Source organism: Periplaneta americana, chromosome 6 (genome assembly GCF_040183065.1).
Source record: "Periplaneta americana isolate PAMFEO1 chromosome 6, P.americana_PAMFEO1_priV1, whole genome shotgun sequence".
Taxonomy (NCBI): Eukaryota; Metazoa; Arthropoda; class Insecta; order Blattodea; family Blattidae; genus Periplaneta; species Periplaneta americana.
The window spans coordinates 49752454-49814405 of record NC_091122.1 but is presented as its reverse complement, the minus strand read 5'-3'; the positions used below and the strand labels follow the sequence as shown (position 1 = coordinate 49814405).

General features: G+C 37.0%; 1 protein-coding gene and 2 long non-coding RNA genes across 3 annotated transcripts in view; 2 read left to right on the top strand and 1 right to left on the bottom strand.

Moving 5' to 3' along the window:
- Positions 1-2368: 2368 nt before the first annotated feature.
- Positions 2369-30327, top strand: LOC138701315 (ADP,ATP carrier protein-like). Its single transcript, XM_069828079.1, has 4 exons — positions 2369-2713; positions 20838-21099; positions 22518-22752; positions 29469-30327. The coding sequence occupies exons 1-4, from the start codon at positions 2554-2556 to the stop codon at positions 29712-29714; spliced, it is 903 nt and encodes a 300-aa protein (XP_069684180.1). The 5' UTR covers positions 2369-2553; the 3' UTR covers positions 29715-30327.
- LOC138701316 (uncharacterized) lies at positions 30058-31117 on the bottom strand. The gene is made up of 2 exons (XR_011332501.1): positions 30977-31117; positions 30058-30868 (listed from the first exon to the last, which is right to left on the bottom strand). It is a non-coding gene; the product is annotated as an uncharacterized lncRNA (long non-coding RNA).
- An 18408-nt stretch (positions 31118-49525) lies between these two features.
- LOC138701314 (uncharacterized) overlaps positions 49526-61952 on the top strand; it is a 97446-nt gene continuing 85019 nt past the window's right edge. The window contains exon 1 of the long non-coding RNA XR_011332500.1: positions 49526-49830. This is a non-coding gene — a long non-coding RNA (uncharacterized lncRNA). The remainder of the gene's footprint in view (positions 49831-61952) is intronic.

The window sequence follows — 61952 nt, the reverse complement described above, 5'->3', positions numbered from 1 at the left end:
CATCGGCCGCCATGAGGGCGTTGCTCGTAGTGTACGAGAGGAGACGAAGTACTTAATACCGTAATATGCTTAATGGAGCATAGTGGAATGGCGGTAGGGGAAACGGGAGTACCCCGTGAAAACCTACTACCAAACACTGTCTTTGTCCACCACAAATTCCACTTTGATACGTCGGGATTCGAACTTGGGCTACCAGCGTGAAAAGCCTATTAAGGCCTTGCATGTTGAATGGTATTTATTAATTGGATAGTGTTATCAACACAAAGCATACATTTCATTTGCATATCATAAAATGATCAAAGGTCAGTCACTGAATACTTGTGATTTAGCTTTTTTTTTTTAATTGTCGTTGGATTAGTAAAGATGCTCAAATTTTATGTTCCTGAATAAGTTCTCATAAAATCTTGCGGAAGTTTCTGTAACTGATGCATTCCAGAACAGTTTGGTGTCTGTTATGAATCAGTTACTGTCATATATGAACAGAAGAACGAATTGAATTGAAGCGAATTACGACAGTAAGGTGCATCTACACGGTTCAGCTTTTCTTTCAACTTTACGCATTCGAGCAATGCATGCTAGGGTGAACGAAACGCATTTAATTGTGCATGCCTTTTTCCACTAAAATTGAGAGCGCATGCAGCAATTAAAAGCTAACCATCGCCGGTGAGTATCTTGTGCGTTTTCTCGTTCAACAGTAGCACGTGCTAGTAGCTGATTGTTCTAGGTGTCTGTGAATAAACTGAAAATTCTTTTGTTTGATGGCGGTGGACCTTTTAAGCTGAGAAGTCGTAAAATACGATTACTTTATAGGAGATTATCGCACATACGAGCGTCTTTGGATTAGTCAACCAATATTTTGAGAATCAACTGGGCTTAAATATTGAATTGTTATATTTTTTAACTTGGTTATATTTTAACGACGCTGTATCAACTACGAGGTTATTTAGCGTCGATGTGATTGGTGATAATGAGATAATATTTGGCGACATGAGTCCGAGAATTCGCCACAGATAATCTGAAATTTGTCTTACGGTTGGAGAAAGCCTCGGAAAAAATCCAACCAAGTAATCAGTCCAACCGGGAATCGAACCTGCACCCGAGCGCAACTCCGAGTCGATAGGCAAGCGCCTTAGCCGAAGAGCTACGCCGGTAGCTAAACTGATATTTAATATTCATTAATTTATATATGCACCATGTAAACAACAAAATAATGATAGAAACAAGAACAAAGAACGAGGATAAAATAGCAACAATTAACAAAGGAGTGAGACAGGGTTGTCCTCTCTCACCACTGCTTTTTAATATATATATTGACAATGTCATAGAAGAATGGCAGATACATTTAGAGACACATTTTAAAATTAAGAATAGGTTTTTAGACACAATTTTATTTGCAGATGACCAAGTTCTAATCTGTAGCTCAGAGAATAATTTACAAAAAGCCATATACCAATTAAATAATGTAAGTAAAAAGTATACATTAAACATCTCCACAGCCAAAACAAAAGTACTAGCATTTCAAGGGTCCAATACAATCAGGGCTAAAATCATTTTAGAAGGAAAAATGATAGAACAAGTAAACAATTTTAATTATTTAGGCTGCAGTGTATCATACGTTAAAAATGGTGTAATAAAAAAAAATTAATAAATTTAACTATATATGTGGAACAATAAAAAGAAACCTCAAACAAACTAGGAAAGAAACTAAATTAAAATTTTATAAAGTAATGGCAGTGCCCATGTTCCTATATGGCTCGGAATGTTGGACATTAAGAAAAAGCGAAGAGAGAAAAATAGAGGCCGCCGAAATGCGATTCCTAAGAGTATAGCTGGCTACACTTTGTTAGACAAAAGGAGAAATGATGACATAAGAAAGGAATTAGGCATCTTTAAACTAACTAACACCAATATAGAACTAAGTGGAGGGAACATGTGAAAAGAATGGAAGAATACCGCATTCCAAAACTGCTATTAGATTACAGACCAACAGGCAAACGAAACATTGGCAGACCAAAGAAAAGATGGGGTCAAATGTTTAATGCATGAGACCGGAACAAGCCTTTAGAGGCTTAAACCTTGACGATGATGATGATGATGATGATGATGATGACCATGTAAACGTAAAATTCTGGCATGCATCTTAATTTAACGTGCGTTTTCAACTTCTTTCTTTCAATATTCTTCCCAGATTGTATGCATATGCGCATGGGAATTGAACCATGTAGATTCATGTTTACGAAGTCTCTCGCCATCTGTAGTGTACATAAGTAACTTCTTGTTTCAACTACAAAGATCACTCACGAGATGGCCACAACTGGTATTTCCTCACCCATTAACGTCATAGCAGCTACGTATGACGTCGCGGCGTGTGATTGGCCCGGTTATTCCTGGTGGCAAGGTACTGTATCAGGGTTCGACCGAGTGGTCTCGCCTGTCTTCTCCAACTCGGCCTCTCTGTGTCCGCAGCAGTCGACCGGCAGGGTTGTCGCCGCGAGTTCCTCCGATAAATTTTCAATTTTTTTCGACCCTTGAAGAAAGTGAACAGCAGCCAACATGTCTCTCGCAGATCCCGTGTCATTTATGAAAGATTTCGCTGCCGGAGGAATTTCGGCGGCTATCTCGAAGACCGCCGTAGCACCCATCGAGCGTGTGAAATTGCTCCTGCAAGTACAGCATATTTCAAAGCAAATTCCCGAAGATCAGCGTTACAAGGGTGAGTACGTGGCAAATAATTGGATTTGTGCTGTGCGCCATTATTCTGAAGTTTGAGCCCCATCAGAATATTGGACATTGGTTTGTAGGCTTCTGAAGAAAGAAATTCACTATCAAACTAAATTTTTTAAAATCTGGTTGCAGTATAAAAATAATTCACCAAATTGTAAAACTAAAGATTTTAAACCACAGAAAATGTGTGGAACACGAATGACCTACATTCCAAAAATGGTAGCTAGTGGGAATCTATTAAAAATTATTACGTACTAGATTACGAATTTAGGTGAAGGCTCCTGTGAGTTACGTAATATGCTTAAGATAATTATTCTTTACACTAATTCAATTTTAATTTTTGAGTCAGACATCGTTTTAAAGAACCATTTTCAAGCTTTCGAACAGTACTCGAAAGTAAAATCGATAAGCTTGGCAACGTCCATTTTGTAAGCACGAGGCAGATTTCCCGTGTACAGTACGTTCGCCGAACCATGCCCTTGGGTAGCCTATGCGACCGTAATTCGTCATGTGACGTTGAACGGTTTCGTAAGAGTGGCCTTTTATCAGCATAGAGGCCCAGTTCCTTTGAAAGATTCTTGTACCTGTTAGTACAGTATGACGTTACGTAACGAACTGAATAAGTTAAAAGAATGATTTCGAATATCCTAGCATCCATAAGCATCGATAATGTTTTAAACGAATCGCTGTAGAGGAAAATGCCAAGCGACGCGCTTTAATTTGAAGCACGTGTAAGATATACGAGTAACCTGAACAAACTTTAAGGAGTTTTATAGTACTTTGCCTGGAATTTAATTTCTCTCCATTTTTACTGTGAAAGGTATATTGAAAATAAAGGAGGTGAACTTTTTGGACCAAGTACGTGAGCAAGACTACGTTGTTAACAATCCTTACTACTCCATTAAACCGTAATAGTGAATTTGACTCATAGGTTTTGTTATTAAATACGAAATATAAGTTCATTTTGCAAGTTGATCGTGTGAAGCATAAACAATTGAGGTTCTGCACCGTACACGTAAATCGGATACTGCAAAATGCAAAAATCTCATGTCATATTAAACATGAATCCTACGCTAAGCGCAGAGATATAAAATCAGGAATTCATTACGATCTTTGGTAAAACTAGCGCTGAGGTAATTCTGATTTCGAAAGTGAAAATAGTTCAATTTATAAGGGATTTTTTTTTGTGGAGATGCAGTTGATCGTATACGCAAGGTATAACAAAAATCTAAACTAACCAAACCTAATCTGTCTGATTCGTACGTGCAAGGTGTATAAGCGGAGTACGAAGGAAACTACCTCAGCGCTAGTTTAGCCCGATCCTTAGCCAAACTATACATTTCCTATTCTTTGTGTACGCTTGTACATTGGATTTGAGACTAAATGCTTGCACATTGCCCCTTCAGGTATCGCAACCGGCTTTACACCGCTGCTCTGTTTGCCTACTTTGAAGTATAGCACTCTGCCCATTACGTTGTTACTGAATCCGATATTACGTAAACCATTCCGCAACAAGCCGGTTCGCAAGGACATGTTAATGACTACATGCTGCCCAAGAATTCATTGCCGCTGTAACATATTTCGCTCTGTAAATTTAACTTAATATGACATGAGTCATGACTTCAGAGCACAGTCTAGTATATGCGTACAGTCACGAAGCTCAATATGTACCGGTAATAAATATGCATCCATAGATAGTTGCTAACCACTAGGATCGCTAATATCGCCTCATTACAGACAATGCGAAATGGTACCGGCGCAGTCAATTATTCCTAGCACCCTCACAAATCAAGCTTCGTGACTTTATATACCAACTGTGTTAAGAGCGTAATCTCATAACAATGGCGTTCTATATAGAAAACTTAAATGAGCAACGTTTACGAAGTTTTGACATTTACATGAAATTTTAAATCTATAAAATGTTCATTTCTTCCGTAATTTGTAAAAATTGATTAATTGTCCTTGAGGTACCGTCCTTATTTCTGGTAGGGCTTACTACCGCTACTGATTGTTTAGGGACCCAAATAAAGCAGTTTGCAACAGCTGATCCTGTTATACGTATGTGTGGACTTGACGTTTCTGCTTTTAGAAGATTTAAACGCACTTGCATTGCAGTGTGCTTGCTTTATATCTGTTAAATTTTCTTTAACTTGTGTCCACAGAAGCTTCTCTTCCAGTTAAAATACCAGTTTTTGACGTTGTACATTCGACTCGTTGCGGCATTTTCTGCCGAGCTTAGGTCACTATCATAGAAAATGCAGTTCAAATTTAAATTACTGGAAATAATATTGCTGAATGGAGTAGAATCACAGTCTACTATATAGTCACGAAGTTCAATATGTAATAAATATGCATCCATAGATAGTTGCTGACCACTAGGATCGCTGATACTGCCTCATTACAGACAATGCGAAATAGTACCGGCACAGTCTTTTGTTCTAGCACCCTCACAACTCAAGTTTCGTGACTGATACTAGACTATGGTAGAATGTAACTACAAAATAATGTGGTTCCTACAGACGTCACTGCAAGCAATTGATACGTTAAAGATAATTTGGATCTTTGTACAGAAATGAGATTGGATTGGATAATTTTGAAGCGGTTGTGAAGCTATTGATGAGAACTGGAATTACAAACATGCTGTACACAGATGCCTTTTCCCATAAGCTTCATACCAACCTTGACGGTTAATGAGGTTAACATGCCTTTTTGCAGCCAGCACTGGTTAAAGACTTGAATGTTGACGGTGCTTTGACCTTCTGTGACCTCCGTCACAGGTGTGCATCGCTAGGTTTGACACTCTTCGTATTTGTTGATGTAATATGGTTTCGTGCAGCTAGTAACTGGAGTATTTTAAAAATACGTTATGTGAATGATCCCTTGCATCTTATTTTAGACTTGGATGTCAGATATTGGAACTGGTCCACGTTTCAGAATATTCTAATAGCGTTGCAGTGAATCTAGGTCGTGATTGTTGCATAATCTTGTCAGGAACTGTGAAACGTAACAAATGGCTAAGAAAAATGTGAGTATAAACTTTAGAAATAGAAGAACAAAATTATTGTAATGTGATTGCTTTCTTGGAATGCGCTCTTGTCATTCAGGCGATCGAAAGGAACATTTTATGTTCAAATATGCCAACTAACGGATATTACGTCAGGAAGAGCGAACTGTGTACGAGGTTCAAGAGCAAATACTCTTATTCAAATATTACGCAAGTATATTTCCGATAATTATTACCACATAGTATGTATGGAAACTTCATGATACTAAAGTGGATCTTGACTGACAGTTGCTAGTAAACGGAGTTCGATTCTTGGAATATAGTGTCTGAGGAATGTTAAAATGAGGTAAGAGGGAGAATTTATTAAGTACACGACGCAAGTATTGTTTTTATGTAATCGTATCGGAGAGTTTTGCATAAAGTGATTACATAATCTTTAATCAGAATTGATCATTTTTGTAAATGACAGATGTTATTCGTAATATAATTAACATGATTTAAAGGAGCGTATATAGTACTGCAACAGTTGTAACTTAATAGAACATTTCGAATGCAACATTTGGTGAAAACTAATCTATCAAATTCTTATACAAGTCGCAATAGCAAACTGAAATTGAGAGTATTACAAATATCGGAGAAAGTGTTCACGCTGATGTGGATAGCTACCAGACGTCAGATAAATGTGCAGGAAAACCAGTTCGTCGACTTCGGTATCATTTCCGGGGAATTACCGGTAGGCCGAATGGAAATTCCATATTAGTAATTCAGAAGTTAAAAGAAACTGACATTACAGTAACTGTTAAATGTAGTGAGAATCCAGATCTTATGTTCCACATGCTAACCTTAAAACCTGCTTTATATAATTTAAGAATTGTGTTTTAAGCAGTAAAACCTGAAAATTGTCATCCTGATTAATGTATTACCACAGTGTAGTATATAGTCACGAAGCTTGATTTGTGAGGGTGCTAGGAACAATAGACTGTGCCGGTACTATTTCGCATTGTCTGTAATGAGGCGATAGTAGCGATCCTAGTAGTTAGCAACTATCTATGTATGCATATATACTACGTATTGAACTTCGTGACTGTATATACTAGACTGTGGTATTACTACGATAACATTCAGAAATGCATGAAACTGCTGGGGATAAAACTTACATTTTGAGGAAACTTATACACTTTCGGTAAAGTTTCGGGATAATCAGTATGTTTTATAATAATGATTCTTTTATTTTATTGGGTTATTTTACGACGCTGTATCAACATCTAGGTTATTTAGCGTCTGAATGATATGAAGGTGATAATGCCGGTGAAATGAATCCGGAGTCCAGCACAGAAAGTTACCCAGCATTTGCTCGTATTGGGTTGAGGAAAACCCCGGAAAAAACCTCAACCAGGTAACTTGCCCCGACCGGGATTCGAACCGGGGCCACCTGGTTTCCCAGCCAGACGCGCTGACCGTTACTCCACAGTTGTGAACTATAATGATTTTCATCAGAGAAACCACTCTTTGCAATGCTCGCTTTTTCCACTATTCTGGGCATACGTTGAATACATTTTTCTAATACACATGGATTTAAGTCCGGTGACTGCGGTGGCCACTCCATTTTAACTCTCCATCTTCAGGTGGAGCTTACTTTTGATACGCTTGGGATCATTATCCTGTTGCGTAATCAGTACTGTTCAAATTAAACTGTTGAAGAAGGAACTGCGTGCTATGGAGTTTACAAACTCCACTGAAAGAAATGTCACAAAATTGTAACAGGTTCTCCTCGTATTTAAATTTAGTTACACAATACGATGAACTTTATAGATGATGACCGACACACTAAAATATGTTCTGTTTGAAGATTTAAAATTTCGACTCCTCAGACTACAGGGCACTGTTACTTGAATTTTTTATGATGATTTGCCCATTTTAGCCTCCTGTATATTTCATTTCCTGAGTGGTCTCAGGACTGCCATTCACCAGAAATTCACTCCTAGAAGATCTCTGCACTGTTCTGGCGTTCTTATTATGGGCAGTATTAGAATAAGTTTGAATCTGCAGTGTTGCCGTTCTATTTATTTTTCTAATCAGTAGACTACAGTAGACTTGTCCAGGTGTCGAGATCTGTCATTTCTTGTTATCCTTATTAATCTGGATTTATAGTACCACTGGATCACACAACAGTTTCATGTCTGAAAATTAAATTTCTTCCATGTTTCGTAAGTTACCTTCAAGTGTTGGACTGCTGCGTGTTTGTCTACACTGAAGGGTCCACGACGCATTCCCAATTTTAATTAAAGTCCTTATTTAAAAACAAGATTAAAATGGATTATATTGCCAAATACATACTGTTACTGTGTTGATTGCAATCGTTTCTTGGTACAGCCTGCGTGATCAATGAACACCCAGCCCTGTCAAAGACGAAGCTTTCCTTTGAAGAGATGAGTTCATTAGACCTTCTCAATGCCGCTTCGTTCATAAGGAGGGGTAATATGTCTTCCAATGTGTTATCATTTTTAATTGACGTGCAGGTATAAACTCCACGTGGAGTATAAAACAGTCATATCTAAAGTTAATTGAGAATAACAAAAAAGGTTAGCAATTTTAATTTAAATTTTAAGGCCTCCTGGTTTAAAAGTTATTGCTGTGCATGGTGATGGCAAAAGTCAAAATAACGAAAATATGACAAGTTCGCTTGACATATCGAGTATTGATAAATATATGCAGAAGAACCCCGATTATCCTTCACCCTATTAACCGATTGCTGGATTAACCGTCTGTCTTTCTCTCGCTTTTTTTGCTGCAGAAGTATATGAAGTATTACACGTTGTATTAGCACGTTATTTTTTTCTAGAGAGGGTTATTACAAGAATTTTCCCTTACACAATATGGTCTATTGTTCGAATTGTCGTACTGTATCACTTCTATATAAAATATTTTCTACGGGTATTAAACGAGCACTAATTGTGTTAAGAATCGAAAAAAAAAAGTGTAAATAATTGAGTGGTTTGGGGAAAGATAAAGCATGGCTCATCTCGCATCACAATACGAGATTGGAGTGTAGAAAGTATGTAAATCTACAACACGAGACCTACAATAGTGATATCTTTCCACAGACAGCCATTACAAGGAGTTTCATTGCCCCTTAAAAACCCGTCGTTGATAACCAGACTTAAATTAGTGAACTTCTGATCCACTGTCTAGCATATTAAACGCAACAGCGGCAAAACCACAAAGGGAATTACGAAAGTGTAAATATTATTCACTAAATTTACGAAAATCTTTTATCGTACGGATTATCAGATTTTTTCGATTAACCGTTCAGCCTACCCCCTTCATTACCACGGATAATAGAGGTTCTACTGTATAGCAATACAAAGCCTACCACTAGGGTATTAAATGAACAATTTTAGTATAGTAACATACTTTATGGGTGTGTTTGATGCTTCTGCACACAATTTAATTCAAGTAGACCGCTAATATTGACACTACAAAAGCAACGCACTGGAATTTTCTTTTGCATTTTGCAGTCAAGTAGACCAAAGCACGATTCGTGCATATAATTTTATAGCATATCCCTGTAAATATCTTGAGTTTGGATTTGTTTCCATTCTGGAGAGTTAGAACATTGTCAAGCAATAAATAAAACCTTTGTACATCGTCCAAAAACTGATCGGCAGTGAACGTTTCTCGAGTTTTTACTTCATTGTAACAAGTTTATTTTAGAGTAACTCAGAATTAACTACTCAAAATTGGCTTTTAACGGGTTTTCCGTAAACTCGATATAATAAATGAAATTGTACAGTACAGGAATAATCCATAGAATTCTCTCTAATGGAGAAGAATTTCGTCAGACGAAATAATCCAAAATTCGAGCCAATTTAAAAAAAAAATTGGCATGGCATAATCAGAATTACTACGAAGGAGCAGAAAGTGACAAACCGTATACGGTGACATAAGTTGCTTGGAGATTAGTTTAATCTAATTTGTTGGTAGCATCAGCTAGTTCACATAAATACAGACGCATGAGTCTTCATTCGCTTTGTCCTAATCTACATTTTTCTTTCCTCGTAGACACCTTTCCAGAATTGCATCCAAAACGATATTTTGGAAAATTGTTTGAAAACACACGTCGTATTTGAAATCGGGATCACTTTAATTGCGAAGAAGCTTTGTAAACTGAAATTGGTAGATTATTAATAGGCAGTGTTTTAAATTTATTGTTGTGGCAGTGCTGTATTGTAATTCCATAGGGATCGTGCGCAATAATATCCCGAGTTTTTCCATTATTTTTCTGGACTGTAGACTGAGAGAGCCATGTCTAAAACAGATTAAATTATTAAGAGATTTTAAATGTAAACAATTATTCATAAAAATGACAGGTTGATTCATACTTAAATATCGGTGATGGAATAAATTACTGCGTAACACATGAGATGCGGGATAGTTTCATTAGAACAAAATTTTATTTATCGTTATATAGAAATAAAATTGTGCATAAAAACTGTGCTTCATAATGCTTGAAATATTCCGGGTTTTTAGCTTGTGGATGATTCATAAGTTGGTTATTGTGCTGCTGAATTGTCATTGTTTTAATTTAACTCTTGGTGGTGGTGGATGATTTGCGATGTTATTAGTGTTCAAAACGCATGGATTCTGTGTTGACAATCTGTCGACAATTTATTACAAAAAAAAAACCTAACCTTTATTGCGTTAAAAATGTCTTGGACCAAATCTGTCGACAATTTATTACAAAAAATTCTAACCTTTATTGCGTTGAAACGTCCTGGACCAAACACTAAAACATTTTCGATTGAAGACCTAACTCAGAACAAAATAATCAATTAATAATATATATTGTATATCGGAATGTAAAAAATTGGAATATTTGAAGTATTATGAAGAGCCATATTCACGCATAATTACCATAGAAATGTGCAACAGGTGATATAAAAATATAGGAAATGTGCATCTTTTAAGAGAAGTTGTAAAATTCGATTGTCCCGTAACTAGCATTGTACGAGGTGCTGCAGATCCGTATGAAGGTACTGTAAATGCGGTTTGCAGTAAGTTGAATGTTTGACACTGCCTTAAAAACGTAACTATTAAATAAAAGGCATCTTATTACAAATGTCTAATAAATGCAACTCGAAAAAAAATGTATAAAGTGTGTTGGGATAAACTGATAAAGCATAGTTCGAAAGTGAAATTTTTTTACCGTGGTTAATGTGAGTACAAATAGGAGTATAATGTTGCAGATTAAATGTTACGCATTTCATTTCAGATAATCAGTTCCAGACATTTCTTCCTGCTTTATGCTGCGTATAAATACTTCTAATCTGGAACTGATAATTGAAGGTCAGAAGTTAGGTTAATGTAAATATTGATGCACATGTACTTTTATTTTCGTGAAGATAAACGCATGCAAACAAACTTCAGCGGGTTAAAGAATCATATCAATGTGGAATTGTTAAACGGCATTTAATATTTTTATGTTGTCAGGTCAAATTGTGGAATGTCAGAATGTGAATTATTTTCAGTGGATAGTATTGCCACTTCGCCGGTACACACTGGGACTGAGAATAATCTGGAAATAAATTGGTAGTGACCTATGAATTTTCGGACAGATTACTCACCTTCAAGAACTAGTTACGTTCTTTCTTGTCAAATATTACTATTAAATAGTAGGAAACTACCTCGAACCTGAACATAAAAGGTTATGTATTTATTACAGAGCTGAAAATAATGTTTTTAAGTCCATGTGAAAGTTGAGTGGGTGCTACAGTAACGAACGTAATGTGGCAAGTTATCGCAACTACCGAAGATGTAACAGTTGTAAAATACCGGTATCGACATTTATCAATAGTAATGTCACTAGAAGTTTTGATTTATCTAGAGAAAATCAAAACTCGAGTGGGATTTGGCTATTACACGATTAGAAGAAAGTATATAAAGATTAGAAGTAACGAAGTACTCCAATACAATAAAATATTAATTGACTTACGAAAATACAACTGTCTCCAAATGTATTATTGTACCATCTCAACATTACAAATATTACGCTAGATGCATGCTAGATGGCAGTAGTGTCTTTATACAGACGCTGTAATGATTACTATTCAATAAATCTTAATATTAAACAATCTCTGATACGTGACTATCCATAATATCGTATAGCAGAAGTTCTTTTTATCCTCTCAGAGCAGAAGCTATAACATAACCTAACTAATATACACAAGTGTTAGAAAAGTTTTAATTAACGACGATGACATAAAAAATAAACATGAATAATTTTAAAAGGAATAATTATTGAATGTACAATTTTCAAATTTGAATGTGGTTGGTGGTTCAATTGATGTTACATTGGACGTGTGCATAATAGAAGTGGAACTCGTTGATTTAGGCCTACATGGTGTATTCAACTTATTTAGGATTTCCGAATGGTGCTCTTCATTTATTTGTAAATCGGATTTCAGAAGATGCATAGGTATGATCAGTGACTTTTATTAATTCTTGTTCTTGAATGCCAATGCGAGTCATATTTGAAACTGCTGTGCATCGACTGGAGTGGTTTGTAATTTTATATATATTTTTGACGTCCAGACCAGCGCAGTTTCAAATGTTGGCAAACAAAGAAACAAATGCTAGGGACGCGATAAAATTGTGCGATAAGCAGCCATGATTGGTTGAAATACGTCCTTTCGCACCGTTTTATTGGTCAAAAGTAGTATGACGTAGTAAGAGTGTAATAGTCGGTTTAAACACTTCATTCGTAACGTAGCCATGTTCAAGAAGTAATTTCGAATATTAATGGAGGCGTTTGTAATGGCTGCCAAAAGTGGATCAGGATATTGATAGTCTGCAGAATTTTATAATTCAGACGTGTATTAGAACGTTAAGATATTTCATTGATACTTTGTTAAAAACTTGCATATCCCGTATTATACTATAACACAGCTGTGTAAGAACTAATATTCATCCCCTTCATGATGAGAAGGAACACTTTAAATTGACCAGATTAGGCTCTGCCATTTTGTAACGCGTAATGAAACGTCAGATTCCTGAACCTGACCTTGCAGTAATTGATAATGTGCGTACATTTGTTTGCCTGCTCATTACCTGGTTCGGGGTTTTTTTTCTGAGATTTCCTCAACCGTAAGGAAAATGTCAGGTAGTCTATGGCGAGACTCGGACTCGCCTCATGTCGTCTGAAAAAATACATAAATATTGACTTGTTACAAATCTTATTTAAAGCTTCAATGCTAGCGCAATGTCTTATGGAATACAATAAGTGAATTGAATTGGCACGTTCTAAGTCAGTGCGCGCTCTCCAAAAAAGTGTGGATGTAACCACAGTCTAGTATATACAGTCACGAAGCTTGTTTATGAGGGTACTGGGAACAAGAGACTGTGCAGGTACTATTTCGCATTGTCTGTAATGAGGCAATAGTAGCGTTCCTAGTGGTTAGCAACTATCTATGGATGCATATTTACTACGTATTGAACTTCGTGACTATATACTAGACTGTGGTGTAACTTTTACTTGTCCCATATACTGTGTAAGATTCATGGAGTATAATAAATTTAATTGAAATTTAAAAAAAAAACTCACGAGTGGTGAGTAGGCCTACGAAATGTCAGACCTACGAAATATGTCGCTGCAAAAGATACATTATAACCAGGGAAAGGATTTATATGTAAATACATATTTACTTATAAAGCTAATATAATTTATATTTTGCATTATCTTTATGTTTCACAATGTTTAGGGTTGAAAAATCCTACTTTTATTTTCCATATTTTTCCATATTTTAGAGTTTAGTACATATTTTCGTTAATTTCCATATATTTTCCATATTTCATATAAAACAGTCCATATTATATTAGGTTTAACAATAAAACAAAACAAAATTCCATTAACTTTTAAAAATACATTTCAACAATAGAGATTTAAACACATGTTCAGTAATCCCTTTAACATCAGAGTTATTTGAAAATTAGCAGTCCTATCAACAATGGGAAAGTAAGTTACAAAACTGTATTAATTTAATTTAAAATTTTTAACAGACTTCAGTTGTGCAGCTCAACAGTTAAATGCCAGTCAGAGTACACATAGGTTCAGTTTTGTAAATCATACTATAAAGACGGTAAATATGCCAAAAGTACGTCATTCAGTCAATTTAAAATCAAAACTAACAAGTTACATTTCAGAATTTAAAGAAGATGGTTTATCAACTGACAATAAAATATTATTTTGTAATTTGTGTCAGTGTGCAGTATCATCTACACAAAAGTTCCTGGTGCAACAACACATTACAACTAGTAAACATCAGGCCAACAAACAACTAAATTCCAAGCAGAGACAATTGTTTTTAACACAACCAACAACATCGAATGTAAGATCTGAGTTTAACATCGACCTGTGCCGTTCTCTCATCTCTGCTGATATTCCTCTCTACAAACTAAAGAATAAGGTCTTCAGGGAATTCCTTGAAAAATATACTCAACATACAATCCCGGATGAGTCAACACTTAGGAAGACGTATGCTCCATCCATCTACGATGAGACAATACAGAAGATAAGAGATGAAATTAAAGATAGTTCAATTTGGGTTTCCATTGATGAGACTCCCGACAAAGAAGGTAGACTTGTTGGTAATGTAGTTATCGGTTTGTTAAGTGAACAATATTCTGAACGAATTCTTTTACATTGTGATGTTCTAGAAAAGTGCAATAACAAAACTATAGTTAAACTGTTCAACGAAGCTATGGGTATCCTGTGGCCAAAGGGTATTATGTACGATAATGTGTTATTCTTTATTAGCGATGCTGCCCCTTATATGGTCAAAGCTGGACAAGCATTATCTGTTGTATATCCTAAATTGACTCATTTTACTTGTGTGGCGCATGCATTTCATCGTGTGGCAGAAGTGGTCAGAGACAATTTCCCTAAAGTAGATTTGTTGATTTCATCAGTGAAAAAAGTATTTCTCAAAGCTCCCAGTAGAGTTAACGTGTTGAAAGAAATGTACCCCGAAATTCCATTGCCACCAAAGCCAATTTTAACTAGATGGGGTACATGGCTAGAAGCAGTTGAATATTATGCCGAACATATAGACTCTATTAACAATGTTCTCCTTGCATTGGACTCTGAAGATGCAGTCTCAATTGATACTGCGAAAACAGTTATCTGTGACATAAGTGTGAAGAATGACTTAGCTCACATTCAGCATACATTTTCATGCATCATAAAAACGCTCAAAAGTCTCCAAAATAGGCACCTTTCACTATCTGAAAGTTTTGAAATTATAAATAGTACTGTGGAACAACTGAATCGTGGTAGAGGTAAAGTTGCAGATGCAGTAAGAGCTAAGGTGGACACTGTACTTTCAAAAAACCCTGGATATGAAGAACTACAAAAGGTTGTTGCTGTGATGAGTGGTGAATCAACAGTGAAGATTAACTTGGACTTATCCCCAGCAGACATTGTGAAATTGAATTATGTACCAGTTACTTCTTGTGACGTCGAACGCTCTTTTAGTCAGTATAAATCTATCCTCAGAGACAATAGAAGAAGATTCACTTTTCAGCACTTGAAAGAAATGTTTGTAACCTATTGTTATGGTAACAGACAATAAAAATTGTTTTGTTGAAACTACATTGGAAGATAAGGTACGTCCATTATATTTTTTGTTTAGTTTGATTAAAATGTACCAATATTTAACGTACATAGTCATTTTTTTATAATTTTAAGTCCATATTTAATTCCATATTTTGGTAAAAATCCATATTTAATTCCATATTTTGGTAAAAATAACTACATATATATTTACATATTTCATATATTTTTAGTCCATATAAATCCGTTCCCTGATTATAACATTATTACAACAACAAAAAATGTTGAATTTATTCAGATCAAATTTCTGCACATTTAAAGTACGAAAATAAAATTATTTCATTTATTACAATAATGCACTGCTCTTAAATTGACTGAGGAAATTTGGAATTAAGTCAACAACTTTCCCAAAACACGCTATTAAATGTTTCATATAAAACAAAAAAACGAGCAAAATTGTATTGAACTTTATTTGAAATATTTTAAAGAACAACCGCATGAAATTGACGTTGCTTGTTATCCTGTATACGCGACCTTGAGAGGAGAGTAAGCTGTCACTCCTGCCAGATGTGGAGTGAGTAAACCAAGCTTACTTGACCCTCACCCCTGTTCCTGACTCACCTAAAGCATTTGTGTTATGAGGTACGAGAAAAGTATGTTACGAAAAATGCAGAATTTCTGGGAGGTTTCAATGTTTTAGATACCGGGAAAGTGACTTGTATTTACCATCTGTTCAGTGTTTTCTATAAACTATTGGTCGGATTTTCCATTATTCTAGAATAGTCTATTTGGCCAGGAATTGTGCGTTATGAAACAGTTCAGACAAAAATGTAAAAGAAATAAACGACGGTTCATACTTGTGGAGTAAAGGTTAGCGCGTATGGCCGCGAAACCAGGTGGTCCGTGTACAGTTCCCGGTCGGGGCAAGCTACCTGGAGGTTTTTCCGGGGTTTTCCCTCAACCCAATATGAGCAAATGCGGGTATACCTTATTTTATTTCAAGGAGTGCAGTTCGGTGGCTCCTTTGAACACCCACTTACAGGTTTGACTTCCTACACAAACGCCTCTGACAATTCCATCCTGTCCCCTCGTCCCAACATTGCACAGTTGCCACAATCATCCTGGTGACCCTTGAAATTATGCAGTGAAATTGACGGTATTCTTGGAATTCGGAAAAGATGCGACAACTCTGCCTTCACGTGGATTTGACGGGAGCCTGTCAATTCTTCTGAACGAGGGTTGTGATTGGTTACTAACAGGAGAGGACAAGATTTCCGTCACAGTAAGGAAGACATTTATTTATGACAACCAATTGGTAGTGGGCAGTAGGTCTGTCGGCAAAGTCCTTTCTATGAAACTGCACTCCATGAAATAAAATAAGGTATAACTTTCGGTGGTGGACCCTGGACTCATTTCATCGGCATTATCACCAACTCATTCAGACGCTAAATAACCTAGATGTTGAGAAAGCGTCGTAAAATAACCTACTAAAATAAATAAACCACGACGGATTACACCCAATCAAATGCGAAGATTTTCTTGTATTGAGCAAATTGAAATGTGTTGGTGAAAACGGAACTTATAGATACATAATTATTTCTATTTTCCGCTGCGATTTCTCAGTGAAATTACACCAGGCCAGGTAGTGAAGTAGCAAAAGCGCCTATGTAAAGGATTGCCAACCTTTGTAAATATGTTATTCGTGAGGGAATCACTGAAGCGAGGTCTCGTATATTTTGATTCATATTACTTTCGAATTCAGATTTTCGTTAAGCAGATGAATATTTTTGTAGTGATTGCAGCTCTCTATTTCGTTGACTTGTGCAAAATTGCATGTTACTTACGTAAATTATAACGGTCTTACTAATAAAAACTCTATATACAGACGTTTAACTGTCTTATACTTATACAATGAGTAGCTCGTTTATAAGTCGTGTGTAAATTCCTTGCTAATAATCGTGTATAACAGTACAACTGTTACACAGCTACGTCATAGTTTCGTCATTACTTCATTACAAAAGATAATAGAATATCTGAGGTTCTCTATTGCATCCGGTAGAGCGCTCTAGTGTGGCGTGTTAAATATCGATAGTGCAACTGGCTCTAATCGATTACCACACTACATTTTGGTCAAAGAGTACAAGCCACAGCAATATTATTCTAATAATAAAATGATCTTTGGTTTGTTCTTCTGTGGTTACAAAGTAACCATCATAAAAATGACAGTCGATACGAACAGCTGTTAGAGGGGCGGCCATTTTTTCCCTATATGCAACGCTTAAACAAGGGGTTTCGTGTATATAACTACTGCAAAGCAAATCCCATTGTATAGTTACAGCCTGCTTATACGTCCATAGCTTATTCACGGTTTATTAGTAACGTTTTCTGTCTCATCTCTGCATAAGTCTCGTATAAAAACTATACACGGTTTATTAGTAAGACTGTAAATGTATAAATTAGGGGAGAATCGGGTAGTATCGGACATCGGGTAATATCTGACAGTGCGTTTCTTTCATCTACCACCATATGGTAGTACCTGAATGACATGGTTACGTTTCTGTATGCGACATCACAGAAACGTAACCATGTCAATCAGGTACTATAATCGTGTGGTAGATGAAAGAAACTCACTGTCCGATATTACCCGATGTCCGATACTACGCGACTCTCCCCTAAGTTAAAATATATAATTATAAAGTTTTGTTTTTCAAGTAAGCTAGAAAATGGTCATACCTGTGTGCACATATAATATAATTTGCCTTCTAAATTCTAATAAACTCGTAAAACGTATGAGAATTTGTAATTCACGTATTCCTAAATTCTTAGGTTTTGTGCTAAATAAAGTATTAGTGAACTGTATATTACTAGTTCAGCGTGTTTAATGTGTAACTGATTTAAAAGAATTGAAGTTCATCCGCTGAAAAGAAAAGGAAAAGATCTTTTAACTAGACAAGATTTTTATGCACCATCAAATCATTAACTATGCATGTATTCATGAACTATCAAATGGCAAAATACGCACAATGAAGGAAGGAAACTCTAAAAATATGAATTATCGAAATTGAAACCTACATTTTATTTTCTATGACACAATGTGCTGCAAACGATCTTTTGCAAATTTTCAGCAGTAAATTTAATGGATTTTCAGTTTTTTGCACATAGAGAATAACACTTCTATGTTACAAGAAGTAACAGATGCAAATTTAAATGGTCAAATTTGAGAGAAAGCTAGGCTAAATTCGGTCTTCAGTATTTTCACCACAAATTATTATTCTTACAGAATATAAAAATTCATAACTGGGACTCGAAAAGAGACTTTTATAAAATTTAGTATTATGCTATTAAAATTATTTATTAGTCCTAAAGTCCTAAAAAAAAACCTACATTATACATGAATTCATCCCCAAAAAGTCCAAAACTTGCAAATATGCAAGGAAAAAGTATACTTATTTAGACTCATTAAAGCATGAAACTGATATTTACAAAGTTTAACTGTAGCAAGATTAAATAAAAACATACATTTGCATGGAATTCCTGTCTTTAAAGTAGAATTTTGTGATATACTTGAGACGTGACTGATTAGGCTAGAGGTTCTCAACTTTTTTCTTAAGAGTACTACTAATTTATTGTTGTGAAGACTCGAGCACCATTTACCAGAAAAAATGTAGAGATTTGCCATAAAGTAAGCACTTCCATAATTATTTATTAGTAGAGATCCTATTTTACGGTGAATAAAAATATTGAATTTTGGTATAAAAATTTGCCTAATTTCCCTATAACGGAAAAAAAATGGTCTTGCTTCACATTTAGAAATAAAACTTTTTGAGTAGTCGTGCAAATAGAGATCTGAATAATCAAGGGTATTTTAACAATAGGCTACTTTGTTTTATATCGACAAAATGTTGTGCAGAGAAATTTGTGTAAGCCTCCCAACCTGTGTGATTAATACCGAAACTAATATAAACTAATAGGCACCACAATACATTCAGGCTATTTCTACTTTATATTTTAAAATGTCACTCGAAATTTAGTTTGAATATTAGATTCAAAATTCTGTCAATAAATAGGGTTTGAATATTAAATAAAAAATGTTGTACATTTGAGACTTCAATTAGAATCTTTTAAGATGAAAAAAAAAATTTAAATACCAGTTTCGAATAAAAAAAATTAAGATATTTCGCAAGTTTAAACCTAACGGTACTTAGACTTCGAAGGGCTTGAAAGATAAAATGTTTTTTTTATCAGCTGAAAACACGTATTTCGTGAATCGTTTGCGAAAACTAGGTACTCATAACTATGGTCTATGGTCAAAGAACATTGTAGAAGTAACATATACCATTCGTATAGTGAGGATCACATAAGAATAGTTCCTAAACAGCAAGTATTGCAGTCTTGTCAGTGTTGCCAACTGTTACCAGATATCACACGATTCTACGTACTAAATGACTTATTTACTTACCGTACTTTGTTGGAAGGTTATACTAAATAATTCAATAATTTGTAATATACTGTATTTTCGAAGGCAAACTGTATGGGAAAGGGATCAATATGTCTAGTATTTTGTTTGGCAATACGAAATTCATTGGTTTGACTAAACAATTGACTCAAGAGACCTAACCTAAAAATGTATTTTGTTTGACCGCATGAAATTATTAGTACGAACTCCAAAAACTTAACTGACTATAGTCTCGAATTATAACCGCAACGCAACACATAAAATAACTATTATGTATTATAATATTGATACTGATATTAATTATTAGTGTGTTCAGATTTCACTAGCTTCTAGTAACCGGCCCAGAAATCTAGTACAATTTTAATTTCATGGAATTCCAGTACCGACGAATATTGTCGATATTTGTCTCAGCTGCCAACATACCAGTTACAAAATCACTACCATTTGTAGTATTTGTCAGTATCGAAATTCGAAACGAAGTTGGCAAAAGAAAATTTAACCTGCAAACTAGAAAATGGCCACAATCCACTAGCATATGTAGCAATGGGTTAGGTTTCACCTTTAGGGTATGAAGTAAGCTGATCCGGACTATAGATAGCTGCAGAGACTTGACTTCAAAGTACTCGTGCCCAGTTGTAAACTAGAATTTTTTTGTTGACTGCGTTATTTCCGAAGTCTGACCATCTGAGTTTCGTCTAATATTTGGAATGATATTTTTCATTTAGGATTTTCAACAATGTTGTTTGTTTTTCACAAACTAACTCGTGAACCAGGAATTACCTTTGTTCAGTTAAATAATATTCCGGTAGTTTCGGTGCCGACTTGAGCAATAATAAAAAGTCTTAATAAAACATCTGGTAAAAAGATAGTGATTCTCATTTAGTGAGAATTTTGTCTCCACAACTAGGAATAATTTGAGAAAGGTTTATTTCTTGTATCCGTAGATGAACTCTCCAGAAATGTAAAGTTCATGAGGCAGGAGGGCTAGGGGAGACAGCCCCACGGGCTTGTGAATGTCACTTTAAGGCATTGTTGGTATGATGCAGGTATGGTCGACTGCTTCGTCCGAATTCCCAAAGAGCAAGGATTCCTCAGCTACTGGCGTGGTAACTTGGCCAATGTCATCAGATACTTCCCAACACAGGCCCTGAACTTCGCTTTCAAGGACAAGTACAAGCAAATCTTCTTGGGAGGCGTTGACAAACACACACAGTTCTGGCGCTACTTCGCGGGTAACCTGGCGTCTGGCGGTGCCGCTGGTGCCACCTCCCTATGTTTTGTCTACCCCCTCGACTTCGCCCGAACAAGGTTAGTAAGAATTTGTCTTGTTTCCTTAACGTTAACCATTGTTTCAAGTTGAAGGAATTGATTCAAATAAGTTTATATGTACGAATTCATGTTGAATTGCAGATGTTAAATAACCCAAGTGTATGTATACAGGGCGTTAAAGTATTCCATATTTTGACAGGAGGTAGTAAGCACCAAAACCAAGAAAAAAAGTCTAATAAACATGGGTCCTAAAACTGACGCTACATCATACACCTTCAAATGTCCATAGAACCTTACATACTACCCAACAGATTGAATGGTGCAGTGCATCATTTCATAGCAAACGAATTGCCTGTCTTCCTGGAGGAAGTGCCATACCTTCAAAGACTAGAGATGTGATTCATGCATGATTGAACACCGTTCCATTTTCACCGAAATGTTAGAGGACACACTTTCTCGTCAATTGTCAATGAATGTTTTAACGTCAGCCATCTAACGTCAATTGCTAGCTTTCATCAGCTGGCAGTGTGGTAGTCCATATTGGCAACATAGCTCTGTAGTTCCAAGCTCGGCCGCTTAACTGTCATGTCCCACCTTTCAAAAAAAATATGTATAGAGACCGTATTCTGTCCCAGGGCGTCCACGCTTTGTTTTGCCCCACTTTATGCAATAGTTGGGTGAGCCCTCAGTCAAGTACTTCCTTTGCTAGATGCGCATGCGTTACCCAGTTAAAAACTCGAGTAATAATAATAATTCATCTTGTAGCCTACTGGAACAGAAAGTGTAACAACTAACGAAGCCACACTTGCAGGAACATGTCGGTTTATTAGATAAGTTGGTAACAACTTAGGAAAGCAATGAGACTTGTCAACTTTTTCTTGCAAGCCCACGGAATTATCGAGCACTGTCGATTAGTAGGGATCAGGTATCTTTGAACGTCAGTGTACATGAAATGGTGTTCGAAACAGTCTGAGAAACCATCTCCGAGTTTGGAAATGATACATGGCAAACTAATTTCACTTTTTTTTTCCAGTACTGCATTTTATGAAATTTATTACCCTACCCGTCTATCGACTTCCTACTCTGCTCTCAGCAACAAAAGGGGGATTTAAAGCACTCTGAACGTGGTGTTTCTCCACATCATTTCCCTGCACATCTGGCGCCGTGCCTGTAACCCAGCCAGGGACCACTCAAATTCATAACAGAGGACCAAAGTACCGAACCTTAATTCAAATTTAAAATATAAATATAGGCCTATTGGTATTGAAATATGCTACGAAAATGATAAATTTGCTTTCGAATGGGAACAAGAGAAAGGTGGTCCGCGGAACTGTTCTGACTTAAAAAAGTGGTCCCCACTTCAAAGAAGTTTGAGAAACGCTGCTTTAGTGCAAAGTTGCTGGAGCTGGTTCCTAGGGTAAGTGAAGTTCTGTTGTGAACTCGCTGTCTCGTTGCAGGTTGGCCGCCGATGTAGGCAAGGGCGCGAATCAGCGCGAGTTCAGTGGCCTGGGCAACTGCATCGCCAAGATCTTCAAGAGTGACGGTCTCGTCGGACTGTACCGTGGATTCGGCGTGTCTGTACAGGGTATTATCATCTACCGTGCCGCATACTTCGGCTTCTTCGACACAGCAAAGGGCATGTTGCCCGACCCCAAGAACACGCCGTTCCTCATCTCATGGGCCATTGCACAGGTACGTTTCGTAGTTGCAGCATGAACTTGTCTTCCGCTAATTATTTTAAGCTATAATCTTTTCGTTGTAAGAAAAATCCTGCTATAAACAATAGCATGTGACTGAAGTGAGGCTTCATTGCCCGCTGTTTGGCGCCATAGATTCTCAGTACGTGTTCCCGCCTACTGTTGTACATTCTGTTTCATGTTAAACATTTCCCGTTACTCGTAAAGTAGGCCTAACTTCACTACTATGCATTCGTTTGCTTAGGAAACATTTACTTTATAATTACTGTGATTAAAACTCTCATAACTTATTATATACATTTAAGACTTTGTTTTTCTCCGCTTTTGAGAGGATTTCTACTCTTATGTTTAATAACCAAACACACTGAGGATGGAGAAGCCATACTTCAGTACCACGTGCTTACGTGAACAACTACGAGCTCAAGTGACTCCAGACTACCTCGGTATGACTGTTGGTATTCATCCGCGTTCATAGTACATAACAAAATATAAAAGTAGCTAGCTTTTCTTTTACATAGCGGTTTACATATAAGTGAAGTTACATGTTTCATCGTATTTAACAACTAGAATTCAATTTCTTATTTTCAAATAATACAAGATTATGGTTTCCAAATACGGACTATTTTCCTGTGTCGTGTGAGTGTTTCGACTGGGAGCCAATCACGGGTATGACAGCCACGTGCTTGTGTTTACATTAGGATTTTTCTTACAGCAAAAACAATATTAACTTTACATCACGCTTTCTGAAAAAAAAATTATACCGACGTAATTAATTTCAGTATTCTTGTTCAGTAATGTCATTATGACTTATGCAATATTGTAATTAACATTTTACATTACATTAATATAGTAGTTAACGTTTTCGCCAGTTCGGCATATTCAGACTACATGATTGCAGAACAGCTGATGGCCGCGTGTATCAACGTAGGTTATTGTAATCACCAGTTAAAATTGCCACGCAATTCCGGCTTAAGATTTTGACGATGCATCGACCTCGGTTAGGACTTAAACCGAAGATTAACCACAGTAATCTCTGACTCGTCGTATTTCAGCAGCTAAAGAACCATGATCAGTAGGCCTAGTAAAGCAAAATGGCAGCCAGATTCACAGCTGATTATTTCTAAGATTATTACTAGGTTTGTTTCAACAAATTCAGAACGCGTTACGAACTAATACCTAACGTCTTTCAACGAATGCGCCAGTTCTGTAAGTTCTCAGATCTAGTTCGGTGGGATTTTACGTTGGAACGTTTCTTGAACTGTTCTTTCACGGCTGTCTGAGGTTCTTTTCATATTAAAATTATATTAATCTTCCGAACTTAATCCTTAGTAAGATATTACCGGTCTACCATACAGGGTGATTCACGAGGAAAGGTAAAATTTTATGGTACGATATCTTAAGCCATTCTGAGTAAAAAAGTTCATATGAACGTATGTCCGTTTTCGAACGATGACGGAGCTAGATGGATTTTTTGGTAAAAGTCTCTCCCCAATGTGAATCAGACGTTACCATATGCTGCTGACGTGAGACAAGGTCACTGATCGCAATGAATGTTGAAACATTGAAATCTGCATTGTGAGCGATGTAGATAAGAGACGTTCATTCACCTCACAAACTGGGTGGTGGGGCATTACAAATGTCCAATCGCCTGCCCTTGTCTGATGTAATGACACAACCCGCACATAACACAAATACACTATCGCTTATCAGTTCACAGCAGTTCAGTCAGCTACTTACAGTACAGCAGTTATACAGGTACAGTTATCGGAAGAGTTAAGTTCTTTTTTTCAAGATGCCTTATAAATTTTCGACTGCAGAATACGCCGATATTGTGTATGTTTATGGTTTGTGCGATGGAAGTTCCTTGCGTGCCGTTGCTGAATATGAACGAAGCTTTCCGAACAGAAGGGCTCTATATCGAAGAGTATTTACTGTCTGTGGGGTTGGATGAAAGACTTGGTATAGCAAAGGAAGGGGGAAACGAGAGAGGCGCTAATCGACCGTATTTTGGATGCTGCACGCCGCATAAAGAACAGCTACGAGCAACTCTCCCGAGCGACGAGCGCGATTCACGCCCGAGCATTAAAGCAGGAGGAGGTACATTTGAAAATGTGCGAAAACATCGACCCCGACTTCTAGAATATTAGTTATGTATGCGTACGTGAATATAAACTTTAAATTTGCCCTTTATCTGTCTCTAAATGCGAGTTAATACAATGGAATCCCAGAAGTTTTTGTGAAATCAAAGAGCCATATCTTCGTAACCGTTCGAAAACGGACCCATATTCATATGAACTTTTTGACTCGGAATGACTTCAGAATTCACATACTCTTTTTTTACATTTCCTCGCGAATCATCCTGTATAGCCAGGAAGGTCGAGTTGATGAGGGTACTAGGAACAATAGACTGTGCCTGTACTGTTTCACATCGTATGTGATGAGGCGATAGTAGTGATCCTAGTGGTTAGCAACTATCTATGAATGCATATCCCTACATATTGAGCTTCGTGACTGTATATACTAGACTGTGATACCACTATGATTTTCCAAATCACTCGTGATCGACTCTTTTTTAATTTTAATCTGCCCATTCTCGAAGCGTTTTAACCTCATCAGATTAAATCATTTGCGCATGCGGTCTCTAGTTCAGACTTCCCAGTTTCTGCTCTTAATCCAGAATCAGTTTCACTCGTTTCGAACGAGTTTCAAAGCATGTTGGAACAGAAGTTGGGAGTTCAGAATTCATTCTCATTCTGTTAGTCTTGTTGGAACGCACATTGAGCTACTGCGCATGAGCAGCCAGTTGAGAATCGATCCTGAACCGTGCTGTAACAAACCTATTGTATTTGAATTACGTGGTGAGGAATAATGGTGTGCGTGAAGTTAGTGGAAAGAGAATTATAAATTAAAACTCAAATGAGTTGGTATCTACCGAAAATAATAGGCTTACTCAAATTTAATGAACCTAAAGAGTCTTAACAAATGTTCACAATTTCACTGAATTTCATTTTCATGGTACTGTAGTAGGTTAAGTGGTGGCATAGTGTCCATTAGCTGTAATTAAAGATCAGTATGCAGTTGCATACGCCCGTCCATGGTACGGATTGTGACTTCAAAAAGTTCACTGCACTTCCCTAACTTTTAGACTAAATAGGAATTCGCATTAATTTAGGTCCGATGTCGAATAGTTGTTTAGTTTCGAGAAGCACCGCATTGTGAACTAGATGTCGTTAATGTTGAGGCGTCCACGCAGTTCTAACTAGCTTCATCTGACACGTGGACCAGTGTGGGTTTTACTTGATTGGCTTAATGCATCTTGAAGGCCCTCTGGAGAGCATTCTTGGCATGCATTGGCGGAACGAGTAGCAAAATATTCAAGAATCAGAAGATTTTGCGCAGAAAAGTCTAGCAGTTGAAAAACTGATTTTTCTTTATGTTGTGATTATTATTCGAACTAATATGTGTATAGTATATTATATCAGAACTTTGACATTTCAGCATTCTGTATTGTGTACTTACGTATGATTTTTTTTTTACTTACATTCAATTCAAATTATTTTGGTCATTAGTAGGGACCGGATTTTTATGTAATATCAAGGTGTGAAATATGTACATATTTATGTAAGGAAAATAACCTGAATATGTACCAAAATATGTAAAGTCATGAAAATATTTAATATCAATATCTGGCAGGTATAGGATAGGTAAGACTCTCCAGTTGTGATTTCATAGAGCACCCGACTTTTTTACCGCATACTAGACACATTGCAATTTTTCCATCTGTAGTGAAACCTTCGTCCATCGCAATCCATGATTTTATTTTTGTCGTTAGGATTGAAGATACAGGGACCATCTTAGTTACTTAAAAGCAGTAGATAAACTCACTTGCACTTTATACTGTAAGTACTAAAACTAGAGAACTGAGTGAAATAAATAACAGTACTGCAAGCACTGTTTCGCTTTACTGGATTAGGAGAAAATAAAAGGAGATGTGGGACACATGCATTTTAGCTGCTCCCTTTAAGGAACAAAGTACCTACTAAAACCTCAAACTATAGGCATTTACAAACTGTTGTTTGCCTGGAACTAAGGACGTTATGTTTCGTGCCGAAATATAAATTTTGTTGGGTAAGTAAAAAGGCTTTTTAAATCTGTGTATTTCAAATTGTAAACTTCCCTAACAGAAGTTTTCCTCCCCTTTTAGAGAAGTAAAAATGAATAAACCCCCTAAATATGTAGATTTATGTAATACCAAGCCATAATATGTAATGTGGGGTAAATATGTAAAACTATGTAGTATCAAATTCGATTATATTAATGGTAATTACAAGATTCGCAAAGATTTGTTATTTATATACGGTTAGGTTGAAAGGAATATAATATGTAATTACATAAAAATCCGGTCCCTAGTCATTAGACATACACTAATAAAAGAAACAGTAAGATTTAAATAATACAATGAAACGTGAAATAATTTGAAACTTTTAAATTAAAGAAAACGGTGCACCCTGTATGTATTAATTGTAACTAATTGCAATTAATCGTATTTATTAAAAAAAACAATTTCATACAAGTTTGTGTTAAAAACTCGGCAACAGAATAAAAAGGATTATTTAATAACCAGTTGTAAAATCTAGTTTTGAAGCTATTAATTGGTACCATTTAATTTTCATATTGTTATGTATTTTTGTAGCAGTCACTTCAATTAGATGACTTCCATTCATCTGCCAAAGCTATATCTATTGTTAATCTTGGATTATATTGGATTTCGTATTTTTCATATTGAACTTCAAACCTCATTTCTCACTCTTGGATAAATTGTTTATCTACCATTTTTATTTTAAAAAAATTGAATTATACGCCGTAATTGGAGAATACGTTAGAACTTAAAAAATTATGGAAAGTATCTACTGAACTTAAACTGTTTCACTGGCTGAAGCTGCCATTTACACAGTACAGTTGAAACTACTAAGATATACCACATTCTGTGCGAGATATATATATATATATATATATATATATATATATATACATTGTTAGGCCAAAGTTACCCTTCTTAATGGGCCAATGTTACCCCGTTCACGGTATATCGAAGTTCATATGAGAACCTATTTGGTAACTGTTCGACGTATTCAGTATTATCTTGTTTGTTTAAACAGTTTGAACCTAAGTGATCTCAATAAGGCACCACTCGTGAGGCAACTGAGTCGGGAGATAATTGTTTTCGTAGAAATTATGAACACAGATGGTGGTGTTATGGGTTTGAAATAATTCTGTTCAGCGAGGCGTAACTGATGCAGAAGTAGGCAACTCTTATGGGTCTTTGTTGATAGTTTTCTGAATAGGAAAGTTTTCAGAAACTGAAAACTCCTATTGGAAACTCTTAACACTAGTAGCGTAATAGAAGTGTCAAATATAACAAATTAGCTGCCATTACGAACACTTGGACACAATAACAGCTTTCAAACTAGCTTCGTCATTTTGTCTGAACATGGGATTAGCACCGCATTCCCTATGATGCTGCAGTTTTCCTCTTTGGAGTTATATTCCTCGATCTAGATCATACTGGGCTTTAACAGAAGCTGGGAAATCCCTGCAAATGCTCGATAAGGGACGATAGTACAATACGTTTGATAGACACGGATCTACGTAAATTGGCAGAAGTTCAACATTCTTGCATATAGTGTAGTAAGGGTAAATGAATCGGTTTATCTTCGCTATCGATCTAGAAGTGTGTGCAGATCGTTCTGCTTGGAGCATGGCGCGAGGTATAGATAGCGGAAATTTCGATCTCGGGGAATCTCTCTCTAAATTGCATACACAAGTTTCGACGGGAGCCTGCTTTCACGTGTTATAAATAACTGGTCTTTTTATTTATTTATACACGCTTTAACATCTATGCGTGTGTTGGATCTTTGGGTATATCAGTAGGTCGTGAACTTGCTGTGATTCTAATTCCATTTTCATGTGTTATAGATAGCTTGTGTTCATGTAACTGATTTAGATTTTATTTTAATTAATGTAATAGGTTCCCTTCCACCCTGTATTTAAAAGTAGTGAAAGTCGTGTATGTAATCACAAAAATTTATTATTTATTTATTTATTTAGTCTCGTGTAGTTAAGGCCATGAGGCCTTCTCTTCCACAACACCAGGAATACAAATACAATAATAGAAATAAACAGAAAAAATACACTTACAAAGTAAAGCTACACAAGAAATAAAGAGAGAGAGAAAAACACTATAAACAAAGTAAAGCCACACAAAAATATACACAGGTTGCAGTCACACTCAACTTTAAATGAGTGATTAAGTAACATAATTAATTGTATCGTGGCTAATTAACTAACATAAATAATTGTCGTTCGAGTGAAATTCTCGTACATTTCGTCTCGTACAAACCATCGAAATTTTCGTATATGTACGACTCTTGTGTACACTCCTGAACTCGAGAATGTTCGCAGTCGAACCCAGCCGAGTTTAGTCTGAAAAAGCAGAGGTTTAAAATTGTCAGTTGTTTTTTTTTTTTTGTGGTCCACCTTGTACGTAAGACGTGTAGATAGTACAAAGTGTGACTTCCATATGACACTGTGAAAGACTCCTTGTGAAAATCGAGCATGTAAATAGGCCCAGAACTAATTGAGAATTCAATCTCAACACGCCGATATAGGTGTCCAGAATACTTGTATAATCGCCACATGTTTTGTTCGCAGACTGTGACGACCGTGGCCGGCATCGTCTCGTATCCATTCGACACGGTGCGTAGACGAATGATGATGCAGTCCGGCCGCGCGAAGGCGGACATGGTCTACAAGAGCACCCTCCACGCCTGGGGAGTCATCTACAAGGTTGAGGGTGGTGCCGCTTTCTTCAAGGGTGCTTTCTCGAACATCCTCAGAGGTACAGGTGGTGCTCTGGTACTGGTACTCTACGACGAAATCAAGGCGTTCCTCTTCTAGAAGACGCGCGACTGGAGTCAGCATCGCCACTGCCGCCGTGATCCCATCATCATCCAACATCTCGCATGGCGGCTGCAACCTTCGTTCCCGCATGACGAGAAGTCGCGTCTGTGCTCCTCACTCAACGAGCTCAGACACCTCAACAACGGTGACAAGTCTTGTGAATTCCTTCTTGAGTTGGGTAACATTGTGTGCATGTCATTGTTTCAGAATATGACAGTAGATGGCTTTAAAAATTTCAGCATCAGGAGATTCAGCAGACCGACTTACAAACATGTGGACTTGTTTAGTAGGATGTGATTACAAGTAAAGAATAATCGAAATAAAGACTTTGTCGTCTCTGAACAACAGGGATTATGTTAATTTTTGTTGGGCTGCTGGCAGCATTGCCCTCTAGAGATAAAATAAAAACACCAGATCTACTGGGCCACAACAAAATTGTATTTTCTGTCGAATGAGACCCCGGAGAATTGTTTTCTAGTTACTAGTTACCTTCCTGCTGTTACAAAAAAATCTTCCCAGCTGTTGCAGGATAAATGGGCCGTACTTGATATTTATGGCTGTTATTGAATGTAAATTGATGAATAAAAAAAAAACAGGGAAGCACTTAAAATATTAGGTTAAATTCTAAAGACCTTTTGTCGTATTACTTATGACCCATATTCCTAATTGAAGGGTTCAGAACCATAGTGGGCCAAGCGCCATTTACTAAAACCGTAGAAAACAAGGGTTAAAATGAAGTTATTACAATAATTCGATGAAACGTATAGCAAGTAATATACAGTATACACATTAATACTAAACTATGGTATTCACTTTAAACCTTGCTTTCTCCGTTTTTAATAAATGGCGCTTGGCCCACTATGGCTCTGAACCCTTCAATTAATGTAGCACTTCCAAAATACTGCTTATGTAATCTTGGCTTTACAGAACTGCAATATTTCTATTGCGAATGTATGTAGAAAATAAGTTACAAATATTCATGAAATTAGGATGTTGGCTGCACTGAATGATGGAATTGAAGTTGCTACTAATTTCACTGGAGAAATGAGTTAAAATTTGATGCATTACGCAAATTAAAATAACTTTTTTGTGAATTAGTTACTGTCGTTGCTGGTCATCTTTTCTTTTGGCATACAACTCTAATATTTTAGCTAAAGCCTCCTTTAAAACAATACTGTCCTCTGCCCTCTTCCTCAATCTCCTTATTCCCACTTCCTCAAATCTTCCTCAATAATCTAACCATCTCAATCTAGGACGACCCTTATCTCTCTTTCCCTCCAGTGTTCCAATGAAGATCTTCGTCATTCTTTCCTCCTCCATTCTAATTAAATGACCTACCCATTCAAATCTTCTAATTTTTATTGAAGTTACTATATTAGATTCCTTATATACTTACGGTCTTACTAATAAAAACTCTATATAGACGTTTAACTGTCTTATACTTATACAATGAGTAGCTCGTTCATAAGTCGTGTGTAAATTCCTTACTAATAATCACTACATATGTCGTGTATAACAGTATAACTGTTACACAGCTACGTCATAGTTTCGTCATTACTTCGTTACGAAAGGTAATAGAATATCTGAGGTTCTCTACTGGATCCGGTAGAGCGCTCTAGTGTGGCGCGTTAAATATCGATAGTACAACTGGCTCTAATCGATTACCACACTACATTTTGGTGAAAGAGTACAAGTTACAGCAATGTTATTCTAATAATTCTATGATCTTTGGTTTGTTCTTCTGTGGCTACAAGATAAACATCATAAAAAAATGACAGTCGATACGAACAGCTGTTAGAGGGGCGGCCATTTTTTCCCTATATACAACGCTTAAACAAGGGGTTTCGTGCATATAATTACTGCAGAGCAATTCTCATTGTATAGTTACAGCCTGTTTATACGTCCATAGCTTATTCACGGTTTATTAGTAACGTTTTCTGTCTCAACTTTGCGTAAGTCTCTTATAAAAACTATACACGGTTTATTAGTAAGACTGATATTCTAATTTCAAGTTACTACGGATTTTCCAAGTATTTTATTCTGTAACAGGACCATAAATATTTCTCAGAATTTTCCTTTCCCATCTTCTAAGTTGTTGCTGTTCAGTCATGGTCCACGATTCACACCCATAAACCAATATGGGTTTTAATTGTTTTGTATATTAGTAATTTTGTTTGCTTAGAAATATTCCTAGTTTCATGACTTTGCCTAACACAGTGGTCGTCGGCACTCTCTGAAATGTGCAAAGGGTAAGCAGGGCCGTCCCCTTGTGCCCCGTCGTGCAGCAGGAAGAGATAGAGAGCATACCCGCTAGCAGCTACAAGTGCACTATGGTGCACTGTGTTGTCCGCGGGTAAGACACGCTAGCCCCAGGGTGCTCTGTGCTGACGACCGCTGGCCTAAGGCATAACATCTATTCCCTGCCGAAATTCTAGCTTTTATATCTTTACTGCAATCATTGTCCCATGTAACCACTGAACCCACGTATTTAAACTCGTTACATTCCTTAAACTGCTCTAAGGCAATAGAAACCATCTTATTTTCTTCCGTTCTTATCCTATTTTTTGGCGTGTTCGTAAACACTGTTTTGCTGGTCATATCGCATAGTCGAAATCAAACTGGATGAAATATTGAACATTCTTGGGACTTCAATTGGCCCACAAAAGATTGGAGTACATAGTTGAATGTGGATAAGTCATTTCTATTGAGTCTGTTCAAAAGGGTGTACTCCAGTGAAGTACGATTTGCCCTAGATAGTGTAATACAGCATTGTTGTATTCAGACTACGTTAAGGGTAATCTTGAAAATGGTGTAAAATGGCTTACTTCTGTTGCGTCTCGCGTTATCACTTGGTGGGTGTGAAGGAATGACTTCATTCGGAAAGCAAGCGTTTGTTTTGTCTGTTGCTATGCAATTCGTACTCCTTGACAAGAAACTGAACCGCAGACTAAAGCTGGAGGTGCTGCAATCCTGTATCCTCCCAACCTTACTTTACGGCTGTCAGACCTGGAAACTGACCGCGAACCAGAAGACGCAGATTCAGATCTGCCAGCGCAAAATGGAGAGGAAAATCCTAGGACTCTCCCTCAGAGACTAGATTTCCAACACCAGACTCAAGCAGATGACAAACACCAGAGACATGGCATACCAAGGGGAGCGCCTGAAATGGAAATGGGGAGGCCACGTGTCGAGACTTCAAGGCTGCAGATGGGCGCATATTTCCACCACGTGGGACCCACGCATCGGGAGGCGAAACCGAGGAAGACCTGGGACCAGATGGGCGGACTTCAAGAGCCTAGCTGGACCCCTGTGGTCCAGAACAACCAAGAACCGAGAAGAATGGAGAGCGCTACAGTTTGCCAGTATCGAGTGCGAGTGCAAGTGTACACACACGAACGATGAACAAAACCTATGTAGAACAGAACCTACCGTCGTGCGGATTAGCTCACAGCATGATCTCTAAAGAGCTCCGCTTTTTAGGAGGCCCTAGCCCTTAACGGGAAATTCATAGATTATTTCATTAATTCATACTAAATTTGTACTATCTCTGTGGGGACGATCAGAACTATAGATGCTTCAGAAGTTTCAGTGAGTAGTTAGTCGGGGAGGACGAGTTTTACGCTATATTAAATACCGAAAACATCGCTTAACTCACCTTCGCTAATGCCACACACACAAAGCGCGTGGGCCCGACATTTGCTGTTAAGGCGAGGCGCATATGCTCAGTTGCCCCCGCGTCTATAGACTCACTGAGACACATGGCGCGACCATACGAAAGAGTATAATACATTCTAATGGAAGTGATTTTCAACTATAGCTCGCGCAAGGAACAATTGCCGAAAAACAGTGGTGGCGGTACTGTCTGTTTTGACGTGTGTATGTAGGCACGCCGAGGGAGCAAGAGATGCGGGCCGATGGAAGTACTGTCTCTTCCAAGAAGATGAACAAATGAGGACATCGCTATGGAAATAAACATAGCAAGAGAAAAATTCGAAGCTAATTAAACGCGCAACATACGTTTACGAATGAAATAAAAATACCGTGCGATACAAGACACGTATTCACATGTAATTGAACAAATTAAAGTCACAATGTAACTATCACAACGTAAGACTCGTTCTATCGATGTCATTTCTCTTCCGACTGTAGCCTTGAACATCATTCAAGCTATCTCGTGATCTTTCCTGTCGCCCGCTCTTCCTTATCGCTTTGTTTCATTCGCATTCCTTCCGTCGGTATTCCCTGCTTGCGAGACCTATAACAATGTTGAGGTTTGGAGGAGAAAGACTTTTGTAGTCGCACACTGTTGTGGGTCAAGACATGCGGCAAAGGTGCGAATTGACGGGGCGGGGGGGAATTTCCCCCCTGTTGGAAAGTTGTCCCCTCAAAAATTAACATCCCTGCCAGGGATAACTTTTATCCTCCCCACAAAATATAATTGTTTTAATACGGTTACACGGTACTTTATAAAGTACAGTATAAAGTAAGCAAAGAAAATAATATTTCTGTATTATCACTGGCGCATGAGACCATTGAGACAGCAACATACCACTAGGTCTAGTGCTTGAATTGGATGGTCACTGCTAAGCTGACAACGATAACTTAGGAATTACACATTGGTAGGTACTGTAATCAAGATGCAAGACGAGCAACGATGGTCAGGGTCACCTGGCCCGAATTTCTGTACTAGTGGAGTTTTATGCGGCCTAAGGTGCAATAGTTTCATACAGACTATACACTCCACGATAGTCAACGAAATGCAAAATCAAATGTATAATTCTTAATGGTGACAGGGTGAGAAGTTTTATTTATCATGTTGCGTTGGCTTGTTGAAAGGCTGAATTGCCGCCATGACTTCTTGTATTGAACATACTATAGTTTCGTCGCTCTAATTTCCGGCAGCCAATCACGTTGCAGGTCGGCTACATTTAAACGTGTGCGTCTTGTGGTGTGCTGATGAAGATGTTAAGCATTTCCTAAGGCTCGATAAATACCTAATAAAATCGCCCGCCAGTTTGGCTCTTTCGTTGGCGTTCGCAGAAAGCACACGAGGACGTTATTTGCCGCTCAGTTATTTGCTCAATTACAGTGCGTTTGATTTATTATCATAGGAGCTACGACATGATAATGTTTAACGGTGAGGCAAATAGATTCCTCGTCTGGTAACTCGGCAACGGAAGAACAAAAATGGAGAACGATACTACCTACCTAGACTTTATAGAGCGTTCAAGCAAAGAGGAGGAGTCACGCCGGCGATAACAGCGTCGTGACTAAAATAACGACATTTGCTTAAAAACTTAAGTTCCAGTAGAAAGTTTTGGATGTTACAAGAACGGAACAATTTATGAAGGCATTTTAATTCTAACAGTTCAGATGTTTGTCTAGGTGGTAATTGAGAATTGACAGACGCTATTTTAATCCAAGTTGAAGTTGAGACCGAAGGCGATGGGGGTTGCATTCTGAGTTCACTTTGTAGTATTGGTTTCGGCGTGGTGAGGTATGAATTCCAGAGAAACTTCTCAAGAGTATGGCGGTATTTCGTAGCTGGTCAGGTGACAAGTATGAGCGAAAAAAAAAAAATATAAAGCTGGTAACAGTGAAAGTGTTTTCTATATTTATGATAATGTTGCATCAATCATATCGTGCGTAACTTCAGGATATGCCTTTGGACCGAAAACTTGATTTTTTTTTTCCGACTCTCCACGGAATTTGAATTTGGAGTCTCATTTATAGTTATACTTACATACATAAACAAATATACATTTTTGCTTTAAATTATATCTGACAAAACTAGAAAAATATCACATTTTCTGCACATAACAGATCCTGAAATACGTGGTACGTCTCTCTTGCAGACTTATTCCTTCTTTGGCAAGAATATTAATCGGAAGTCATTTAGACTTCGTATTTGTGATTTAATGCAATCGGTGAAGATAAAAATTAAGACATTTTGAAAATTGTGAATTTCATGTGAAAGGAAAAGATATTACTAATGGATGGGTTACATATGGGACGACCTCTCCGTAACAGAATGTTTACCGGTACTGTAAACATCTTGACTAGTCCTTACATTTTAAGCTTAACAATTACGCCTTTTACTTTGCATAACTAAACATTGTTATGAATATGCTCATAACTTAGTTTTCTACTACCATTTCTTCTTTACTACTATACAAATTTTAAGTTTGTTTCTTTTAGCGATCTACATAATTTTCTCTAAACTACTTTAATTTGGTTTTAGAATGGACTTGGATGCATATTTTTCTTATTCCACCATTTTCCGGGCAAGATAGGATATACATAAAGATGGCTTGGAGCACAAATATTCTACGTTCATTTTCTCTTAACTTTCGAGAAACCCTGAAGAAACGTTTCCTTCTTACAGGAATAATGCAGCAAAATATAATTGTCACATTAATAATGTCGCATATATTATTTGTAAAGAATGAAGATTTGGCCTCGTACTATCCGTAAATAACAATATCTCAGTTTTGACCAGAAATGGACGTACAATTCTCATTTCTCTGTAATCAACCTATGGCCGTAATTTGTCAAATTCGTAATGTACATTAAATACTTTATACATCTTGATTACACACTTTTAACACTTCATATCAATTAAGGTTTAGGTATTACGAACAGCTTTATATTAGTTTATATATTTTTAATTCCTTTATCACCAAAGCCAATAATAATAATAAAACGAAAACACCTCAACGTAGGCAAGGTGAGCATTTCGAACGACTGGAGAAAAAATTCTCAGAAGGTATACCTACAGTCTAGTATATACAGCCACGAAGCGTAAGTTGTGAGGGTACTAGGAACAATAGACTGCAGGTATTTCGCATTGCCTATAATGAGGCGATAGTAGCGATCCTAGTGGTTAGCAACTATCGATGAATGCATATTTACTACGTATTGAGTTTCGTGATTGTATATACGAGACTGTGGTATACCAGGAAAACTGATTGCATGTTGTGTGGTTTGTACTGTTAAAATTTCCGAATGTAGGACTGAAGTTTCGTGACCCGGCGCTGATGAGCTGAGCAACAAATTAAGCCGAGACAGGCATGTGACTGCAGCCTCCATTGACGCGCGTGCTGTTACGTCACTGCAGCGTGTGTGTGCCAAGCGGAGCATTTGCGCGCGATACACTCCTGGTATAGCTCCAAGGTCAGGTGCCAGCTACGGAAATAGCGCGTTATGAGGGCAGGTTACATACAACTGTCGGCATCGCAAACAAATTACAATACTGGTGCTGGGAAATGCACTTCCTGACTTCTGCTGTCCCGGCCTGCATTTGTGTGATATGTCGTTACTCAGCGACTGCTTAAGGGTGACCTAAATGCTGCAGCATTTAATATCAGTGGCGCCAACTTTTAAAAAACATTGGATGAGCCCAAACACATGAGTTATAAGTAAGGAGCGGATTCCTATGTAATTAAATATTCTTTTTGCATGTGATAAAACACAAAGTTAAAAATTCCGAACATGAAGTTTCAAATTTAAAACCCGAGTTATTTTAAACAGTTAAGTATGGAATATAACGTAGACGTCCAATTCCTAACAGAAATTAATGTTCTCAGAAAAGAGCTAAGACAGCTCAGCCACTAGCTGGCGAATAAAAGCTGGTGGAGGAAACCGGGATACGACGTAGGCAAATGGACGACAGTACCTGTGCGAAAATGATTCAATATTGAAAGCTCTTTCGTCACTGGAAAATGCGAACATATTTTTGGAACGTACTGTGGCTACTATGAGTGTATATGTGGTCTTGGATCTGTGTGGAAGACGGTTGAAGGGGTGGGAGTGAAGTACATTAAAAAAACTCAGGTACAATAAAAATTGAAGTAAAAATAAAATGATGTCCCTGTACATTAAAGTAGAGTCATTTAATCGGTAGAAGACATTGCTCTCAATATACAAGGTGTTAGGGGTATAGGTACAAATATTATGATATTTTAGAAAATTTCATGTAAAACAACGTCATATTTATTCTGTCTTGCTCTAATAGTTTTCCCATAATATATTATAACCACATAAATCTTGGAGTTTTTTACCTAAATAATTTTTTACAAGAAATTTTAAATATTTTAAAACTAAACCAATTATATCACTCAGAAGTACGTTATCTTTTTTAAGAATTCTTTGTTGCTACGTGTTTCTAAGCGCTGTGTGGTATATCCATGATCCATTTTCGTAATAGTATCGCCTCAAGTCCTGAGAACTGCTATTATTAGAGAATAAATTAACATGGACACATAATTAGGAATGTTTATTGTTGCTGAAGAATGATTTCATTCCACGCTTTGTTTGTGAAACACAACAGATAAGAGCTTGGGTATGAACATTAATTTAAACAAATCTCTCGCCTCTCGCAAGGCAATATATATATATATTATCTTGTTCCTATTAGCAAATCTAAGCTTTTTGTGTGACACCATAAAAAAACTCCATACATCCAAAAACCTGTTGTCTGAAACAGGGAGGTGCGTGCCGTGGAAATTACGCTAGACTCGCTACCAGGTTCAGAAGTACAAGTACTAAGGGACAAATTCCAGAATGTGTTTGGGAAAAACATTGGATATAAAAAAATGTGTAAAGTTGCTCAAGTATTGGAGGGTGTGCCTGTAGGTGAAATTGACGATGTTTGTGTTTGTGACATTCCGTTCTTTAAATATGCACGTCTGACGTCCTGTGATGTGGAAAGATCGTTTTCACAGTATAAGTCAATGTTCAGAGATAATCGGCATGCATTTGTGATGGAGAATTTGGAGATGACCTTTGTTGTTCACTGCAATTCTCGGCCAACTACTAGCACTCAAGTGTGGTTGGTGAGTACGTAGTAACATTTTTTTTCCAAGCTAAGTAAGGTATTATTGTCATATTTAAAACAAATATTTCTTTATTTTTATCAAATATTTTCGTACTTTTTAGCACATAAAAAATAAATATATTTAAATTTTTAGCACATAAAAATCCGCTCCCTAGTTATAAGTTCTAAAAAAATCGCATTAATCTCCTGCACATAAATATTAGAGGGATTTCTGGGGAGGGGGGCACTGTTCCTCAAACTTGTTTCAACTTTTTTTTCTTCTATTAACGTTAGAAAATATTGAATTCAAAAGTTCTTTTTTGATTTTGTTTATAAGTTTCTGTGCTTAAATTGATGAAGTAATGTCTTTACAACATGTGACTGGACTATAATATTTATCTTAAATTGCTGAGTGTATAAGAATTTCTATACCTCATTTGAGGAATGGAAGCACTGTAATGTTTCTTTTGTAACAGCCTGTACTGATGTGTTAGAAGTCTGCAGGTGTTCAGGCCGCCACTTGGAGAAATATGAATAACATACTGCACAACAATGCAGAAAAAAAAAGTGATCCTGGTATGTGTAAACTTAAAGACATGATTAAATAAAATATTTCGAGTTTGCATTTCATAATTATGATATCTTCAGAAAGGTAAGCTTCATATATGTTATACCATATTATAATTTTCTAATAGACCTACAGTTCAAGCCTTATACAGGGACATCATTTTATTTTTACTAACATTTTTAATATTAATCTGGCTATAATTTTCTATTAACGATTGAAACAGAAAACACCGCTTGCTCTCCCTTCCACGACTGGAGTTCGATGATACTGGCGTAAAATACAAATCACTCTACTAGGTATAGGGGGGAAGAAAAGTAGTTCATCCATTTATGTAAACTAGGAAATATCGCAATTTTTTTATTTTAGTAGGGTATTTTACGACGCTTTATCAACATCTCAGGTTATTTAGCGTCTGAATGAGATGAAGGTGATAATGCCGGTGAAATGAGTCCGGGGTCCAACACCGAAAGTTACCTAGCATTTGCTCATATTGGGCTGAGAGAAAACCCCGGAAAAAACCTCAACCAGGTAACTTGCCCCTACCGGGAATCGAACCCGGGCCACCTGGTTTCGCGGCTAGACGTGCTAACCGTTACTCCACAGGTGTGGACTCGCAATTTTGAGTTTGATAATTTTCATTAGGTTCTTGTTTAATCAAAATACAGTACAGTATTAACATTTAGTGTTTTTACTCACGAATTGAGCTATCCATTCGGACGTATTAATTATGCAGTGTATATTGTACTGTTACAGCACATTAGCGTACAATATAGAGAAAGAAGTTAAATTGAAAAATAATCATAATATGGATATTTAAACACATTTTTGAAAATGGTGGCCGTTCATTTCGATACAGGCTTCAGTTCTTTTGTGCATATTATCACACTATAGACTATTGTACCTAATTCCAATTACCAGTTTCGTCCTTCGTACGAGTAACTCATGTTGAAATAATTCTGTACCTACTCTATAAAAGAGTATCTTACGTACTGTAAATTCAATCTTTACTTCTGGCCGATCCGAAAAGATAAAATTACTCAGAAATTCTATCTACTGTCCGTTCAAGTGGTTTTGTCGCAGGGTCGTAGAAAGGGGGGGGGGGATCACGTGACAGTTAATTACTTAACGAGGCCCTTTTATTTAAGTTATTTTAAACACTTGTATATTACGTAGACGTCCAATTCCTAACAAATTAATGTTTTCAGAAAAGAGCTAAGAGAGCCCAGCTACTAGACTTTACAGAGGGGCGAACAGAAGCAGGTGGGGGAAACCGGGATGCGACGTAGGTAAACGGACGACAGTACCTGTGCGAAAATATGATTCAATATTGAAAGCTCTTTCGTCACTGGAAAACGCGAAGATATTTCTGGAACGTACTATACTCACTAACTCAGTACTGCTTACACGCCCTCGGCTCTGTGTCGTGAACGGTTGGAAGTTTACTAGTAGAGGGGGTGGGAGTGAAGTACATTAAAAAACTCAGGTACAATAAAAATTGAAGTAAAAATAAAATGAAGTCCCTGTACAACTCGGTCCGAAACATCGCGGATATGGTTGTAACACTGTAAGAAACATGTCCCCGAAAATACCTTTATTATATATTTCGATATACTGTATCACGATCAAGCTATAACGGGAAGAGGTAAATGATGTCCCCCACAACCCCGTTATATGGGGATTCTATGGTTTTGCTTTGTCCCCCCAAGGAAACGGTTCTCTCTCCGCCTATGGCATATACTGATTTTCCCCTCAAGTAGTTCTTTAGCTTATTGATTTGCTAAGTATTGTAATATTACTCATATAATTATACAATTTCCTGCAAACGTTTCTCTTGTGTTAGGCAATTTTTGTTAGCTTATTGATTTTTACCAAGTTTTATAATTGTACCAGAGCGTTTAGAATACCCGCTCTGATTGTACTGATATTACCTACCTCTTATCTTGATCGATGGATGAAATAATTGACGCTTAAATAGCTACCATTTGCAAGTACTTCCATATTACACAATCACCCTAGAAGTGTACAGACGTAATTATAAACGGATCAGGATTTAAAAATAAATGTTATTCGGAAATTAACTACGGTTTTCTCAGACAAAAACCACATTCAGTACTACTTTCAATAGAACTTTGTACTTGCTTGGAATATGAGTGACTGATTAACCTATGAATACGGTATGAAAAATAAAATGGGGAGTTCATAGATACGAGTATAACGATGAAGCTCGCATCAGCTGCTGTGAAGCTGTAGTTTTGCGACAGTTCAGATTAGATCAGTAAATTCTCATAATATTGTATTCGTTATCGTTTCTTTCCCAATATTGTTATAGCAAAACGAAAACAATAATGGTGTTAAGCAAATCTAGCTTTCGGGTAAAGCTCCCTTTGAAGCAGACTTCAATAATTTCAAGGAAAAAATTGTTCCGGGGCCGGGTATCGATCCCGGGATATTTGGCTTAGCGCACCAACGCTCTACCAACTGAGTACCCAGGAACTTCACCCGACACTGTCTCAGTTTTTCCCAATTATTCAATAATGGTGTTGTTTTAGTGTCAGAAATTGACACAGCCATCAAAGATCTGACGACTTACGTATTCCTCTTGATAAGCTGAGCATACATGTGCACTGTGTAGCTCTTGAGGCTGAAAGCAAGGGATAACGATAAACAGGTTATCTAACAACCAAGCAGAAGTGAAGTGTGACGTGCTGGCACATTCAGGTTCGAAGGGAAACGTTCACTGCAGTGTTTTTCCTTATTCTAACGTCCTTGGAATTTGTATATCTCCCGTCCCGCTTTTTCCGATCTTTCGTGGATTATTTCGGGCTCGAATCCGTCGCTTTGGTTCAGTGGATAGCACCTGCGTTTCCCAGCCAAGCTGTCCGTGGTTCGATTCTCCGCGTGCGCAGAGATCTATCTCCATTACACGAGATTGGGTGTTTTCCCCTTCTATTGTCCCGCATTATCTATCTCAAAATCTGTATCATTATTATAAATTTCCTCATTTGAAATTGTCACAATTTTAAATATAGCTAAATATCCATAATGTTTATCCAGTATTTTTTTCATCTTGTTTGCTACATTTCTTCCTATTTCGTGTTCCAACTATTCGGTTCATTGACTACATGCTATATTATGTCTGTAGAAAATACAACTAATTAATATGACATTGACAGGTATAAGCCTTATTATTTCACTGTGTTAATATGATAGTGTACCACTTTTTTTTAATGTCATATATTGTTGCAGTGAATAACAAACGACATTTTCAAAGAAGAATGATTACCTATTGCTAGAAAACACAGCCTCATATCTAGAGAAACTTTGTTCCACTTCTGCAGAAACAATGAGGGGCATGAATAATTTCGAGGGAAAAATTGTTCCGGGGCCGGGCGTCGAACCCGGGACCTTTAGTTTAACGTACCAACGCTCTACCAACTGAGCTACCCGGGAACTCTACCCGACACCGATCCAATTTTTCTCTCTGTATCTACAGACCTCAAAGTGGGCTGACAACCGTCAAGCAACCAACTTCGAGTGCACACTAACTCCGTGTGACTTAAATTGTGGTTTTCTGTTAACGAACAGTGACGTGTATTATCAAGGCTATCTCTAGTAAAGGCTGAGGCTTTAGACTTGGCAACTCCGCCTTCGCGGTCGGCCGATGTGCTGTTCTTAGAGAGAGTCTTATCTAAACACGATGGACTGAATGAAGCTGAACTCTTTAGCGATAGGTACATAAAAAGCGCAATTATATTAATTGTCTATGAATATATTTACACAATGAACGTCTATCACATTTCATGATAGCGAAATATTATACTGAATATTGCTTTTCTTCAGATTGTGTTCTAATTATAGAGTATGTTTAACCTAATGAAATCAATCATGCATAATCATTTACAATGCATTTTATTAGCACTCAAGGGTTGGTAAATTCCTAAACAAAACAAATACAATGAATACAATTCACATATTAAATCTTTAACATGTTATAACTTTTCATATAACTTGTCCATCAAGTTAATTAAAAAACTGTTATCATTATTAACATCATGAAAATTGTCACAAATTTAAACGCCGCCTTAACTGGCTCCATTCACTCAGAACAGAGTTCCTAAAAATAAGTTTGTTGTCAGTAAGTACACTTGCATTAGGCATTATTCCACCGTTGACATGAACCTCAGTAGTAAGATCCTTATTTATTCTAATACTACAACCAACCTTAGGAATAGTTGTAAAATCTAATTTATATCAGATATAAATACTGACAGTTGTATGTACACGCCAGTCTTGCGGATAAGACAGAACCTTCGAACGCATATTTAATAAAAAGTTTTCATAGGAAGTAACTTTATTTTCCTCTTCAATTCATCTTTTCTCGTCTTCTTCTGCAGTCTTCAGTCGCTTCTCCACTTCCTTTTTTTCTTTCCTCCGGAGATTTTCTTTTCACACTCTCGTTAATGCTGAGGTAAGAAGGCAAGCCAGGGAACAGTTTTGGAACTGCACTTTTACTTAAAATACGAGTTCCAAGTACACGTTCACATTGTTTTCCATCCTTATCTACATATCTTTCAACTGTAATTAAGTCGGAATCACGAAAATGTTTTATGCACACAATGGATCTGTCATTTGGTTTCCAATTGTCACGTGGAATAGCACGAATTCATTCTTGTCTAAGTGTAATTTGTTTAGGGAATTTAAATGATAGAACATAGCCCTCCGTTTTAGTTGACGAGGCATAATTGCTTTTATACCCGGGTACCACACAGGAACTAGGCATTTTCACATACGACACAAATATAATCTCCTACTTAGAACCGCTAATTTAACATTCTAATGACAAGCATCACAGATAACTTCCTTGCAATAAATGGCGCGAGTGACCGACTGTAGCACGTCGCTCCGACGTTGCCAATTTTCGCACGCCGCAGCCTTTACTAGAGATAGCCTTGGTATTATGCAAATCAAGGATTCAGGTATAACTCCCTGTAAAGTTGATTTGAATAATTTCGAGTATTATGTAAATCAAGATTCAGGTATAACTCCCTGTAAAGTTGATTTGAATAATTTCGAAATTATTCAAATCAACTTTACAGGTAGTTATACCTGAATTCTTGATTTGTAATGAGGGGCCTATTTGAAATATTTTACACAAGCATTATTTATCTCAAAATCTGTACGGTATCATTATTACAAATTTCCTCATTTGAAATCAAGTCACAAATTTCGTCCTCGGCATCTTGCTATTATTCTTCTTTGCAAGACGTTGAATGTTGCCTGTTACGAATAACAGTATTCGGTCGTAATGTAACCGATCAACTGAAGTTCACTGCTGAACGAAACACACTGAAATCCCCCACCCAACGCAATTACGTACCGGTACCTAAGTCAGAGGCGCTTGGAGCGCAATGTAGCGGCATACAATTCTTAGCCCTAGTTATTATAATGGCGAAATGAGTCCAAAGTCCAACGTCGAAAGTTACCCAACAATTCTGCTTCAATTGGTTGAGGGAAAACCTCGCACGTAAACGTAAACCTCAACAAAGTAATTTGTTCCAACCAGGATTTTAACCCGAGCCCGCTCGTTTAATGATCAGATACGCTAACCGTTATTCCACAGCAATGGGCAACAACACGCATGGGGGCGTCCAATGTGAAAGATCGGGGAGCAGAGTGAGCGGCAGACGGTAGACCAGCGTCCACCGGTCCACATGACGAGATCGGTAAACCAAACCAATAACAACTCTGTATAAAAGAGTTGATGAGTGGAAATGTTGCCGTACCTAACGGCATTGTCAGGAACGATAGATTTACCAAAAAAAAAGTTGTTAAACGTGATGAAAAATGAATAGGCCTATTATTTCTTAGTTAAACTATGGCTTAATCCCAGCCATCCACCTAGAACCACTGCTAAAAAACGGGTTTAGCACAAAGTAATTTTGTGTCTGGTTGAACCGCAAGGACTGGTTTCAAATGGGTGCCGCGTAAAAGCTCTGAATTTAAGTTATTTTAGTTGGTTATTTAACGACTCTGTATCAACTACTAGGCTATTTAGCGTCGATGAGATTGGTGATAGCGAGATGATATTTGGCGAGATGAGGCCGAGGATTCGCCATAGATTACCTTGCATTCACATTACAGTCAGGGAAAACCTCGGAAAAACCCAACCAGGTAATCAGCCCAAGCGGGGATCGAACCCGCGCCCGAACGCAACTTCAGACCGGCAGGCAAGCGCCTTAACCGACTGAGTCACGCCGGTGCTCGACACTTATCAATAGACTGACGTAAGAGTTTTTATCATTAGCTGTAGAAGGAAAAGTTCTTCGTTAGAAACATATTTCATATGTATTTTATATAATTTTGGAGTGGTGTATGACATTTTTGTCCACCGCTGTGGAGTAACGGTTAGCACGTCTGCCCGTGAAACGAGCGGGCTCGGGTTCAAATCCTGGTTGGAACAAGTTACCTGGTTGGGGTTTTTTCTGGGTTTTCCCTCAACAAATTGAAGCAGAATTCCTGGGTAACTTCCGGCGTTGGATCTCAGACTCATTTCGCCATCATTAATTCACATATCATCATCCATACCATAGTCCGGGTTAAGTTCACGGTGCGGTGTCCTGTACTTGTACAAGAGCGTGGCCGTTCGGTTACCCATTCATTCATAGAATAGGAGAAGGAGTGGTAAGTACAATAAGCCTCAGGTTGCAGTGTAAGTTTTCGGTTCCCTGCTCCGTTTGGGGGGGGGGACTTTTTTTTTTTTTTTTTTTTTTTAGAATTTTACCTTTTTCAAGAATTGTTGCGTTTTATAGTGTTAAATGAAAAATCTCTAATATTTTTCGTTTTGGCTAGAAAAGTGTGCATTTGTTTCAAGTTAAAAAAAATAAAACTTGATTTAAACATTCACAATTTCATGCCATGAAGTCCGAAGAGCGGTATGCTAATTACAGATTTTTCTGCCGCTTGATGGTTAACTTGAATGCGGACAGATAATATCTTTCTTGGAATTTCCCAGCCTGCTGAGAGGAGCTTACAAGGGTCTGCTGCCTGCTGTCTACTGGTCTGGCGAAGGCTGAAAAGTGAAGGGATATTTTTGCTAATGTACAGGGTTTTACCACCAATTTCTTGACCTGCGAGTCTTTTAAAAAAGTATCCATACAATATCGTGATTTGCCAAAAATAGTGGTTAGAAGGTTATTATTAGACTTCGTGGAATTGCCACGAGAATTGTAAGGTTTACTGCGCACGCGGTATAGACTGTATGAGAAAGGGACGTGCAAAGGATGAAGTATGCCACTAATGTAAACACTGAGCAGTATACTGCGGTTACAATAAAACCTGTATCCTGCATTCAAGAAATATAATGAATGATCATTGAAGTAGCAAATGTCTAAACATGTAAATACACAATTATTTTATAGTGAGATATATTAACTCAAAATTTAATGTAAGATACTCACATCATTCTTGAATATGTGCATTACAGTGAAGAGTTACATACATTTTGAGCGACTGCAAAGTAATCTCCTCCGATGGCCACTTAAACAGTTTTCATTTTGGGAAAATGTATGTTCAACATCACACGATGAAATACGTACATATTTGAAGAACGGAAAGTCACTACATTTTAGTACACCAACTTCAGATGTCTTGTCGTGACCTGATGGTACATCATTTATAGTACGAAGTTGTGAATAGGCAGAATTTTTAGAGGTGGACGATCATCCAACCAGAATGGTGATATCGTATGGTTAGGACGATGATCCTCCCAGCTGTTATAGCTGGTTTTGTGACCGGATTTCGCTACCTATCGTAGCTGTCAAAGTGCATCACTATGCTGGGTGGGCAAAGGTCCCATACACTGGCCGAAATTTCATGAGAAAATTTCTTCCTCCATGAGGATTCGAACTAGCGCGCATTTCGTAACGCGTAGTGCATTGTTATTTTGGACAACGGTTTGTGATACTTTATCCACTATATTAAGGGCTTCTGAGAGTTGTAGTTTAGACGATTCTAACAGGATGATGCTTTTGGACACGATTTTAAAATTAGAATCAATGAACAGAATATCTTCCAATAGCTGTTCAGAAGGCAATGATTTTACTGCTGCAACTGCGGAACTGCCTGTGCTATCCAATGCATCAATTACCTCCATTATTTTGCCGTAATGTCATGTGTAATAATTAACAGCATCCAACCACGTTCCCCAACGGGTCAAGACTGGCTGCGGGGGTAAGAGTATTCCAGGGGCAATTATTTGGAACAGCAACACTCTCATTGTAGTATGTTTGATTGAATTCTTGTCTGCACTGAACAAATGTTAAGCCTTGACAGTAAAACAAAAACAAGTGCTTACTTAGGTATACATTAGCTGTAGCTGCTCTATCTATTTGGACCGGTCGCAACTCTTAACATGAACTGCTTATACTACGAGACCGGGCGGTCGCTCACCTCCTCTATACTACCGTACATCGGCAACCTGATTGCATGCTGCGTGTGGCAATTCAACGAAGTCTAGTTATTATAGTAGCTATTCATGTTGAATATCGAGAACATGGATTTTATATAGTGCTAATAATGTGTCCCGCGCCGTGGCGTCGTGGTAATGCATCCTGCCTAGCACTCACGTTACGAAATGCGCGCTAGTTCGAATCCTCATGGAGGAAGAAATTTTCTCATGAAATTTCGGCCAGTGTATGGGACCTTTGCCCACTCAGCATAGTTATGCACTTGGACAGCTACGATAGGTAGCGAAATCCTGTCACAAAAACCAGCTATAACAGCTGGGAGGATCATCATCCTAACCACACGATATCACCATTCTGGTTGGATGATCGTCCACTTCTACTTCGGCATGTGGACGTGAGGCCAGCAGCTGGCTGGTCGGTCTGGGCCCTTAAAGGGCTTAGCGCCACGAATTGTTATAATAATGTTATATTGTTCAAATACTACAATATGAGAACTGAATGAGACGTGATGCTTGTGAAAGCATATAAAAACCAAGGATCATGTGAAGGGAATGGAGGATGCAGTTAAAACAAGTACACTGTTTCTTCAATATAGGAGAAAGCCAATGTTTACCTACTTAGATATAAAACGCGGAACAAGTCCCCTGCAATCGGTAAGCATCATGTTTAGGTAGAGCATGAAAGTCAAGGAATATTATGGACACTAAAAAATCGATCGTACGGGAATGGATATTTAAAAGTTGTAAATTCTGAATTGATACAAGTTTGTATAAACTAATTTTATTTCCTAGAACATATGTATAAAATACAATAATAAATAAATATGTAATAAATAAACAAATATAAATAAATAAGTAAATAATAAATAAATAAACAAATAAGTAAATTAATAAACATAAATAAAATATATTAGCATAAACTCTCCAGCAATATCCCTAATACTTGTGCCGTTTTCAAGGCGTTGAATAATATTTACTTTGTCAGAAATACTCAGACGTGAACGTGTTTGTGACATGTATACAGGGACTAGAATTTTCGTCACACAGACCACGTTGTACTGTTTTGCTGCTTTCTTTAGATTCAAACACATTCTACTAAATAGGCGTAGCAGTGTAACTGATTGTGAGGATCAAAGAATCGGTTCAAGTCTAGAAGAAAGTAAAAAGTGGCAAAGTGGAATTTATATGGACACAACAGAAATGTTAATTAAGGTAAGGCTGCTACTATTGTTAATTATTAGTTTATTACTTTATTAGATTATATATTATTAGTTTGACTTGCAATTAATACGTACACTTTATTCGACCTATTTAACACTTGTGCGATGTAAATATTTGATAAAGGTTGAATAAATGGAATGTGTTTAAATTATGTCATGAACTCAGGAATTACATTTACAAAGTTGCTTCAAATGTTTGCTCTACTTATTAAAACTATTTAAAAACACATTTTAAATCTTTAAAAAATAATAGAATTTAAGTAATGCCTAAAGTTAAATACTGAAACAATAAATTGTCAACTTCCTATGACATACGAAACATGAGATGCCAGAATTTCATGAAAATTCTGCGTATATGTAGAATTGTCAACAAATGAATTGGCACTTTTCATGTTTCATAAAATAAATATGTCAGAAATGTCTTGACAAATTGTAAAATTTTGCCTGTCATAGTAAAATTTTTATGAAACAGGAATCCGACAAATTGTCACAATTTTTTCTGACAGGCGGAATGCTTTATGACACAGAAATTTGACAATTTGTAGAGTCGCCATTTGTTATTTGTCAAGAGGACATATTTACAACTGTCAAGCTTTATGAAATAGGCCACAGTAATTATATCATAACATAAAATACATCCTCAAACATCTGCAGAGCAGGACTTGTATGGCTCTTTCAATAAGACGATTGGTATAATTGTCACAATCTTTACTATTATTATGAATGTATTAACTTGTCAAGCGTATAACACAATTTACCAGATTTGCGCTTCTTTCTTATAAATTTGGTTGTAACTGTTCATCACCAACGTACTATAAAGTTATATTCCAATTCCCCCCTCCCATCTAACTTGTTTAGTTTCGTATAAGGGTATGCACGTTACCTGGAACGGCAGGCTGCATCCGTGTCTCCAGTACCGTATACTCAGGGTTGTCTGTCAGCTGTAGTTTGTGTTTTACTGCGGATCGTAGAAATCTGTTTTGTGAAGTTCTGGAAAGCTTGTTTATACATAATTGAAATTCTCCAGGAGTAGTAATCCAGCGGAGGTAAGTTACCAATATATTGTACATTTTTCTATGCACGAATTTCATATGTTCATTAAACTGATATCACATGAGAATAGAATTTTACTGTTGTGTTTCTATTAAGATGTCTGAAACGGAAGACTGTGCTAATGTGTCAATTAATACGGTTTACTAGTTACAATAGCAGGGGCAGTACAAGTTTTAAGAGCTTATTTTCAGAAGGAGAAGGGTAAAATGACATCTGAAACCTAATTATCATCTTCTATTTCTTTATGAAAGCGTTGTGGCAACGAACATTGTGATGACTAGAGCCCGGAAGTTAGGCAGAATGCCGTTTTTAATTGGGTAGTTTTGAGAAAGAGTTTAATAGAGAATAACACGTTTCCACACAATTCGGGATAGTAGGGCAAGTTTTTATTTTGCCTTTTTTTACTTACCTTGCTTGTGAGATTTAATGCCTTATTTTGCCTTTTTTTTTACATTTGGTAGATACATTCTGCTATTTGTTTTTAGTCAACTGTCCGAAGACAGGTCTGAACCTCACAAGTGATACCAAGAATGCACCACTTATGAGGCAACTAGGCCAGGACATAATGGGGTACGGTGGCCAATGCCTTTCCCCCTCCATTGCATACATCGCCGACTAGCTACATATTACACTAATCAGACTAGATGCACATATCGTTTAGTGAGGTGTACTGCCTGTTAATAGATGTACATATCATTTTGCTATTATGTATAATTATCAGTACAAGGAAAAACTTGTATGGATTCCGACTACAGAGTGAAAGTGGTATAATTGTGCTAATTCTTAACAGCTTAGAATACAAACGAAAATGCAAGTAACATTCTTCTTCTTCTTCTTTCCCTTAGTTTAACCTCTCCCTTGTAGGTTCATTTACACGACCCACCCCACACGGGCCTTACAGGGCCGCGACCTGTCGGGAGAGGAATTAATCTATTGGATCACATACTTACTTTTTTGACCACACAAGGACATGGAGGGCAGGGGCGGTTATTCAGGTGAAGTAGGTGAAGTGCTACTTCACCTATTTATGTGTAAAACACAATTTTATCTCGTATTAATAACACTAGTCTACAACATTTTTTGTGCCGACAAACAGAATGCTGATTATTACCAAGTCTGATGCGCTGATTACGAATATGTAATCAGCAGGGAACGGATTTATATGGACTAAAAATATATGAAATATGTAAATATATATGTAGTTATTTTTACCAAAATATGGAATTAAATATGGATTTTTACCAAAATATGGAATTAAATATGGATTTTTACCAAAATATGGAATTAAATATGGACTTAAAATTATAAAAAAATGACTATGTACGTTAAATATTGGTACATTTTAATCAAACTAAACAAAAAATATAATGGACGTACCTTATCTTCCAATGTAGTTTCAACAAAACACAATTTTTATTGTCTGTTACCATAACAATAGGTTACAAACATTTCTTTCAAGTGCTGAAAAGTGAATCTTCTTCTATTGTCTCTGAGGATAGATTTATACTGACTAAAAGAGCGTTCGACGTCACAAGAAGTAACTGGTACATAATTCAATTTCATAATGTCTGCTGGGGATAAGTCCAAGTTAATCTTCACTGTTGATTCACCACTCATCACAGCAACAACCTTTTGTAGTTCTTCATATCCAGGGTTTTTTGAAAGTACAGTGTCCACCTTAGCTCTTACTGCATCTGCAACTTTACCTCTACCACGATTCAGTTGTTCCACAGTACTATTTATAATTTCAAAACTTTCAGATAGTGAAAGGTGCCTATTTTGGAGACTTTTGAGCGTTTTTATGATGCATGAAAATGTATGCTGAATGTGAGCTAAGTCATTCTTCACACTTATGTCACAGGTAACTGTTTTCGCAGTATCAATTGAGACTGCATCTTCAGAGTCCAATGCAAGGAGAACATTGTTAATAGAGTCTATATGTTCGGCATAATATTCAACTGCTTCTAGCCATGTACCCCATCTAGTTAAAATTGGCTTTGGTGGCAATGGAATTTCAGGGTACATTTCTTTCAACACGTTAACTCTACTGGGAGCTTTGAGAAATACTTTTTTCACTGATGAAATCAACAAATCTACTTTAGGGAAATTGTCTCTGACCACTTCTGCCACACGATGAAATGCATGCGCCACACAAGTAAAATGAGTCAATTTAGGATATACAACAGATAATGCTTGTCCAGCTTTGACCATATAAGGGGCAGCATCGCTAATAAAGAATAACACATTATCGTACATAATACCCTTTGGCCACAGGATACCCATAGCTTCGTTGAACAGTTTAACTATAGTTTTGTTATTGCACTTTTCTAGAACATCACAATGTAAAAGAATTCGTTCAGAATATTGTTCACTTAACAAACCGATAACTACATTACCAACAAGTCTACCTTCTTTGTCGGGAGTCTCATCAATGGAAACCCAAATTGAACTATCTTTAATTTCATCTCTTATCTTCTGTATTGTCTCATCGTAGATGGATGGAGCATACGTCTTCCTAAGTGTTGACTCATCCGGGATTGTATGTTGAGTATATTTTTCAAGGAATTCCCTGAAGACCTTATTCTTTAGTTTGTAGAGAGGAATATCAGCAGAGATGAGAGAACGGCACAGGTCGATGTTAAACTCAGATCTTACATTCGATGTTGTTGGTTGTGTTAAAAACAATTGTCTCTGCTTGGAATTTAGTTGTTTGTTGGCCTGATGTTTACTAGTTGTAATGTGTTGTTGCACCAGGAACTTTTGTGTAGATGATACTGCACACTGACACAAATTACAAAATAATATTTTATTGTCAGTTGATAAACCATCTTCTTTAAATTCTGAAATGTAACTTGTTAGTTTTGATTTTAAATTGACTGAATGACGTACTTTTGGCATATTTACCGTCTTTATAGTATGATTTACAAAACTGAACCTATGTGTACTCTGACTGGCATTTAACTGTTGAGCTGCACAACTGAAGTCTGTTAAAAATTTTAAATTAAATTAATACAGTTTTGTAACTTACTTTCCCATTGTTGATAGGACTGCTAATTTTCAAATAACTCTGATGTTAAAGGGATTACTGAACATGTGTTTAAATCTCTATTGTTGAAATGTATTTTTAAAAGTTAATGGAATTTTGTTTTGTTTTATTGTTAAACCTAATATAATATGGACTGTTTTATATGAAATATGGAAAATATATGGAAATTAACGAAAATATGTACTAAACTCTAAAATATGGAAAAATATGGAAAATAAAAGTAGGATTTTTCAACCCTACACATTGTGAAACATAAAGATAATGCAAAATATAAATTATATTAGCTTTATAAGTAAATATGTATTTACATATAAATCCTTTCCCTGGTAATCAGATTTTGCCCATCACGTCAGGTTTCTGAGTACTGCAACAATGTTATATTTTATGAATAGCCATAAATACAGTGCGGGCGGGAAGTAACTAGGTATTATTAATTGGCTGTAGAATTTTTAATATCGATGGAACCATAATGAAAATTGTGTGTATATATAAATCATTAAATAGAATTTGAACTTCTGTTCGTCCGTAGTATAGATGATGGCCGTGAGGGGCAGTTCGCGCAACAATAGCAAAGATGGTCGATCACCTATGTGTTCGCGAGAGTGCGCAGATTGCTGCTCGCTATGAAGTGTGGATTTCCGTTGTTTTCGTTCGAGATGGTGCCATATGGAGAAAGGAAGGAATGCTATAATCCGTCCAGAGACGATAAAGAATTGGAATCACGGATTCGGGGCATTATCACCAATGCCCCACGCAACTTCCTCCAGAAGACTGTGGATTCCATTACCGGTCGCTTGAGGAAATTGGTGGAAGCCACAGGTGCCTACGTTTAATTTTGATATATGCATACGTATTCCCATTTAACAAGGTACCTACACATGAAATAAATTTCAACAATTTAATGTTGTAAATATAGAATTTATACACATTTTTCAATACCTAGTATATATGTAGCAGCTCTTCTTTGGTCCCTCTTCACTTGACACATCTGAATCATGGTTTGTTGATACTTGAAAGATAAGATAGACTTATAGGGTAACTGGTAATGAAAACAGAGATAGTCTGTACTTTGTTTAGTTCGAGTGTAGAGGTTTTGTTAGTGTGTGAGCTGTTCTGTGTGAAATGAAATGAAGAAGCAAAGGCGTAGTTTTAAAAACTTCCCGAACCAATGGTATGGTGTGAGCAAAAAAAAACCACTAAGATGATTGTTATTTCTGATGTTACTGGATTTTCTTACAAAAATAAGAGACTCATTCAGTATCCTAATCTCCCGTCAGCTATAAGACCATTACCTCACGGAGAAAATTTACCTGTTCCCATTCCACCTTCTACATACCAAGAAGAATCGGAATCTGACATAACGTCATCTGATGATGTGCAGCCCTCTACACCAAGGGATGACGCCTATATTCCAGATGAAGAGAGAAGAAAAGCCACATTTAATAACATAGGTAGAACTCAATGATTGGTATACGTGATTTGTACTTAACTAAACAGCTGACTGAGCTTCTAGGATCTCGTCTTCAGGAATGGAAGGTGCTGGATAAAGATGCTAATGTTTCAGTATTTAGAAACATAAATAAGGATCTACCATTTTTCATAGTTACAGGTTCTGGAGTTTGTGCATGCAGCGATGTAAATGGACAGATTAAAACTAGGTATTACACATAATGCTGAAGAGCGGCGCTTATTTATAGATGCTTCTAAAATTAGTCTGAAAGCCATTTTGTTACACAATTGCAATAAACTTCCTTCCATATCTGTAGCATACAGCGCAGCAATGAAAGAAACATACAGTACAAAAACATGTGTCGTATTCTTGAAGCCATTAAAATATGAAAACCATTGTTGGCATATTTGCGGGATCTTAAAGTCTTCTACATGGAATGCAGAGTGGATTCACTAAATATCCGTTTTCCTGTACCTTTGGGACAGCCGAGATACTCAACATCACTATACAGTCAAGGAATGGCCAAGAAGAGAAGATTTCACTCCTGGAAAACATAATGTAAACTTTAAACCTTTAGTGGACCCACAAAAAATATGTGTCCATCCTTTACACATTAAATTAGGGCTCATGAAGAACTTTATGAAAGGTATGGATATAGCAGGCGAAGGTCTGAAATATCTAAGAAAAATATTCCCTAGTTTGAGTGATACAAAATTAAAAGAAGGAATATTCATTGGACCTCAGATTAAAAAAGTGATGGGTGACCAATTTTTTTTTAGAAAAAATTAACTCCAAACGAACGTGCAGCATGAGACTCATTTAAAAGTGTTGTGAATGGGTCCCTCGGCAACAAGAAGGAAGAAAATCATGACGAACTAGTTCAGAATCTTTTTCAAAATCATAAGAATTTTGGATACAGGATGTCTGTCAAATTCACTTCCTACATTCTCATTTAGATTTCTTTCCTAAAAACTTGGGTGCAGTGCGTGACAAACAAAGGGAACGCTTTCATCGTGACATTTACAGATGGAACAGCGTTATAAAGGGAGATGGGATCAATCTATGATGAGTGATTACTTCTGGTTCATACAAAGAGAGAATACTACAACATACACAAAAAAGTGTTTTAAAGCGATGCCTGCCTTCCACTACGTAAATGTAAATAGCCATTTACATCATTATAACATGAAGGATACTTTATTTTTAATACTAACACCACTATAATAGTGGAAGACTATGTTTGTGCATTCTGCATTAGATATTAAAAATGTGGAACTGCTTAGTTAGTATCGAACTTTTCAGAAGTGTAATAAGGGTAATAACTGAAAATCTGAGGGTGCTGTTGAAAAATGGGTTCCATTTTTGGATTCAGCATGGCAAATATGTGGATAGTAACAATGTTTCATTTCGGCACAATTTTCAAAGTTAAAATTTGTAGACTAGTGTAATTAATTCTAGTTATTACCGGTACCGTATTTTTAAAATAAAAAAAGTATTCTTCTCAGTCGTTGTGAACAGTGTTTAGTTGTATAAATAGTACCTGTAACCGTCCGCTGAATAGAATAATGTCAACTGTTACGAGTGCCGAGCGGTGTCTATTAGAACTTACAATACTGTAGAGATGAAATTATTTGGGTTCCCTTTCTCATACAGCACTTGGTTTCCATGGTAACGTGACGTCACGCACTAAAGAAAGATTGTATGAGTGAAGTACGTTTCCGAGTCTTTCAGTTACGAAAATGTTACGTTTTATTTAACGATGCTCGCAACTGCAGAGGTTATATCAGCGTCGCCGGATGTGCCGGAATTTTGTCCCGCAGGAGTTCTTTTACATGCCAGTATCTACTGACATGAGCCTGTCGCATTTAAGCACACTTAAATGCCATCGACCTGGCCCGGGATCGAACCCGCAACCTCGGGCATAGAAGGCCAGCGCTATACCAACTCGCCAACCAGGTCGACTTCAGTTACGAAGAATTGTCAGACTTGTAGGTGGAGTAACCAGTTTGCAGATCTAACGGTACTAATAATAGAGAAGGGTTGAAGCTGGACTCCAAGGCCGGGGGCTATTGTTTAAGGGCTGTAAAATTTTACAGTATACAGGATGTTTAAAAAATACGGGGCATAATTTCAGGTATGTATTTCCCACATGTAGACAATCAAAATAGTTCATTACAACATGTGTCCGGAAATGCTTTATTTCCGAGTTATGGCCTTCACAACATTGAAATTCACCGGAACCATACCTCATGTTTTAGAAGACACTCCACTGATCAATCGTCAACACATTCACTTCTTGCATGATGGTGCTCCTGACCACTTCAGTCGTACGGCTCGCCGGTACTTGGATCGAAGGTTTCCTGATCGATGGATAGGTAGAGGTGGCCCAATTGCTTGGCCTCCACGCTCACCTGATCTGAACCCTCTCGATTTCTACTTGTGGGGCCATTTAAAATCATTGGTTTATTCGTCTCCGGTGCCTGATTTGGAATCCCTTCGGAATCGAATTGTGACATGTTCTGAGGACATACGCAATACTCCTGGAGTTTGGGATCGTGTTCGCAGGTCAATGAGACATCGATGTGAGGTCTGTATTCAAGCAGGAGGTGGACATTTTGAACATCTTCTGTAATGACAACGACCTGCGGAAAGAAAAACGTTCTGGTGAATTTCAATGTTGTGAAGGCCATAACTCGGAAATGAAGCATTTCCGGACACATGTTGTAATGAACTATTTTGATTGTCTACATATAGGAAATACATACCTGAAATTATGCCCCGTATTTTTTAAACACCCTGTATACTACCTGACTCGAGATTAGTATTCTCATTCCCTGTATTTTAGCAGCCACTCCTGCAGTGGTAAATTAGCTGGTTCTATGTTATTTTATCAGGAATACACCCCACATACATTCGCAGAGTTTAAAAGTTGTTTTCCGCGGCGTGTGTTATTTCTTCTCATGAACTCGCCAGTTTTGTTCCAGCTCTTGTACTTGAAAGTTTAACGCGCGCGTGAATGTACACATGTAGTTTAATACTGTGTACGTATATATTAACTTATTATTTAATGTGTTTAGAGTGTACCAGTGATAAGTGTATATAGTGTATTAATCCTACATCTAAGTGTATATTATATGTTTAATCACTACAGTGCTATTATACAAATACGAGTACTTAGATGCCAGTACATAGAAAATGTTGATAAATGAGTGCGAAATATGTATCCTGAAAACGACACAGTTGTAATTTATTATAAATCCCGTTTTGTAGACTTAAATATGAGGATGAAAAATATGTTTTAAATTCTTGACTATCTACAGTTCCATTTGTTCTTTGTTTTAAAAAGTGCTAAGAAAATAGAGAAGTTGTATATTATAGCTTTAAAAATTCTTCCGATGAAAGAAGCTTTTCTGTTTGAAGAGATTGAAAATTTCACTCGGAATGCTACATCACAGGAGGGACTTTCATCATTAGCCTCATAGCTTTGCATAGAATATACTGTCCACCCTCAGTTAAATCAGACATTTTATGAAGACATCATCGACAAGTTTGCTGCTTTAAAAGATAGGTTTTCCTGTTTGCATGTGTTCTAGAACTATCCAAATTGTTGATAAATAGTGGAACAATTGCTGTTTCTGTTTCAATAAATCTTTCCATGCATTTATGTTTTTCTGTAAACGGCCGCAGGGAAAATAACTTTCTGGACGACCTCGTAATTGCGGTCGAATGGCCAAAATTTGTATAAGCACTTGTTTTGACATTATTAAAATGATGGAAGAAAAAAATAACATTTTTTTATCTGCCCCCATCAGAATGTTTGCTTGTCAGCGTAAGCTAACAATCTGTCCAGCATTTATTCCTGGGGGAAAGATTGGAGATGGGTTGGTTGCAGAGACAAACAATACTTACTATAACAACCCTTGTTACACGTAACAAACTAGGGATTTCTCCTCGTAAGAACATCTTGTTGATGAGCTTACAGCTAGTTTGGAGATGTGGATTCGCTCAACTGGGTCGAACTCATAAGTGATAATTCTGCCAATTTAACTGAATGATAGAGCAACGTTACAGAGTCTAGCTCCTCTCGATATTAGGGGGACTCACGCTTATTTCTATCCAGTAGGAAATAAAAGGTAGGATTGCTAGATTTTGAAAGTGGTGTTACATGTGCAATGTGAACCTAAACATGGCGCAGCACATCCTCTATGTGTGGAACTTTAATATATAAAATTTACATTCAAAATTATCCTATACGCGGTGACCAAAAGTCGAACGGCAGTGATTACACGCGAGAAACAGTCTAAGAAGTAAGGAGACGGAGGAGAGGTACATGGCATGAAAACTACAACCAGTGGTGGTTCGTGCACTAACATTGAATTCTTCATCAACCCCGCGAATAAAAATCGCAAACTTTGCTGTAACAGTAATGTCACTACTGTCATCAAGAACCAATTAAAAATATATAAATTTTCTTGCTTTTTAAAAATATTCGTCATGAACACAATCAGAAATTTCCTGAATTCTCATCTGTATATTTAGTCGAGAAATGTGAAGTTTTTCAAAATTAATTAACAACTTTCGTTGGACAAATTATTTCAGCCACCTCGATCATTACGCTTTTATAAAACTCTCCTTCGTTGGAAGGCTTAAGAGAACGAGCTATTTCGTTCGCCACTAGATAGCTGGCTTCCTTACATTTATTTATGTCATCTTTCTCTTCATGACGATGATTTAAGGCTGATTTCAGTTCTTGGAGTTTAATAGCTCGTTTCATTACTACACTAGCACGTATATTCAATCAGTTTCTCTATATTATTATTACTTACTTACTTACAAATGGCTTTTAAGGAACCCGAAGGTTCATTGCCGCCCTCACATAAGTCCGCCATCGGTCCCTATCCTGTGCAAGACCAATCCAGTCTCTATCATCATATCCCACCTCCCTAAAATCCATTGTAATATTATCCTCCCATCTACGTCTCGGCCTCCCTAAAGGGTCTTTTTCCCTCCGGTCTCCCAACTAACACTCTATATGCATTTCTGGATTCGCCCATACGTGCTACATGCCCTGCCCATCTCAAACGTCTGGATTTAATGTTCCTAATTATGTCAGGTGAAGAATACAATGCGTGCAGTTCTGTGTTGTGTAACTTTCTCCATACTCCTGTAACTTCATCCCGCTTAGCCCCAAATATTTTCCTAAGCACCTTATTCTCAAACACCCTTAACCTATGTTCCTCTCTCAGAGTGAGAGTCCAAGTTTCACAACCATACAGAAGAACCGGTAATATAACTGTTTTATAAATTCTAACTTTCATATTTTTTGACGGCAGACTGGATGATAAAAGCTTCTCAACCGAATAATAACACGCATTTCCCATATTTATTCTGCGTTTAATTTCCTCTCGAGTGTCATTTATATTTGTTACTGTTGCTCCAAGATATTTGAATTTTTCCACCTCTTCGAAGGATAAATCTCCAATTTTTATATTTCCATTTCGTACAATATTCTGGTCACGAGACATAATCATATACTTTGTCTTTTCGGGATTTACTTCCAAACCGATCGCTTTACTTGCTTAAAGTAAAATTTGCGTGTTTTCCCTAATCGTTTGTGTATTTTCTCCTAACATATTCACGTCATCCGCATAGACAAGAAGCTGATATAACCCGTTCAATTCCAAACCCTGCCTGTTATTATTATTATTATTATTATTATTATTATTATTATTATTATTATTATTATTATTATTATTGTGAACTGACTATTATTCCGTTCATTAGAAACTTGAATTTTACAGCAAATTATTGTATTGTTAACCTAATTCCTACTCTATTTCTTGTACAGACGTTACATGCAATCATAGGGTTTCCTCAAATCTCCTATCACGTTTTGTAAACTGGTCGATACGAAATATGCGCTGTAGTTAGCGGTCCATGACTAATGAAATCCAAACACAATTCACTCACCGCAAGCCCTTCATTTCCTTCCTGTCCCTGCAATTATAACAGTGGTGACGGCTCAGAACTGAGCGTCGGTATTGCAGATCGTATTTTAACATGCGGTGTGCAGTGGAAAGAAGTAATTTGATGGTTGGTTTTAATTCGGAGCACGGAGAGTATATAAAAGCTATCAGAACTGCATATCAGGGAGGAATTAAGAATGGCATGGAGCCCCGACGAAGGTAATAATTGGGCCCCTTGAGCCTTGAGTGAAAAATAAAATGTAATAGTGATGGATGGATGGATGGATGGATGATGGATGAACAGATACGAGTAGATAGACTGATGGATAGATACGAGAAGATGTATGGATTGATAGATAGATAGATTCATGGATGGATGGATTGTTAGATAGACGGATAGATGGATTGTTAGATAGGTAGGTAGGTAGGTAGGTAGATAGATAGGTAGATGATTGTTAGATGGATTGTGATATAGATTGTTAGAAAGGTAGATGGATTGTTAGATACAGATAGGTAGGTAGACAGACAGACAGACAGACAGACAGACAGACAGACAGACAGACAGACAGACAGACAGACAGACAGATAGATAGATAGATAGATAGATAGATAGATAGATAGATAGATAGATAGATAGATAGATAGATAGATAGATAGATAGATAGATAGATAGATAGACTTTGTCAAAGGTATAAAAAATGTAAAGACGTTATCATAAAGTATACATACTGTACATTAAAATATAAAATAATAATAATAATAATAATAATAATAATAATAATAATAATAATAATAATAATAATAATAATAATAATTTACCTTTTTGATGTTCAAAACATAGATGAACTTCATAATCACACATTTATTAATACTCCTCCATTAAATACTAGTCCACATCTGTGGAGTAACGGTTAGAGCGTCTGACCGCGAAACTAGGTGACCCGGGTTCGATTCCCGGTCGGGGCAAGTTACCTGGTTGAGGTTTTTTCCGGGGTTTTCCCTCAACCCAATATGAGCAAATGCTGGGTAACTTTCGGTGTTGGACCCCGGACTCATTTCACCGGCATTATCACCTTCATCTCATTCAGACGCTAAATAACCTGAGATGTTGATAAAGCGTCGTAAAATAACCTACTAAAATAAAAAATAAAAAAATTAAATACTACTCTCTAGACCAGAGGGGAACTTTTCGGCACTTTCAAGAACAAAACCGTCAGTTGTGTCTTCAAAATAACCTCCGCCAAAATGTCATCTTCAATATTCATCAGACTTAAATAATTTGTGCATGGTTTTGCCATGTGACTTCTTAATACACCTTCTATTAACTTTCACATTGGTCACAAAAAATGTCAGAAGAATTTTCATAGCAATTTGCATGTTGGGTGACAAAATAGTGACATTTTTTATGGAACTGTACAAGTTATGAAAATTAAGATCTTTATAAATCTGATCATATCAAATTCACTTTCAGATACGCAGAAAAAATGGTGACATTCAGATATCAACTCAGCAGACACAAAATCTCCGTTATAATAACTTGTAAGGTTTTTACAGTACTTCGAAATTTCTGAACTAACTTATCCAACTTCTGAAGATAAAAAAGAGCTTTACTTTGGAGTTCTGAGCTAGCCACCGGAGTAGCTCAGTCGGCTA

Excerpts from the sequence above, each read along its gene's own strand:
- LOC138701315 (XM_069828079.1), top strand. The coding sequence starts at position 2,554 with ATGTCTCTCGCAGATCCCGTGTCATTTATGAAAGATTTCGCTGCCGGA. Across the intron at positions 2,714-20,837 it reads CGAAGATCAGCGTTACAAGG|GTATGGTCGACTGCTTCGTC; the intron begins GTGAGTACGTGG and ends GGTATGATGCAG. Across the intron at positions 22,753-29,468 it reads TCTCATGGGCCATTGCACAG|ACTGTGACGACCGTGGCCGG; the intron begins GTACGTTTCGTA and ends TTTTGTTCGCAG.